This window comes from Zingiber officinale, chromosome 1A, assembly GCF_018446385.1.
Source record: "Zingiber officinale cultivar Zhangliang chromosome 1A, Zo_v1.1, whole genome shotgun sequence".
Lineage (NCBI taxonomy): Eukaryota > Viridiplantae > Streptophyta > Magnoliopsida > Zingiberales > Zingiberaceae > Zingiber > Zingiber officinale.
In genome coordinates this window covers 153,653,124-153,724,804 of record NC_055987.1, presented here as the reverse complement: position 1 = coordinate 153,724,804, position 71,681 = coordinate 153,653,124, and the positions used below count along the sequence as shown (strand labels likewise).

Sequence of the window (71,681 nt, the reverse complement as noted above, 5' to 3'; positions counted from 1 at the left end):
CTCCTGTATGCATGTCAAACAAATGCATCCACCAAAATGCAGCATATAAGTGCAACAAACATAAACAAATAAATGCAATAAATGCATATAGTGCCAATGACATGGTCACCCCTGACGTCAGTCAGTCATCTCACACACAATGATGAGACTGAGTGGGTAGAGTTGTGACAACCGTGCACTCTGACGTCACTTCTCCTGATGAGTGACCGAGTGGACGAGATGCTGTCGGAGTACACATATACTCCTACCCCAAATCATAAATGGGGGAGCGCAATGCTCTCATCTCCCGGTACACCATGACGAGGAGGGATCTCTGACGTGCTATCACGTTGTGTCACACTACCTATGAGCGGACCAACGGAGCACCGAACATAGCAAACTGTTGTGCTACCACGCTGCGTCACGCTACCCATGAGCGGACCAACGGAGCACCAAACAGTGATGAAACTGGCGATATGCTCTACAATAATGGAGCAGCCTATCACGCAGCATGCAATTCATGTGAATGGTGCATGACAACATCCTGAACCAATACATATATATATATATATATATATATATATATATATATATATATATATATATATATATATATATATATATATGTGTGTGTGTGTGTACCCTAGTACAAGTAAGTCAAATCCACAGATCTAAGGTATACAGGTCCTCTATGGTATAACAACTTAGGTCCTGAACATCTCCACCTCCGTAAAATATGTACCAACATGGATCAAAGCAAAAGAGTCTAGGTGCACAGATCAGATATGATATAAAAATATAAGTACACATGCCAGATAATAAAAATCCAAAATCTAGTCCTAAACTCAGTAAAGCATGGTATGTCGCTTACTCTAGGAACTAAGGTACTCATGACAATATTCACGAGGTATAAACATGGATACATAACAAGCGACAAACAGAACATGCTATGGGTATCAAACCATGACATACCAAAGACAAACATGATCATTGCTTGTAGCTATAAAATACTATGCATATCCAATTGACAATATCATAAAAGATAAGTCAAGAGGTACCCGCCTTAAATGTAGACGAGCTAAACAATCTCCACGTCGAAGTGCTCGTCTCGAATTACAGTCCTGTAAATCACATAATATACAGTTTAACTAATTATACAAACCACAACTGGCTAAACGCAAACCCAATTTAATAATAGCACCACAAGTGCACATCATTAACTAGTCATTCGTATTGGGTAGGCATGACTCAATTCATGAACCCGAGAACATCAAGGAATACAGAACATCATAACCATTCACAAATCTACAACTAACTCTAAAGAAATCACACCAAATCCCACAGCTAGATGTAGAATAAAACACATCAGGGATTAACATTCCTCCCAGTAGACTGTGATTAACGGGGAAAACATCAAATTCAATCCAAAACCAACTCGCAACCAAACACTGCAGACCATGCTTATCAGGAAAGTATATCAAAACCCAATTCAAGTAATCCAAAGCCCATTGCAACACTCACAATTCAGAGAACAGCTTGAAGACGAAAAACATCTAGAGGTCCAAGTACGAATTCCCAACAAGACTATAAAAATTCCCTCACGGTTTTGTTCAATTAATCGACCACTACAGCCAAACAAATCCGACGGGCGATTTCAAAACCATACGAAACCAAAGCTTCACCAATCAAAGTTTGAAACACCAGAAATTTAAAAAATCTTGAGCAAAGGAAACCCTAGGTCAGTGCTGGAAATTGTGAAGCTGAGCCTGTGGTATCCAAACCAAACCTCAAATTTTCTACTAAGTAACCCCTTACCTTCATGATTGCAGTTAGGGCACTGGGTCGAGAATTAGGGCACGGTGTGGAGATGGCCAGCGCTGGTCTCGTACGGTGGGTCGTGAGCACAAGGAGGAGAGGGAGTCGGCTGGCTATGACCCAAACTAGGGCACAGGAAATCGACCGGAGACGAGAGCTCAGGTGGCTAGCGATCGGCCGTGACGACTGTGGCGTCGGGAGTGGGGCGTCGATGCTAGGGCAGAGGGGAGTCTCAGCTGTGGCGACAACAACGGCGCTAGAGCTAGGATGCCGGGGATCGGGGTTGGCGTCGCGTCGGCAAGAGGAGAGAAAGAGGGTGTCGGGGGGCGCTAGGGCACAGGTAACAGTGCTAGCTTCATGCGGCCGGTGATCGGCGCACGGCTCGGCATGGATGAGGAGGAGAGGAAATTCGGCTCTGGGAGGAAGAACGAGAAGAGAAGAGGGGAGAGGAAGGAACTGCCTCGGAGCAGTTTTGGCACAGCACAGGTTCGCGGGGAAGAAGGAAACGAAGGAAGAAATAAAGGAAAACAAAAAGAAAAGAAAATAGGAAAAGAAAAAATAATAAAACTTTTCCTCATTCGATGGGGTAGGCTAAACAGGCTTTTCCGGGGCCCTATTTTTATCCCCGTAGACTCGTCTATACGAGTTCCGAAAAATTCCAGAAAAAATTCTAAAAATTCCAGAAAATTCCCTTACCATTATTCGTCATTTTTCAATATTTTACATTCTCCCCCACTAATAAATATTTGGTCCCCAAATTTCGTTATCTACCATCAGCAAGTACTAACAGGCAAAGAGTACAAATGTTGAACGGTAAATTAAATCACATATCTCAAGTGAAAAGATAGGGTATCGAGCTCGGATTGTATCCTCGAGCTCCCAGGTAGCCTCCTCGTCCCACTGATGTTGCCATCCGACTTTAACCAGTCAGATTGTCTTGTTCTGCAACTGACGCTCTTTCCGGTACAGAATCCGTACCGGAACCTCCTCATAAGTGACGTCAGGCTGAATAGGAACTGAGATATCTGTCAGCACATGTGTCGGGTCGGGTTGGGTATGTATCTCCTCAACATAAATACATGGAATAGGTCGTGAACACCTGCCAAAGACGGTGGTAGTGCCAGACGGTATGCTACTACTCCAATCCTCTCCAGGATCTGAAAAGGGCCAATGGTCATCCCAACTACCTCCAAAATCCAATACACCTGACCTCAGCAAGTCCTCTAGAGTCTGAATGGTCCGCTCTGACTATCCATCTGTCTGCGGATGGAAAACTAGAGCTGAGTGCTCAAGGCCTGTTGTAGACTCTGCCAGAATCGAGACGTGAACCGGGGTCTCTATCCGAAATAATAGTCAAAGGGACACCATGAAATCTGATGATCTCCCGGCAATACAGATCTGCCAATCGATCCAGGGAAACAGTCTTCCAGATCGCTAAGAAATGCACGGATTTGGTTAATCGATCAACGATTACCCAAATCGCGTCAGGGTCTTGTCGTGTCCTAGGCAAACCCACCACAAAGTCCATAGTAATGTGTTCCCATTTCCACTCAGGAATAAGAATCCGCTAAAGTAATCTGGCAGGTCTCGAGTGCTCAGCCTTCACCTGCTGATAAACAAGGCCTCTCGCTACAAATTACGCGATGTCTTTCTTCATACCATTCCACCAATAGGAACGCCTCAAATCTCGATATATGCGGCCCTGCTTGGGTGGACCACAAATCGAGAGCGATGAGCCTCCTGAAGTAGCTCCTGTAAGACCGGATGAGACTGAGGTACGCATAATCTGCCTCGGAAGTATAAAATACCCTCATCGTCTCGTGTGAACTCGGTCTGCTACCCGGAAGCTATCTGGCTGCCTATAAATTGCAAATGCTGATCACCAGCCTGGCCTCTCGGATCCTCGTCCTGATCGATGACTGAGCAACCATGGTAATAAGAATACCCTGCTCTGTCTATCCCTACTCCTTAAGGTCTAACTCAGAGAAACCCTGAACCAAGTCTGTAACTGAAACTCGGTGGCAAGCTAAAGTCCCTCAGGACTTCCTGCTGAGTGCATCGGCAACCACATTAGCTTTCTCCGGGTGGTAGCTAATGGTACAATCGTAATCCTTCAGGAACTTCATCCATCTCCTCTGTCGGAGATTGAGTTCCTTTTGAGTGAACAGATATTTGAAACTCTTATGGTCAGTGAGAATCTCAATGTAATATCATATAGGTAATGCCGAACAGATGATGTCGCCAAATCTTCAAAGCAAAGATAATGGCGGCTAACTCCAGATCATGAACTGGGTAGTTCTTCTCATGCTCCTTCAACTGTCGAGAAGTATAGGAGACTACCCTACCGTGATGCATCAAAACAGCGCCCAAACCCTGAAAAGAAGCGTCGGTGTAGAGTACAAATCCGTCCTCTCCAGAAGGTAAAACCAAAACTGAATCTGACACTAATCTCCGCTTCAGCTCCTGGAAGCTGGTCTCGTAGTCCTCGGACCACGTGAACTTCACGCCTTTCCTGGTCAGGCGTGTCAGTGACATAGCTATCCGAGAGAAACCCTCAACGTATCTCCGGAAATATCGAGCCAAACAGAGGAAGTTGCGAGCTTCCTGTATAGACTCTGTCTACTCCCAACGGTAACAACCTCTATCTCCTATGGAACCACGGTATACTCCTACTGGTGACCGTGTGTCTCAAATATCTCACAGAAGACAATCGAAATACGTACTACTGAACTTCGCATATAGCTGTTCCCATCGAAACATCTCTAGAACTATGCAAAGGTGGTGTATGTGACTCACCTCAGATCCGTATTAAATCACAACATCGTCAACAAAGACAATGGAAACCGATCCAAACATCCTAGATATACCAAAATCATCGAGTCCCTGAAAACATCTAAGGCTCCGCAAGCCCTAATGGTAAAACCAAGACACATAATGTCTGTATCACAGACATTCCTAACACTAAGATTCCCGACAACAAGTCAGAAATCTGATCACCAACGATATAAATCACCAAGAATAGATCCTCAGTGTGAGAGCAATGCTCCATCACACGAAATATCACATATGTGGGAGCAACGCTCTACTACAAGAAATCCTCCATATGTGGGAGCAACGCTCCACCACAAATAATCCGAAATATGTATCTACAATATATATATGGGAGCAATACTCTACTACAAGCAATCCACAATATGTGGGAGCAACGCTCCACCACAAACGATCCATAACATGTGGGAGCAACGCTCCACCACAACAATACATAAGTGCCCAAGACACCTAACTATCTAGCCAGAGACTGCATGAGGTCACTTTACCACATATCACTGTGGGCAGCCAAGGGTATCACAATCCAGTAAGCAAATCAAATCCATAGTCAACTCTATCATCATCCTAGTGAGTCGGTCACCCACTAATAAGAGAATTAGTTGACAAGGTAATACAATAAATATCATAATGTAGACTTTTAACATTCTACATTCAACATAGGTAGAATCATCATGATGCTACCAACCATACATCTGGCACACGTGCACACACAACATATGTATGATCGACATAATCCTCCAATTAGTACACACCAAACATACTCACAACAAAGGTATAAATTATCGTGATACCTCCAACAATGCATACCGAACCCGTGTGCACATATCAATATAGGTATAATCGACAATACACCTCAAACAACACTCACATGACATATATACACCTATGTCAAGAGTATAATCAACGTAATACTTCTAACAAATCATAATCGACACGAGTGTACACACAAAACAAATATAATGAACAAGATACCTCGAATCCTACACCGAACACATATGCTCATATCACCACTCAGAATAAATCGACAAAATACCTCCAATAAACCAATCAGACACGTACGCCTAACCACTCGGGTATAATCTACTAGAAACCCACAATAATCATCATCTGGACAAATATTCACCCACTACATGTAATTTTGACCGTCTATCATAGAACTCCTACAACACATAATAATCAAGTGTATAAACTACACAGGTATGTATAATCAGCATATTTAATCCAATCTACCACACAAACTCTATGCTACCTACTCTCATGGTTTAGGGGTATAACTAAATAAAATCTAACACAAAGATCATACAAGAAAACACAATAATAGCCAATCCAACTAGGTACATATAGTCTAAAATTAAAGTCCACACGGAATAGGATACATCGATCCTCTATAGAGTGACCTAAATCGACAATGGTATACGGTCAATTCAGTCTTTTCCACGTCAGTACGAGTCATGTACTCAAATGTGCTCTAGATACCTAACTAAGCACAAATAATCCCAAGATTCGAACCTTTAAAAATAGAGTATGACAGTACCCTACTGATCGGACCAACATAACTAAATCGGTCATCTACTAACTAATCAAGAATACATTAATCCTCTACAAGCAACTAAGGTATATCAATATACGACTATCCAAATCAACAAGTGTAAATCAGACTCCTACTGACCGATCTAACAAGAGTAAACAAATATTTACTGATGAAATTAACTAAGATAACATGGTATACTACTGGCTAGGTCAACATAAATAGGTAGATACTATCCACTACACAGCTAATAATAGCAGAGGCAGGTATGTGCCTCCATCTCCTACTAGTAGTACTAGAAGCTAAAAACTACTGGTGTATGATATGAAAAATCACCAGAAACTATAACCCTTAATCTCTATTACGGTCGATCATCATCAGTGGCTAATCCATCATATGTAATATGGCTACAACATCAGACAGATACCAGATACAAAGTGTTATTACATGTCATAACTATCACAGTCAACAAAGCATACACTAACAAAATAGTAGGATAACAGTATACCAACATACCTCCTATAGCTTGGAGATGTCTTGCTGCTGCTAGGTCTCAAAATCTGAAAAGTTACATCGAGAAGACCAAAACACGAAATCTGAAACACAAGAAAAATAAGACTCGTAAGCCGATCTCTGATACCAAATAAATTGGTATCAGATAAATCTCGAAAATCCAGAACATATAGCAAGTACCGTATACCTGCTTTGATACCACTAAATTGTCACGCCCCGGGGGAGTCTCTGTCTGAAGAAATTTCGGCAGCACCTCCCCTGTACGGGTGACAATCTGAAGTATTTCTACAGACATAATATACATCAGCCACAGGCGGCTGGAATATACACACAATCATGCAGTTATATGTAAAGTAGCCCACTCGGCTGTACCAAAACCAAAACACAACGAAAAATGACAGAAACCAAATATAAACCAAAACACAAAACTACTAGCCGGCTAGGCTTACACAACCAACAATCAATACAAAATATCACATAACAACTTCAACACTCCAGAACAAAACTGGAGCACAAACTAAACAAACTGACACATAAAACAAACAAACATAAATGAAACCGATAGATCTTTTGAGGTGACATGGGGACCAGTAGACAGGATACTCCAAGCGATATCATAAACAACCTGGTACCTGAAAAAGATAGTGTCCACGGGGGTGAGTTCAACAACTTAGCGAATACCAATAGACATGCCTAGTAAGATATATCTAACAGCAATAAACATGAAATACAGCTTCCTAATCATATATAGGAAATATGCAAAACTGAAAGGTAATTGAGGAAGCTGTACTCACTAGGAACTCCTATCCAGAACAAAAGGGTCGTCAAACCAGATACACAATATGCCTCCTGTATGCATGTCAAACAAATGCATCCACCAAAATGCAGCATATAAGTGCAGCAAACATAAGCAAATAAATGCAATAAATGCATATAGTGCCAATGACATGGTTGTTAGTGCGGGTAGCACAAACGGTCTAATTCAGGTTTTGATGAATGACAAATCAGGTTAAGTTAGTTTGTTGTTGTCTAACACTTTGATCGAGTGTGCAGGAGAAGTCCAGACAGGTCGACGGGCTGACCGGATGTCTGGCACGAAGCCCAGCTAGGTCGACGGGCTGATCGGATAGCTGGCATGAAGTCCAAGCGGGCAGACGGGCTGACCGGACGCTTAGGCACGAATTCCAGCTAGGTCGACGGGCTGACCGGACGTCTGGCAGGTAAGTAAGGTAAGTCACTGGAGGGGAGTGACTGCGAGGACGCGTTCCCGGGAAGGGAACATTAGGCGTCGATCCGGCTTAGATCCATTTTGGATATCTAAGTCAAGATCGTGACTAGATTCCGGTCTCGGAAAGACGGAATCTAAGTCATACTCTTTTCTATTAAATTATATTACTTTGTTGAACTTTAATTGTGCTAACAATCTGTTTTATAGGATATATATATTTGCCTCGGACTAACTCTATTTTGCAGGAGAAGGAGTTTCTGGAAATAGGAGGTCCGGGCGCCCGGAGGTCCAGGCGCTCGGAAGCAAATATTATCCATGTCGAGTCGTCGCCACGTGGAGTTTGCTGATTAGACTTGGCAAGTCGCACCAGGGCGCCCGGAAGGGATCCAAGCGCCCGGAGCAGCATATAAAAGAAGCCCCAGGGGTGGAGCTTCAACATCAATTCGGAACTCTTAGATTGCTTGCTCTGCTGCTCTGCGCTCCAACGACGCTAACGAAACTCCGACAACGCGCTCTTGTCCTTGTAGTTTTCCTTCTGTCGGTATAGCTTTGTTTTACTTTTTATTAACATCTCTTGTACTGTCTTTGTAATTATTATTTCGAATTGCTAGTAAATTGCCCAACGAAAGTACTCACGGAGTACGGGTCTTCGAGTAGGAGTCGTCACAGGCTCCGAACGAAGGAAAAACACCGTGTTCATTTGTCTATTATTTTTAATTTCGCCGCGCTTACACTCGTTATTTTTCGAATCAATATTCACCCCCCCTCTATCGAATTCTCACGATCCAACAAGTGGTATCAGAGCAGGTACCACTCTGATTTGGTGCAACCACCATTCAGACAGGGGGTGAAATATTAACTTTTATTTTTTGGTTTTCAATTTTACGCTTAATTCCAATCTGGTATTATTACCTGTTTTGGAATTTTTTTTCGTTGTAATTAAATCTAAATTGGTGCAACACCAATTTAGATACTTCTATTATTTTTTCCCGCACTGCTAATCCAAAACCAAGTCTTGGGATATTTTTTTTGTCGTTGTTTACTTGTGTGCAAGATGTCTCAACTAGAAGGCTTCAGCATAGTACGTCCTCCCCTATTCAACGGGATGACTTCTCGTACTGGAAGAAAAGAATGGAGGTGTACCTAAAGACGGACTACGATCAATGGTTCAACGCCATAAAGGCCTACCGAGCTCCAGTCGACAACTCCGGAAATCTACTAGACCCGGAACAGTGGACTCCGGACATGAGGAAAAAGGTGTCGACGGAAAACAAAACAATCAACACGCTATACTGCGGTCTAACACGAGAAGAGCTGAACCAGGTCGGACCGCATCAGAACGCTAAAGAATTATGGGACAAACTGATCGAGCTGCACGAAGGAACGAGCGACGCAAAGGTAACAAAAAGAGACTTACTTTTAAATAAAATATTTAATATAAAAATGCAGAAAGGGGAAACGGCAAGCCAACTGCACGCGAGGATCAAGGACATCCTCAACGGACTCCACGTGATAGGCCACCAGATGGAAAACAGAGAGTTAATAAGGTACGCACTAAATGCTTTTCCACGTAATAATTTATGGGCATCGATCGTAGATGCCTACAAAATTTCCAAAAAATTATCTAAATTAAAGTTAGACGAGCTTTTTTGTGAGTTAGAACTGCATGAACAAACTAATGCTGGAGCCGAGAAAGGTGTTGCTTTATTTGCAGGCTCCTCTAAAGAAAAGAAGAGCAAGTCTGAATCTGAAGAAGATTTCGATCAAGATTCCGAAGATGAAGAATACCTGGTGAACTTGGTAAGAAAAATGTTCACCAGGAGAAAAAGGAGCTTCAGCAAGAAGGACCTTCAAAAGATCAGTTCTCCCGCGGAACAAAAGAACGTGACTTGCTTCGGATGCAACAAAAAGGGGCACTACAAGAACGAATGCCCAAGACTGAAGCTCGACAAACCGAAGCCGACAAAAAAGAAGGCCCTCAAAGCAACGTGGGACGAATCGGAGGTAGAAGAGCAGAAGCACCAGAGCCACCTCGCGCTGATTGCCCCGCGAAGCTGAAACGGAAGACGAATCGGGAGATGAATCGGAAGACGGGTCCAAACCCGAATCGAGCCACGAGTCCGCACTCGTTTCCGAAGGCCCGGATGAGGTATATTTCAATTTAAACAATTTTTTTTTAAAATTATTTCCTGCTTAAGTAGTAAATTGGTTAAAATAGAAAATGAAAACAAATAACTCCTTGAGGAAAATCAAGACCTCAAGGAACAACTCAAAAATTCAAATCCAACTCAAAATCTAACACTTGAGGAGAATTCATCATTAAAATAAGAAATTAATAAGTTAAAAGAAATGCTAGAAAAATTCACTATAAGATCAAAAAATCTAGACTTAATCCTAAATAATCAAAAGGCGCGTTATAATAAAACCGGACTCGGATACAAGTCGAACTCAAATAAAACTTTTAAATCATTAATAACTCAATACAAATCAACTAATCAAGCTTGGGTTCCGAAAGCGTGTTTGACCACGCAAGTAGGACTTAATCAATATTATATACCTAAATAAAAAATATATTATATAAACTCGAATAAACCAAATCAAAAACCAAAATACAAACCTAAATAAAAAAATTCAAAATTTAAACATTTTAAAACTCAACAAAATATAAATGATCACCAAGTTAATTATAACTATAAAAGAAATAGACACAAACCTAAAACAAAAATTTAAATTAAAGGCCAATAATTCAGGGGGAGGCTCTAGAATAGCTGGCACCTCCAAAACTAACTTACCCGATAGGGTAACCCAAATAAACTAACTCGGCAGGGTAATTAGGATTAGCTAAAAAGGGACCCAGTTTAACTTGAATCATGGTATTGGTGAAGTTTTTTGATGATAGTACGTTGGGGAAGCTTGTGCATCACATGTCTAGAAAGATATGGCTTCAATCTGGTGCATTTGGCCAAGTGGAATCGACCGAAGCTACCTTTAAATGGATCATAACTAGTTAGACCAAGGTTTAGTACTAAGCTCCGTGGATAGGACTATTCGAAAAATCTCGAAAGGTTGATTACTTCTAATGACGTCCAAGTGACTCACCAAGCTTAGAAGTTTAACCGAAGAATGCCTATTTGTTGAGATCAAAGCTAAACCTGAATCTAACACAAGTTAAACCAAACTCTATAATTAAATCTAATTCATCTCACAAAATTATAGGATTCCCTGATTGAAAACTTAGATCGGGAGAGATGACTAAGGATCAAAATTAAATTTCGAATTAAATTAATTAAATTAAATTTTGAATTAAGTTAATTAAATTAAATTTCGAATTAAATTAGTTAAGTTAAATTTTGAATTAATCAAATTTCGAATTAAATAACTAAAATGAATTACGATTAATTTATTTTTAACTTTAAAAATTAAATTAACTTTAAAAAATTATTTTAAAAATTAAATTAACTTTAGAAAATTATTTTTTAAAATTAACTTTAAAAATTATTTTAAAAATTAACTTAACTTTAAAAATTATTTTAAAAATTATTAAATTAACTTTAAAAAAAATTATTTTAAAAAATTAAATTAACTTTAAAAATTATTTTAAAAATTATTAAATTAACTTTTAAAAATTTATTTTAAAAATTAAATTAACTTTAAAAAAATTATTTTAAAAATTAAATTAACTTTAAAAAAAATTATTTTAAAAATTATTAAATTAACTATAAAATTATTTTAAAAATTAACTTAACTTTAAAAATTATTTTAAAAATTATTAAATTAACTTTAAAAGAAAATTATTTTTTAAATTAACTTTAAAAATTAAATTAACTTTAAAAATTATTTTAAAAATTATTAAATTAACTTTAAAAATTATTTTAAAAACTAAATTAACTTTAAAAAAATTATTTTAAAAATTAAATTAACTTTAAAAAATTATTTTAAAAATTAAATTAACTTTAAAAAAAATTATTTTTAAAATTATTAAATTAACTTTAAAAATTATTTTAAAAATTAACTTAACTTTAAAAATTATTAAATTAACTTTAAAAGAAAATTATTTTTTAAATAACTTTAAAAATTATTTTAAAAATTAAATTAACTTTAAAAAAAATTATTTTAAAAATTAAATTAACTTTAAAAATTAACATAACTTTAAAAATTATTTTAAAAATTAACTTAACTTTAAAAAAATTATTTTTAAAATTAAATTAACTTTTAAAAAAAATTATTTTAAAAATTTAATTAACTTTAAAAAAAATTATTTTAAAAATTTAATTAACTTTAAATTTTATTTTAAAAATTAACTTAACTTTAAAAATTATTTTAAAAATTAAATTAACTTTAAAAAAAATATTTTAAAAATTAAATTAACTTTAAAAATTAAATTAACTTAAAAAAAATTATTTTAAAAATTAAATTAACTTTAAAATATTATTTTAAAAATTAAATTAACTTTAAAAATTATTTTAAAAATTTAACTTTAAAAATTTATTTTAAAGAATTTAACTTTAATTTTTTAAAAAAATTTTAACTTTAAAAATTATTTTAAACTTAGAATTATTTTAAAATTTAAACTTAATAAACTATTTTTAAGATTTAACTTTAAAAAATTATCTTAAAAAAAAAAAGGGGCGAGCACCCCTGGTATTCCCTTCCGGGGTTCCCGGAAGGGATCCGGGCGCCCCGCCCAAAATCAACCCCGGGCGCTCGGAGCTCCCTATAAATAGGGGCACCAGGCGCCCCCAACACTTGCCCCACAAACCTTTCACTTTTGTCAAGGTTCTATCCGAACCTCAGTGCGTGAGTGCTCTAAAATTAAATTTTTTTTTTCGGTGAAGACGCTGCTGCGACTCAACCGAGGTCGTCAGTTCTATATTTTACGATGGCTCCTCGGTAAATCCTATTTCCTTGTCTAAAAATTCTTTAAATTTGTCTTGATATTTTCACTTAGAATATCTCTTTTATACACAGTAGGAAATGAACAAATACTGGTGTTGGGCCCTCTAATGCTAGTACTGACCCTAGGTTTCCCATAGATGAACTTAGAATAAAGTTTGAGTCAACCATTTATATGGTCATTAGGACTAAATGTCTAGATAGATCGTTCTTTCTAGTTTCTTGTGCTCCCGTTATGGAGGTTATAAACCACTATAACTTACGGAACCTTGTTGACTGTACTAGTCCGGTAAACATAAGTCTGTGTGCTGAATTTTACAACAACTTAGTGAAAGTAGACGACTTTACCTATACTACTAGGGCAGCGGGTACTGATATCACGCTATCCCCTACGACTATCTGGGAGTTTTTAGAGTTACGTCCATCCACTTGTCCCTTTCTGTGCTATCCTCCCGGGGATCTACCATTCGGAGATCCCTACTTGCATATCACTCTTGATATGATTTATTTGTATTTTTTTTGGGGGAGAGCGAGTACCCACTGTGACCCAGTTTAGGTCAGTAGACCTTCGAGTCCAGGACTACGCTCTTTATAGGGTCTTAGTCTTCTACATTCTACCACTGACCACACGTGACATCGCCGTGATGCGCCCATTCCACTCATTTTTACTTTATGCCCTGAGTCATAGGTTAGATATTGACATCAGCCTACATATCTTCTCCACCATTATCTACTCTGCTCGATACGTGACTAATAGACGAGTCCACATGCCTTACTGTCACATTCTGACAGCATATATGTCCTCTTTGGACATTGATGTCACTAGAGGAGACATTCGCTATATGACCGAGTTTGACGTTATAGCAGCTAGGAACTTCTCCCTAGCTGGTATCCACATAGATGAGGACGACGGTACTATGTCTTGGCGGAGGGGGGCACAGCACCAGCCCGATCCAGACGCACAGGGGGAGGCCGAGCAGGATGAGTTCATGCTTGCACTGTTTCCGGAGGAGGCCGCTCCGGCTCCACCACCACCCCCAGTTTGAGAACCACGTCACGCTCCTCGCACTCTAGCCGACCGTATGACCGGACTAGAGAGAGCTATGGCGAGTCTCCAGCGGGAGAACTCTGACTTTCAGCAAGACATGCGGCGAGAGGTCTCCGAGTTACGAGCTGACGGGCAGACCCGACACACTGAGCTGATGACACTACTCCGCTTCTTGGGATCTGGACCACCCCCTTCCTCATCTCAGTAGCTCTAGTTATGAGACACTTCTGTTATCTACATTACTTGTAGAATACTTTTGATCTATCTAGTGTTATTTCTGATATGGATTGATTATGTTCTATCTTAATAGTCTAGGAGTTTCGAATTTCAAAAATGATTGTTCTCAAATTATAGGTTAAACATGTTTCATTTTCAAAACTTTCCTATTTTTAGATTTTTTAAAAATACTTTTAGCCTTAGACTAGTTCAAAATACTTAGAAAGTATGTACCCATAGGACTAGTTTTTGAGCATCTCACCAAAACCCTAGACTTACCTTGCTTGTGTTTGACGAACATAGAAAGGGGTGAGATGCATAGGCCACTTGCCTAAGACTTAAGATGCTTATTTCAGTGCATCGATATAAGTCTGGGCGTTAAATACAAAATATACATTAATCAAGTTAAGTTTAAACTTACCTTGACTAACCAAATGAAAGCTGCTATCTTCTGATAGTCAGTCAGTAACTAACTGGTTAGACATTTGATTTAATGTCAGGTTCAGGGGGAGAAATAAAACTAATTCAGTTTTTCAAATTGAATTTTAAACTTAATTTTGAAAATCAAAATTTAAAAATCAATCTTCAAAATCAACTTGTTTAAAATTGTGAAATTTTTTTGTTTTAAATCACAAACTTTTTATCCTTTTTACTTAGTCTTTGAAAACTGAACTTTTCAAGTATTTTAAACCATGGGTTTGAAACTAGTACTTTTGAACTTTGAAAATTTGATTTTGGAAAAAGAATTTTACAAAATTATTTTGAAAACTCCTTCATTTTAAAAATTATTTTAAAAATGTGATCTTACTTTACCAAAATTAGTTTTACCAAACTCCTTTGAAAACTAAAAGTAAAATTCAAAATCATTTTTCTTAATGTTTAACTTCACTTTGAAAATTATCCTGAATCTAGTTCTGAAAAATTAGGTTTAACTTAATTTTGATAATTTGATTTGCAAAAACTTAGTGTTGAATTTTTTTTTAAAAAGTGATGTTTGCAAACTTAAAAATTTTTCAAAGTTACTAAGTTATAAATCAGCTATTTTTCAAGACTTAGTTTTTTTTCAAGGATTTAAGAAATAAAGGTAAAACTATCTTTTAATTCTAAACTCCCCTAGGTTAACTTGACATTATTTTCTACTTTGTCTGAAGTCTGTATTTATGCTTACTTGACATTAGTTCTTTTGTTGAATGACAAAGGGGGAGGGTTATGTGGTTAAGTTAGCTAAGTTAGCTAAACCAATTTGAAAAAACAAAACTTAACTTAAAAACCATTTACTCGTTTTTACTTGTTTGTTCTTGCATCTGTTTCACTAACTTAACCATGTTGTCATTCCATCAAAAAGGGAGAGATTGTTGGTGCGGGTAGCACTAACGGTCTAACTCAGGTTTTGATGAATGACAAATCAGGTTAAATTAGTTTGTTGTTGTCTAACACTTTGATCGAGTGTGCAGGAGAAGTCCAGACAGGTCGACGGGCTGACCGGATGTCTGGCACGAAGCCCAGCTAGGTCGACGGGTTGACCGGATAGCTGACACGAAGTCCAAGCGGGTCGACGGGCTGACCGGGCGCTTAGGCACGAAGTCCAGCTAGGTCGACGGGCTAACCGGATAGCTGGCACGAAGTCCAGATGGGTCGACGGGCTGACCGGACGTCTGGCAGGTAAGTAAGGTAAGTCACTGGAGGGGAGTGACTGCGAGGACGCGTTCCCAGGAAGGGAACATTAGGCGTTGATCCGGCTTAGATCCATTTCGGATATCTAAGTCGAGATCGTGACTAGATTCCGGTCTCGGAAAGACGGAATCTAAGTCATACTCTTTTCTATTAAATCATATTACTTTGTTAAACTTTAATTGTGCTAACAATATGTTTTATAGGATATATATATTTGCCTCGGACTAACTCTATTTTACAGGAGAAGGAGTTTCTGGAAATAGGAGGTCCGGGCGCCCGGAAGGGATCCGGGCGCCCGGAGGTCCAGGCGCCCAGAAGCAAATATTATCCATGCCGAGTCGTCGCCACGTGGAGTTCGCTGATTAGACTTGCCATGTCGCACCAGGGCGCCCGGAGCAGCATATAAAAGAAGCCCCAGGGTGGAGCTTCAACATCAATTCAGAACTCTTAGATTGCTTGCTCTGCTGCTTTGCGCTCCAACAACGCTAACGAAGCTCCGACAACGCGCTCTTGTCCTTGTAGTTTTCCTTCTGTCGGTATAGCTTTGTTTTATTTTTTATTAGCATCTCTTGTACTGTCTTTGTAATTATTATTTCGAATTGCTAGTAAATTGCCCAACGAAAGTACTCACGGAGTACGGGCCTTCGAGTAGGAGTCGTCACAGGCTCCGAACGAAGTAAAAACATCGTGTTCATTTGCCTATTGTTTTTATTTCCGCCGTGCTTACACTCGTTATTTTTCGAATCGATATTCACCCCCCCCTCTATCGAATTCTCACGATCCAACAATGGTCACCCTTGACGCCAGTCAGTCATCTCACACACAATGGTGAGACTGAGTGGGTAGGGTTGTAACAACCGTGCACTCTGACGTCACTGCTCCTGATGAGTGACCGAGTGGACGGGATGCTGTCGGAGTACACACATACTCCTACCCCAAATCATAAATGGGGGAGCGCAATGCTCTCATCTCCCGGTACACCATGACGAGGAGGGATCCCTGACGTGCTACCACGCTGCGTCACACTACCCATGAGCGGACCAACGGAGCACCGAACAGAGCAAACTGTCGTGCTACCACGCTGCGTCACGCTACCCATGAGCGGACCAATGGAGCACCGAACAGTGATGAAACTGGCGATATGCTCTACAATAATGGAGCAGCCTATCACGCAGCATGCAATTCATGCGAATGGTGCATGACACTAAGCATGACAACATCCTGAATCAATCCATATATATATATAAAAATGTGTACCCTAGTACAAGTAAGTCAAATCCACAGATCTAGGATATACAGGTCCTCTATGGTATAACAACTTAGGTCATGAACATCTCCACCTCCGTAAAATATGTACCAACATGGATCAAAGCAAAAGAGTCTAAGTACACAGATCAGATATGATATAAAAATATAAGTACACATGCCAGATAATAAAAATCCAAAATCTAGTCCTAAACTCAGTAAAGCATGGTATGTCACTTACTCTAGGAACTAAGGTACTCATGACAATATTCACGAGGTATAAACATGGATACATAACAAGCAACAAACAGAACATGCTATGGGTATCAAACCATGACATACCAAAGACAAACATGATCATTGCTTGTAGCTATAAAATACTATGCATATCCAATTGACAATATCATAAAAGATAAGTCAAGAGGTACCCGCCTTAAATGTAGACCGAGCTAAACAATCTCCACGTCGAAGTGCTCGTCTCGAATTACAGTCCTGTAAATCACATAATGTACAGTTTAACTAATTACACAAACCACAACTGGCTAAACGCAAACCCAATTTAATAATAGCACCACAAGTGCACATCATTAACTAGTCATTCGTATTGGGTAGGCATGACTCCATTCATGAACCCGAGAACATCAAGGAATACAGAACATCATAACCATTCACAAATCTACAACTAACTCTAAAGAAATCACACCAAATCCCACAGCTAGATGTAGAATAAAACACATCAGGGATTAACATTCCTCCCAGTAGACTATGATTAACGGGGAAAACATTAAATTCAATCCAAAACCAACTCGCAACCAAACACTACAAACCATGCTTATCAGGAAAGTATATCAAAACCCAATTCAAGTAATCCAAAGCCCATTGCAACACTCACAATTCAGAGAATAGCTTGAAGACGGAAAACATCTAGAGGTCCAAGTACAAAAATTCCCAACAAGACTACAAAAATTCCCAACAAGACTACAAAAATTCCCTCACAGTTTCGTTCAATTAATCGGCCACTGCAGCCAAACAAATCCGACGGGCGATTTCAAAACCATACGAAACCAAAGCTTCACCAATCAAAGTTTGAAACACCAGAAATTTAAAAAAACTCGAGCAAAGGAATCCCTAGGTCAGTGCTAGAAATTGTGAAGCTGAGCCTGTGGTATCCAAACCAAACCTCAAATTTTCTACTAAGTAACCCCTTACCTTCATGATCACATTTAGGGCACCGGGTCGAGAATTAGGGCACGGTGTGGAGATGGCCAGTGCTGGTCCCGTACGGCGGGCCGTGAGCACAAGGAGGAGAGGGAGTCGACTAGCTATGACCCAAACTAGGGCACAGGAAATCGGTCGGAGACGAGAGCTCGGGTGGCTAGCGATCGGCCGCGACGGTTGTGGCGTCGGGAGTGGGGCGTCGATGCTAGGGCAGAGGGGAGTCTCGGCTGTGGCAACAACAACGGCGCTAGAGCTCGGATGCCGGGGATCGGGGTCGTCATCGCGTCGACCAGAGGAGAGAAAGAGGGCGTCGGGGGGCGCTAGGGCACATGTAACGGTGCTAGCTTCCTGTGGCCGGTGATCGGCGCACGGCTCGACATGGATGAGGAGGAGAGGAAATTCGGCTCTGGGAGGAAGAACGAGAAGAGAAGAGGGGAGAGGAAGGAACTGCCTCGGAGCAGTTTTGGCACAGCACAGGTTCGCGGGGAAGAAGGAAACGAAGGAAGAAATAAAGGAAAACAAAAAGAAAAGAAAATAGGAAAAGAAAAAATAATAAAACTTTTCCTCATTCGATGGGGTAGGCTAAACAGGCTTTTCCGGGGCCTCGTTTTTATCCCCGTAAACTCGTCTATATGAGTTTCAAAAAATTCCAGAAATTTTTTTAAAAATTCCAGAAAATTCCCTTACCATTATTCGTCATTTTTCGGTATTTTACATTTAGTATTTTTTGGACATATAAGATATGCATCATATCTGTGGTATATTGGCCAATATATTTCAAAATTAGGATTCAAGTTTTTAAACCTTTAGATTCTCAAGTACAACTTATGATTGCCAATTTTAATCACGAAGTAGTTGTATAGTAAAATAAAATACTTTGAAAAGTTTAATATTTGAGTCAGCTAATGGCCCTGACAGTGGGTATTATGCCAAACGAGAGCCTGATATGATCTCATATCAGGCCCAATGTGGGCATGATAGGATCTCAAATCAGGCATAACGTGGGCCTGATACGATCCCATATCAAGCCTAATATGTGCCTAATATGTGATCATATGAGGTCGTTGTGGGCCTAATACTTATGTATCTATTCGTAGAAGTCAACTAATCATTTAACTTGTTCAGGTGTTTTGATTGCCTTCATAAGAAGAGACATTTCATTGTTGCTTGATATTGCAGATCGAGGTGTTTTGATTCCAATCAATTCAACTAAAACATCTAGTGACCTCTTTCTAACTTCTTAAATAATAAATAAGCTACAGATAAAGAATTGAGGAGTTGCTTAAATTTTATATCAATCACGTTGAAGAAGAAGATGTTTTATTATTTTGTAAATTCTACATTCTGTATATATTGTTTGTGTCTTATTTTCTTCTAGTACATATAAGGTCCCTTTATATCTTATAGATATAGTAGATGATTTTGAGAATCTTGTTAGATTCAATTGGGTTGAAGTCATCCATTAATTTATTGCTCCATAATTATCTAAAATTAGGGACATATTTTTATCAACTCAGACAATACATTCCAACACCAACCTCCCTTACTTGAAGGGCTTTGTTAGTCTCTTGGTACTGAGTTTATATTTGATGTTAAATTTAATAATAATTTTACTGACATGTATGAATAACTAACACTTGTGATGATTAATTAGGCATGATTTTTGAAGCATGTTCCAATCCAAAAACCATACAAAATTGAAGGAGCAAGAATAAATAAGTGGAGGAATATTCCTTCACATATTAGTAAGGTGAGGGATTTTTTCGACCGAGTCTTATTTGAAGAGGTAAATTTTGAATACTATGACTTAAGTTAAGTTAATATCCTTTTTTTAACATGTGTTTAAATAATTTGACAGGTTGTGATTAACCTAATCCCTACCCAATATGATAAATCATTGGTTGAGAACCTTGTTGACGTTGATGGCAGTCCAAGTCCAATGGAGACATCACAATTTGAAGGCAATGAAGAAGGAAGCCAAAGTAATAAGGAATGCTTTAACTGCATTATTTAAGCAAATATAATTAAGGAGTTAACAATGGAGAGCATGCATTTGAATGATAAGGTGAAAGAATTACTTGAAATAATAGAAAATAAAGGCATGTAATCTCAATCAACCGAGCCTATAGATGATCCTCAATGTGAACCAATAACTTTTGTAACAAAAAATAAGAGAGGATGTAACAGAAGTCACTATGATTATAGGGATTCTCCAATTGATAGTCCATTGTAGCTCCAGATTTTATCTAAGAGACAACGGAGAAATATACAAATATGTGAGTTTGTGGAGAACGTTTTAAGAGAAGTATAGGGTAAAAAATTTGTAAAAGAACCTGATGTTGTGGAGAAAGGGAAAGAAAAAATTGATGTAGATGATATGGAAGAAGAAAGAGACGTCGTCACATTAATGGAAGACAATTCTAAAGAAGAGACAGAGAAAAATGCAACTAGGATTGTCAAACATAACAAAATGAGGAAACAAGTCATTGTTGTAAGTCTGTATTTGCATATTTTATAGTATTTTTTTATTTAATTTCTTTTATGTTGATGGGCATAGTTTGTGAAGAAGTAATTTAAGTCTTCAAAGAAGAAAAAACAAGACGAAGATGTAGTCTACTTGTTAAAAGAGTTAGAAAACCTAAAGTATGTGAATTACATAATTGATTTAATTAATTGACAAGTCAAGATAATTATATGCTTCTCTAATTTAGATAATTATATGGTTCTCTAATTTAATTTTGTGATTTATAATTATTGATTTACTTTGTAGGTTTACAAATGAATTAGTTTGGAATGAACCACCCTTTAATTTAAATGTGTATTCCTTCTTATCTGGTGTGAATGGAGAGATGTTGACAAAAGGGGAGATAATTGACATGTATTGTAAAATTCTAATTAGGGGCATCCTCATCTGGTAGGACATATAACAAATCTATATATTATTTAACTTTCTTCACAGTAAGGAATCTATTTGAGAATATATAATATTTAAATATATTTTATTATTTGGTTAAGTATGTATGACTTTGCATATTTGTAGTCATCAATAAAATCCTTAAGCAAGTTTGTCTTGCAACAAGTGATAAAGACAAATACAGAAGATGAAGAGTTTAGGTATATTTTTATACTTTTGTGCAGTGATAATGCACACTTCCACTTGTTGATGGTGGACATCAAATCAATGACATTCAATCATTACAATTTTCTAGCAAGTGAAATGTAACGACCCGGCCCTCTTGGCCCATTTGGCGACCCTCGGGTCGTCGACCGTCGGCCCTTATGTCGTCTGCCCATTTGGCGACCTCTCATGTCGTCGACCGACGACCCTTTGGCCGTGCCGTTACTCATTAGGACTTTCCACCCCTGGCAGTGGATTTTTGCCTCCCCCGGGATTCAAACTCTAAACCTCCAGGCTTAAGTATTAGAGTTTACGAATCCTGGTAACCAAGTGAGATCAGGTCGACGACATGAGAGGTCGCCAAATGGGCCGACGACATAAGGGCCACTAGTTGGGCCGCCACAAGGGCTGCCCAAGAGGCCAAAGGGCCGGGTCGTTACAATAAAAAGGCGCCTTTTTATTGTAACGACCCGACCCTCTTGGCCCATTTGGCGACTCTCGGGTCGTCGACCGTCGGCCCTTATGTCGTCGGCCCATTTGGCGACCTCTCATGTCGTCGACCGACGACCCTTGTCGTTACTCACTGGGACTTTCCACCCTGGGGATTTTGTCTCCCCAGGATTCGAACTCTAAACCTCCAAGCTTAAGTATTAGGGTTTATGATCCTGGTAACCAAATGAGATGATCTCACTTGGTTGCGGGATCATAAACTCTAATATAAGCTGAGGTTTAGAGTCTGAGACAAAAACCAGTGAAAAATAATGATCGATCATGAGAGGTCGCCATAAGGGCCGACGGTCGACGACCCGAGGGTCGCCAAATGGGCCAAGAGGGTCGGGTCGTTACATGAAAGTAAATATAAATATGAATTTGAAGTAGCGGTGAACACCCAATATTCATGTGTATGTTTGTAATATAGTATAAATACTAGTTGATGTAAAATTTTAATTGCATGTTCAATCTTACAGGTATCAAATATAAAACTATATATTCGTGAGCACCTTGCTCCTATTGATCCAAATTTTGAAAGGCATTATCCCTTCAATCAATTGGTGTCTCGCGCAATAAAATGCCCACAACAAGAAGTCAGGTAAGTCGAGCAAAGAGTATGAATAGAAAATATTGATATAAAATATTGAATATTAAATTGGTGATGTTATTTACAGCGTTGGCTGTAGCTTCTTTGTGATGCAATACATTCGATGTCTTCTATATGATCTGAAGATGGACTTGAAATAAGGAGACATGAAAAAAAATTAGAATTGATGTAATTGTATCAATTTTGAGAGATAAGTTCTATAAAACATCGGATTAAATATCTATAGTGTTGTAAGCCAAAAAGTTGGTAGGAAATGTACAAGTACAATTAGGTAGTGTTGTTAATTTTATATCTTTGAATGTATATTTATTGTTTAATACAGTGGTATGTATGATATGAGAAGTGTATACTAAATTGTCACAGGAATAATTATAGTATTGTGTAGTGAACTAAAAATCACAATATCCAAATTGCCATACTTGTTCTGATCAGTGAAAAGAGACATAATTTATATAACTTATACTTCACACCATATCTATCGTCTGGAAAATAAAAACTTAGTAATGGTTGAGATTTTTCAGAAATCCAAATAGGCTAGGTATAACACTGGTTTTAAGTCTACAAGGTCTGCTTGGAAATATGAATTAGGCATGTAATTTGGGAACTTCAAAGTAACTAAGTTATGAGTAAAAATATGATTGTTATCCCCGTAACTCCAAGGTCCTTGTCCGCTCGTCTCCGTTCCTCTGATGGAGTTTGGAACAGTACTCGATGAAAAGGGATCGGTGTATTGGGTGCCTCCCCATATGTGCTGGTCGGCTTCTTGTTCTGTCCTCGAATGGATGCATGCTCCGCTCGGTCTCCATATCCTGATTGATGCCCTACTGCTGATGCTGCGGGCTTATGCACTTGGTGCTCGACCAACGCTTGTTGTTGTTGTTGCTCCACTATCCTTGCCGCTCGGGCTTGTATAAGCATATCGAGCTTCTCCTTTGTCAGCGCCACCTTAGTGAGTCGTCCAGCGCCCTCCATTTTAATCATTTCAGATGTAGGTTACGTTCCCACAAACGGCGCCAAAATGATCATGTCTGGAAACGGGAAGGTGGCTACCTATGGATGTGGTTGCTGCGCTGACTAGCTATAGACCGCGCTTCGCTCTGCAAAACAAGCAACGTTAGTGCCGAGCTAGGGAAGGGGTCCCCCACGTTGGCCCTCCAACGCTCAAGTCAGTCACCAGAACTGTAGAAGAAAATGAAGCAGTAGTAGCACTAGTGCAACCAGTGAATAACGCATACCTCTGCCGGTGCATAGACCCCCTTTATATAGAGCCCTGGTGGGTGACATGCACACTCCTCGAGGCATGAACACGTTCTCCAATATGTCCTACGAAAGGACCAGTCAAGAAAGTACCTCTGATGCCCCTAGGGCGTAGCGCAGACGGTGGGCGCATAGTATCTCTGACGTAATGGCCAAGGGTCGATTCTCAGGAACTGACGACCTGGAGTTTACCCCGCCATGTGCCTATAGCTTGTGTACATGTATGAACCTCCCTCCATATCCGTAGGACCGACACTAAGGGGTCGCTAAGGTAGCGGATATTAAAAAAGAAAGTGCCTCTGACACCATACCTTAATAAGACATGCGTATCCCTAACAGGACAGTAGAAGCTTCCGCCGTACGATCCGCCTGTTGGCCATGCCTCGTGTCAACGACACTATCTTCTAAAAGGATATCGAGAGATATGACAATGGTCCCGCTGCTTGGCCGAGCGGGGTAGCTGCTCGGCCGAGACTCCTCCGCTCCGTCGGCCTCAGCTGCTCTTCCTTACAGTGACTGGTGAAGTAGCTTGTCCCTCTCGATCAGACAAGCTTTTCGGTCTCCTCAACGTCATGCCATCCTGCACTGAGCGTCTGACGATCTTACCTTATTATCTAGGCTAAACGGTTGGCCCGCTTGGACAAGTCTCTTGTCGATCGGATACTGATTGCCCCGACCGACCGTTGTAGTCGACCTTCGCTCGGACACTATAGGCGAGCTTTTTGACACTCTAGTGTTGACCATCTTGACTTTGGCTTCCACCTCGACATTTGATCCGTACCAAGCGGACCCCCCTTTATCGTCGCATCGTAGGTGTTGTTGAATATTTATTCCCCACACATCCAATGAAACCATAAACACAATTTCTGTCATCACCCTTTGCTACCAAACTATAATTTTTTTTTTACATCACACCCTATTTTACAGTAATAAATTTATACATACATCGCTAAATCTTTAACTGTATTCTTCTACTAATTTCACTCTTGTTAGAAGTTTGCCCTTCAACACTGACATTATTAACCGCCGTTGTCCTTTGAACTCTTCTCTTGAAACTTTTACGATAATATCTCTAAATCTTAAATAGTCTTTTACAATCCCACCAAGCAGCACGAGAAGGTATTGTAAGCAGAGGAGGTTCATGATCATTTCGTGTTTATAAGACTAGGTAGAGGGATGGAGGGAGAGAGAGGATGAGAGGACATGCATCCGAATCATAAAAAAAATTTCAATTCAAAATGTGGCTTGGATACTTGGAAATTGATGATTGAGAAAAAGAGATTGACAGAAGGGGTAAAAGAGAAATTTTATTTTATTTTATTTTATCTACGCCTTTTGATATAAATAAAATAACCATATATCTTTTGGTAAATACTATATATATATATATAGAGTTTTGATCTCCTGTGCGACGCGCAACTGTGCGCGTCGCGCAGGAGATCAATTAATAGTTTTTTTAATATTTTAAATTAAAAAAATTAATTTAAAAAATTAACATTTCCTTATATAAATTTTTAATACATTAATATATCCCCTCAACATATTACAATACTCAATAAATACTTAAATTAATTTTATTTTAATTTTTTTAAAACCAAACACTATAACTTAATTGGGAAGGCTGAACCCTAGAGGTAAAATCTAAAAAAAAAAAAAAGCTTTGATACTATAACCCAAAGTCTGAACCCTACAGGAAAAATCTAAAAAAAAAAAAACTTTGATACTATAACCCAAAGCCTGAACCCTAGAGGTAAAATCTAAAAAAAAAAAAATAGCTTTGATACTATAACCCAAAGCCTGACCCTAAATAGTTTTGATACTATAACCCAAAACCTGAATCCTAGAGGTAAAATCTAAAAAAAAATATAGCTTTGATACTATAACCCAAAACCTTTACCCTAGAAATAAAATCTTAAAACAATTAATTATTTTTTTAATTCAAAATTAAAAAAAATAAAAAACACAGACATTTTAATTAAAAAAATAATATTTCTTTATATAAGTAGCTAATACGTTACGATACCCCCTTAACATATTACAATACTTCGTAAATACTTAAATTTATTTTATTTTTAATTTTTTTAACTAAATACTATAATCCAATTGAAAAATTTAAACTCTAGAGGTAAAATCTTAAAAAAAATTAACTGAAAAATTATATCCTAATTAGGATGCCTGAATCCTACTAATAAAATCATAAAAAATATATTTTATTTATTTTTTTAATCAAAATTAATATATCACGACTGTACGCGTCGTGCAGTATATCAAAATCGTATATATATATATATATATATATATATATATATATATATATATATATATATATGCCTTTTGATATATTATCGTTTATAAAATAAGCAATAAGCGGACCAAAGGGGAGGGTATTATTTATAAAATAGGCGAACCAAAGGGAAGACCTCCGCAAGAACTAGAATTAGGTGGCTTATACGACCCAAAGGGAAGGATAAGATTTGTGAGACGAAACTGGACAATTCGATTATCAAAAATAAAAAAACATCTGCATATTTTAAAAGTTAACTACTCTAAATATGAATAAATCGTAATTGGAATTGGCTTTTATAGGCCCCTCAGCCCGACCCATTTCGGACGTTCATATCCGTTCCTTTTATAAAGTCCTAAACCGCCTCTGCAACATTATATTCAGACGAGACTCGGGCGTTGTATCGTGGGCTAATCATCTCATAAAGCGCGAGCAAAAGAAGAGGGCGGGATGACGACGGCTGCGCGTCCGACGTGGGCGCCGGCGAAGGGAGGGAACGAGCAGGGCGGCACCCGGATCTTCGGACCCTCGCAGAAGTACTCCTCCCGTGACCTTGCCGCCCACACCACCCTCAAGACCAGGTGATTTCTCTCTCTGTTCTCTTTAAAAACCCTAACCGCCGTCTCGAATTACGATCTCACAGCAGTCACCCGCGGAGTTGGTTGCGTCGGAATTGAATCAAAATTGAAGTTTACGACGTTCGTTGATTTTAGAATTTTTATGGTCGAAATTTTAGGGCAAGAATGGTCATTGTGCTCGCTTCTTCAAGAAAGTATTATGTGAGATATTTTATCCTGTTTCTGGTGGAGAATGAATGATGTATATCTGACTGCAGGAAAGAGGGACAAGATACGCAGGATGAGTTGCAGAAGAGGGACTTCCGGGAGGAGCTAGAAGAGCGTGAGCGAAGGCATTTTTCCTCCAAGGACAAGTCCTATACTGGTATTCTGAACCATGTCATCGAGTATCTTCCTCTATGCGTTTATGTTTTTATCTTAGTTTGGTTGGGAATATTTGTGTATTTTTTTCAGCATTCCAAAAGAATTTTAACCTTTCCGGTGAAAAGGCAAAAAAGAAAAAAAATGTTATGCTTCTTCTGCTGAAATATATGCAAGGTCCTTGCATTAAATCAGTGCACTACAATGTTTCATCCCTGATCCTCTGATTGGTTTATAGTGATGATCTGGTTTTCATAATTTCACTTGATTAACATTTTTGCATCACTATATTCATATGTGTTATTTTCTATCTTTGATATTCTTTACCTCCATTGTGTGCTTCCTTTCTGTGTATCTATTTGAACACTGAAGCTCAGGTTTCCGCCTTGCAGAAGATAGAGACCGAAGAAAAGGGCATCTTCTCTTGGAGGGTAATCTTTGTTAAAAGCTGTCATTGGATGTTTGATGCATTTATCAGAGTATTTTTAATGCTGAGCTTATAATCCCCCTTAGTTGGCCTCCAGTCAGATGCTTGTGCCAAAAGAACATCATCTCGTTGATGATATTTTCTTATGGTTCATTTATTTTTTTGTTTGTGTTGCAGGAACAAGGAGAGAGGCTGAAGATAGGATTGTTCCAAGGAATATTGATGCTGACGACTCTGATGTAGATGTCAATGACGATGAAGACAGTGACAGGTAGATTGAAACATATCTGATCTGATTTGAAAGACATTCAATATGCTGCATATGAAATTATGAGAAAAAGACCTGTATGTTTTGTAGGAAATTAGTATCTGAATCTGACTTGGAGCTCCTAGACAAATCTAAAAAAGGGATATTCTTGACTTTTTTTTTTTTTTTTTTTTTTTGTTTTAAAGGCTTAAGACCGACAGGGTCCAATTCATAATTTTAGCGAAGGTTAGAACTTCTTTGCCAAGTGAAAAATAATGGAAATTTAAATTTAATCATATCGGCAATGAGATAATGCAATTTCAAAATACAAGTTAAGGCAGGTAACGTAAGTCCTCATGGTTGTTATTGTTTTTTTCTTTGATGAAAATGCATTTTACTGTTCAATTTAACATATAATAGAATTACTAATCAAGCTTAAAATATGATGACATCGAGACAATGCAATTCTAAAATACAAGTTAAGGCAATACACAAATACTCATGGTTGTCAATAGTTTTTTTTTTTTAACAAAATGAATTTTACTGTTCAATTTAACATATATTGAAAATTTCTAATCATGCTTAAAATATGATGACTTTGATAATTCTGCTCATCTTTCTTAATTAGTGTTTCATTGGATCTTATTTTTTTTTTTGTTTTCTTAACTGTTTCAACCTATTCATGTGACAACGCTATTCTTTTCTTAGTGGTGGTGATGATGAGGATGATACTGAAGCTCTATTGGCCGAACTTGAAAGGATAAAGAAAGAGCGAGCTGAAGAAAAACTGAGGAAGGTTAGTTGTTTAATATCTTTTTCAGTATGTTACTTTTTTTTTGTTTTTTGTAGTGTTAAACCTTTGCATGCCAAGCAAGCCTTTTGGTATGCATATGCTCAAATCTTGGACTGTCTTCTATCACTCTACTTGCCCAATGGAGAAGCCTAGCGTGTGACTGTTATTCTAGGGTATAATGAGGTATCATATTCATAGATCAATTTCTATGCATTTGGGAGATATAGTGACTGTTTAATTGTCTTTCATACTTATGGTTTATGGTAGTAAAAAGGTGGAATATGCCACCTCATCGGCCCCACACGGTTTGTCCCACGACCACTTGTGAGAGGTAAATCGGGAAGTTGTGATTGGCCAGTGCGGGGAGGTATTTTTTTTCTCGACTTTGTCGAGATTCAAACCCTTTCCTATGATAGCAACTCCGTCTCGCACTAGTCAACTCAAGCCTGCTATTAGTGTAGAGCTGATAATATTAGATATCACTAATTAATATGATCTGACCCAATCCAAAATAGGATGATATATATAATACCAAAAGTGACAATAAGACCTGAATATCTAAATTGGTTGTACAAATTGACCCACTTTTATGTCATTAACTTAGTTGGTTAGCGAGTTTAGTTAATTATACACCTTATAAAATTATTCTTCCACAAACCTACAATTATTTTTATATTCTCTCACATTTTTACTAGCTCAAATGGCATGACCTACTAACACATCACAGATTGCCACCCCTCTATTAGTATTTTGAATGACAAAGTCAATAAGTGAGAAATGAAAACTTTCGTCTTAAGTGAGAAATGAAAACTTTAAATCGTCATTGTCAATTTCACCAACTTAAAAAAAATGGTCTTCTCGTCTTAATCAATTTCTCCCATTATACTAATTGTGTCTCCCAATTGTCCGCTAAGTCCGCCTTGGGAAACTTGCGAATCAATTTCTCATCTAGTCATTTTACCGCCGAATGCATTTATCGTTAAATATATCATACCAAAAATTAGAAACCTTTTGCTGGTAATGATGTATCAGGAACAGCAGCAGCAGGAGGAAGAGCTGAAGGTAAAAGAAGCCGAGTTGATGCGTGGAAATCCATTGATCAATCTCAATAATCCAGCTTCCTTCAATGTCAAAAGGAGGTCAGCTTAATAGTTCAACACTATACTTTTACGCCCATCATTGGTAACCTATTCTCCGCGTTTCTCTCTTCTGATTCTTATCGTTTTGCAGGTGGGACGATGATGTGGTGTTCAAAAATCAATCTCGTGGAGAAACCAAGGCTCCCAAGCGCTTCATAAACGATACCATCAGGAGCGACTTCCACCGCAAGTTCTTGCAGAAGTACATGAAATAATATAAATGTATTGAGATTTGGATACTGAGCTGTGGGATTTTTCTTGAATTCGTAAAACTTTACGCTTTCTCCTAATGTACGTAACGAAAATTGCATGCTACACGTGTATTTGTATTCCATTGTCCATGGCCTCGATTATGCGTTTGGTTACCAAATAGCCATTATTATTCTTTAATAAATTTTACAAATATTAGTAGTCAGAAATGAGGTTAAAATAATTATTTTATCAATGTTTAATTTAAAAATAATATATTTTACTGTGAAATCAGTCTCCGCTCCATGACTTGAATGAAGTATTCCACGTAACAGCACCCGTGTCCCTTTCTTTTTCCTCCATGAGGTCAGGTAATTTTGCTCTCTACGACACCTACTTCGCGGCCGAATTCCACGAGGCGGCACCCATGCCCGCCTCGTGTCCCCTCCTCTCCCACCACCAGTCTCCGCCGGCCATGTGTCTGCTCCGGCTCGGTTTCGTTGGAGTCCCCTCCCCACCTGTCCCCTTCTGCCAGTCCACGGCCCCAACGGTCGCTCCTCTCTAAAGACTCCACCCCCTCCGCAAAACCCCCAATTGCCCCTTGCTCGTCGTGATCAATCCATATGGACCTGCCGGAGGAGAACCCTAAGAAGCAAAGGAAATGCTGTCCGTTGAGGCGGTCGAAGAAGGGCTGCATGAAGGGGAAGGGCGGCCCGGAGAACCAGAGCTGCACCTTCCGGGGGGTGCGCCAGCGTACCTGGGGCAAGTGGGTGGCCGAGATCCGCGAGCCCAACCGCGGCGCCCGCCTCTGGCTCGGCACCTTTCCCTCCGCCCTCGAGGCTGCCCAGACTTACGACAAGGCCGCCCGCACTCTCTACGGCGACTGCGCCCGCCTCAACCTTCCCGCTCCGTCTCCTTCCCTCCCCCAGTCCGAACGCTCGAGCTTGCCCACCGCCTGTTCGACGGAAGGCACCAGCGCCAGCGAGTCGATGGCGAGCGTCTCCGGGATCCCTCGATCGCCGGCGGGCTATTTTTGCGAGCGGGAGCTGGACGACTTGGACGACTACGTGACGGGGTTGCTGAAAGCTGAGGACCTTGGACTTGAAGCTTTCGCTCCGGTCTTTGACGACGACAATGTTGGGTGGTCAGAGGTAGAGTTTGCGCCGGAATTGATGAACTCTGACGAAATGCAATCGTCTTGGTGTTTTTGAACTTGCTGTACAAAACCAAAACTCGCCCTTTCTACACGTATGCACGCGGGTTCAGTCTATTGTTGTAGAACTTGCCGTAAGAAGAAGAAGAAGAAGAAGAAGAAGAAGCAGCGAATACTGGCAGCTGCTTTCCTTGCGTGTACACCCTTCAACTGTTGGCGTATGTCAGTGTAGGTATGCAAAAGATGCATGTTCCAGGAAGCAGGGTAAAGAAAATTATCTGTTTTCTGAAGAAATATGTAATTTGTTAAATGTAATAGCAAAAGAAAAGGAAAAATGATGCTTTAATCCTAGCTAGTTTTTGGAATTGACGTGTTTGATGAAACCAATAGCTCGACTTGCTTGGCGTCGGTGTATTGCTATAGCCGGCTTCACATCACATTCATGAAGACTTGCAATCTTCTTTGAAAAGCATGCTATGCTTGAGTCCTCGACTGTTAGTTGATTATTTCAATTTCATTTTATATGTTTCGGCGACAGATATCATATTTATACGACGAAGAACATAGCAACTGTCACAAAGCTCGGACGAAGAGAGCTCGATATTGACTCTGAACTAGGAAATCTGTCATGATCTTCATCGATACGTATCGACGCGTGATCTATCAATGGGGCACTTCCACTACGAAAGAATTTCTTCCTTGTTCTCTTTGTGCTCTTCTTTTCTAGACGCTTAAGGGATTTAGTGGCCGAGGGTGCAGCAAGGGCTGCCAAGGAGTCGTTGGCCATTGCCTATATGAATGCCAACAATAAATATTTTGTAAAAGTCAAGAAAACAGAAAGAAATTATGAACATGGCTAGGGTTGTAAATGAACCAAGCGCTCGTGAATAAGTTTGATATTCGACTTGGTAAGAGCTTGTTTATGTTCGTTCAATATACACAAAATTGATTAAACAAATAAGCTTAAACAAACAAACTTGAACACATGTGTTCAACTCGTTAACGTTCGTGAACAATATTCATAAACCATATTTACTAATAAAACTCTTTTAAATATGTTAAATAAATAATAAAATAAATAAATAAATTTAAATTATCAAGTTCAATAACCAATCAAACAATTAAAAGTTTCAAACAATTAAACATGCTTAAATTGAGAGCTCGATAATATTTAAATGAATCAAGCTCGAACCAAGCTCAAGCCAAGCTTGAACCAAGCTCAAGTCAAGCTTGAATTGAGAGCTTGATAACATCTAAATGAACCAAGCTCAAGCCAAGCTTCAAACAAGCTCAAGCTCATAAAAAATAAACCAAACCAAGTTTGAACACTCATTTCAAAAGCTTGGTTCATTTTAAGCTCGGCTCGGCTCAGCTCGATTATCTTATCAAACAAACTTGAACATCCCAAAATTTGACTCAATTTGTTTACAGCCCTAAACATGACAAGACATACAACTCTGTTCCTAAAATTAGATTTGAAAGGAGATATTTTTTATTAAAAGAATAAAATTATTAAAATACATTAGATGCAGATTTGTCCCAATTTTTAATTTAATAATTGATAAAAAAAATAATATTCAAACTAATTTATTAATTTGCATATTTGAAGAAATATTTTGAGAAAATTCGGTATTAATGTTAATAATAATTTGTATTACTCTTCCACATATCGAGTTATGTTGGTGCAGTCGGTAAAAATTTAGAGTTTGAGCTAGATGTCTTTGAATATTGTGATGTCGGTTTCTATCACAGCCGTCTGATCTTCAGATGAGATTAATAATCTGAGCAATTATTTTTTATATATTTATTATAATCATCTACCAATAATAAAAAACTATAAACATGAATAATCCTATTTTCATAAATTATTTATTTAAAATTGAAATATCAATTTTTATTTTTTAAAATAATCATTAACCAAATGCAATTCACTAAAAAAAATTGTCGCATTCTAGGACAAATGTGTAAAATATTGTGTCACAAAAAGTTTTACAACCAATTCTACAACGAAATATTTTTCATACTAAAATTACTATAGCCAGATGACGTTAATAATCTGAGCAACTATTTTTTTATATATTTATTATAATCATCGACCAATAATAAAAAGTTATAAACATGAATAATCCTATTTTAATAAATTATTTAAAATTGAAATATCAATTTTTATTTTTTAAAATAATCATTAACAAAATGCAATTCACTAAAAAAAAATATCCTATTCTGGACAAATTTGTAAAATTTTGTCGTCACAACAAGTTTTACAATGAATTCTACGACGAAATATTTTTCGTACCAAAATTACCGTCGCCAAATTCTGTAGTGAAAAAATTCAAATTCGTCGTCAAATTTGACGTCACTAATTCCACAACAAAAATTAAATTTCGTCGCAAAAATCCCTAGGCAACTCTATGGCAAAATTTAGATGTTGTCCCAATTTTGGCGACGAAAACAATTTTCGTCCAGATTGAACAATAAAAATAGATTCGTCATCAAATGCGGGACGACCAAATTTGGTGACGAATAATAATTTCGTTGGTAAATCTGCAACGAATACAAATTTATCGCCAATCTACTAATTTGACTGATTTGCGACGAATCAATTTCATCACAGATTCTGGGACGAAAAATAATTCATTGTAAATTATCGATACATAGTAATTTATAATAATTTGACGATAAATTTTTTCTTGACGCCAAATCCATCCCTAAGTAAAAAAAAAATTGGATAGAACCTACCCATTTTTGCAATTTATCATGTTAATACAATCCAATTCAATACATTTACAAACTTGTTTAAAACAAATCCAAATAACACATCCTATACATTTAACACATCTTATTTAATTTTATCACATCTTATTACACATCCTAATTAATATTATCACATCTTATTAAACATCCTAATTAACATTATAACATATGTTATTACACACCCTATTTAACATTATCACATTTTATTACACATCCTAATTAACATGTATACACATATTATAAATATTTGAAATCAAATCTATAATAATACAAGTCCAAAGTTATCAAAATATAACCATACAAAAAAAGTCAAAAGAAATATATCATTGTTGGTGCGGGAAGCATCCGACGATCGAATCTAAGTTTTGATAATGGCAAAGGGATTCAAAGTTAGGATTTCTTGTTATCTAACGTGCTTAAATGAGGTTTCAGGAAAGTCCTAACTGCGGTTAGGTAGGTGAAAATCCTAAGGGGTGGTAACCTTAGGTCCTAGGGGGTGGTAACCCTATGTGAAGGAAAAACCTTAGGAGGTGGTAACCCTAGGTCCTAGGGGGCGGTAACCCTAGGTGGAGGAAAATCCTAAGGGGTGGTAACCTTAGGTCTTAGGAGGTGGAAACCCTAGGTGGACGAAAATCCTAAGGGGGGGGGGGGGAATCTTAGGTCCTAGAGGGTGGTAACCCTAGGTGGAGAAAAACCCTAGGGGGCGGTAACCCTAGTGTTGGAACCCCAATGTTGTTTTGGTGTGATCAACAAGTTAAGTTAGGTCTAGTGTGTTTCTAACCTTGTGTCTAAGTGTGTAGGAGTTTAGGAGCACAGGTAATCAAATGGAAGACGCAACTAGCGAGAAGGACGGCACGCGGTGCATCCGAGGGACGAGGTGCTGCGGAAGAGTACACCGGCGGACGAGAAGGAAGCGTGCAGTGGTTCCGAGGGACGAAAGCCGGAGCGGAAGATTGCTCGAGGAGCAAGAGATGCAGCTAGCGAGAAGGACGGCATGTGGTGCGTCCGAGGGACGAAGACTGCGGATGAGTACGCCGGCAGACGAGAAGGAAACACGCAGCGATTTTGAGGGACGAGAAGCCGGAGCGGAAGTCCACTCGAGAAGACCGGAAGTTGGGTTCGGGTGAGTCCTTTTCCGGATGGTCGAGATCACCCAAGCAAGCGGAGCCGGAGCATAAGGACCCGGACCGAGGCAAGCTGAACCGGAGCAGAGGGCCTAGACCAAAAGTCAACTCGAGTTGACTTAAGGGTCCGGGCACCCGGAACCACTCCGGGCGCCCGGAAGCCAATATTTGACTAGATCGCCTTTTATGCGATCTAAACGTTGGGGAATAAAGTTGTATCCCCCCAGGGCTCCCGGAACCCTTCCAGGCGCCCCGACCAAGATTATAAATATAGCCTTGGTCCAGAAGCTTAAAATAACTCAGAAATTGTAATTCCAACACTTGTGCACTCTTAGTTGTAGTTTAGCTTCTTTCCTTTGTGCTTCATCGTTGTACGAGGCTTCTCCGCCTGAAGGAGTTTCTTTAAGTACGATCATCTTCCTTGGATTAACAACCTCCCCGGTTGTAACCAAGTCAATCCCGGCGTGCCTCGTTTTTCTGATTTACTTTCTGCTTACTTTAATTTACAAGTGTTAGTTTAAGAATTCGAGAAGAGTGTTTTTGTTTTTGTTTTACAGGGCTATTCAACCCCCCTTCTAGCCGGCCGCAACGGTCCTACACCTAGGTCCTAGGGGGTGGTAACCCTAGGCATAAAGTCTAGTCGGTTTGGAGGACCAGGCTGGCATCAGGTAATCTCTCCTGAGGGGAGTAGGTGAGGACGCGTTCCTTGGAAGAGGGAACAATAGGCGTCGGTTCGACCTAGGGTTTCAGGTCGGAAATTCGAAGTCAGAACCAGACAGTCCGAAGACTGTCAATTTACTTACCTATATATTCTCTGTTATATTCTAACTCTGTTTTGCAGGAGAACATTTCTAACAGTTTCTGTGCAGGGTCAAAATTGACCGAGATCAGTCGACCGAACCGGATTATCGGTCGATCGAACCCCAAAAGCAGCAGATCAGATTTCCAGCGAATGGATCGGGCTCGACCAGGGGATCGGTCGACCGAACCGGGTTTTTGGTCGACCAAACCGAGGATGAGGTTTGACCAGATCGAAGCGGAGCGAGCGGATCGGGTAGATCGGATAGGAGGAGATCGCCTGATTGGTCGACCGAATGCAGGGATCGGTCGACCGATCCGCCTCGGGTCAAAGTTGATCCCGAACTTTGAGGATCTGGATCAGATCCATAAAAGCTATAAAAGGGGCCTCGGGCTGCAGCTTCAAAGAGACAACGAAAATAGAACTCAAGCAATCTTCTAAAAGCTGTGCACTGCTCTGAAGCACCTCGACACTCCGACGGACGACAACTAGCTTCTTCATCTTTCATATTGTCGGTATAAAGTGTAGGACCGTTGGGGCCGGCTAGAAGGGGGTTGTTGAGTAGTCCTGTAAAAAAAATAAAACAACTCTTCCTCGAACTCTTTAAGCTAACACTTGCATAAATAAAGCAAAGCAGTAAATTAAAAACATAAAGAACGAGGCACAAGATATTTACTTGGTTACAACCGATGTGGTTGTTAATCCAAGGAAGTTGAAAGCACTAGAATACTCCTTTAGGCAGAGAAGCCTCTTACAACGTTGACGCGCAGAAACAGAAGCTCAACTACAACTCTAAAGCACACAAGCATTGAAAATGATTGCTTGGAGTTCATTGAAAAGCTTCTAGACCAAGGCTATATTTATAGCCTTGGTCGGGGTGCCCCGAAGGGTTCCGGGCGCCCTGGGGGGATAAAACTTTATCCCCAATGTTCAGATCGTGTTTGACGCGATCTTGTTAAGACTCAAGGTCCGAGCACCCGGAGCCATTCCGGGCGCCCCGGGCTGTTCCGGGCGCCCGGAGCACTATAGTCAACAGGAGTTGACTTTTCTCCGTCGGGACCTTCGTGTTGGATCGAAAGCATTAGAGGGGGGGGGGTGAATAGCGCTCGTGGCTATTTTGTTCGTTTCGGAAATTGTTCGAGTAACTAAACGCAGCGGAAAGTAAATGCAAACACACACAGAAGACACAGTCGAATTACTTCGTTCGGAGCCTAGCTCGACTCCTACTCGAAGGTTCGCGGTCGTTGACCGCTTTCGGTGGGCAACAGCTATAGAATCGATTATTACAAGATTAATTACAATTAAGTGCAGTAAGAAGAATTATACCAACGAACAGTAAATAAGGAACTTTGCAGCTTTAAGTCGTTGGAGCAGCAGGGCCTCGTTGAAGCGTACGGAGCAGCACACAAGAGCACAGGTTCTTTTGTCCGAGAGATGAACTGAGCTGCACCTCGAGGCCTCCTTTTATAGCTCTGCAAAGTCTTATCCAGATCCCCAAACTTTGGGATCAAGTTTGACCCAAGGCGGATCGGTCGACCGATCAGGCGATCTCTTCCTATCTGATCCGCCAGATCCTCTTGCTCCGCTTTGTTCTGGTCAAACTCCATCTGAGGTTCGATCGACCGATAAACAGGTTTGGTCGACCGATAAGTTCTGACTCAGCCCAGTCAGCCTGATCCAATCGACAACCAACCTAGGTTTAGTCGACCGATCCCAAGGTTCGGTCGACCGATCCCAAGGTTCGGTCGACCGATCCCAAGGTTCGGTCGACCGATCCCAAGGTTCGGTCGACCGATCCCAAGGTTCGGTCGACCGATCCCCTGGTCGATCCCGGTCCAACCACTGGAGATCTAATCTGCTGGTAAGTGGGTTCGGTCGACCGATCCCAAGATTCGGTCGACCGATCCCGGTCATTTCTAACTCTGCACAAAAAGGTTAGTCTCCTACAAAATAGAGTTAGAACACAATAGATAATATATAGAAATAAATTTGACAGTCACCGGACTATCCGAGTCTGACTTCGGATTTCCAACCGGAAATCCTAAGTCGACCCGACGCCTACTGTTCCCTCTTCCGTGGAACGCGTCCTCACCTACTCCTCTCAGGAGATTTTACCTGTTGCCAGTACGATCCTTCAGATCGACTGGTCTTTTGCTCAGCATCTGATGCTTCCAGTCTTCATGCTGGATGTCCGGTCCTTGACCCATCCAGACTTCTACCTGGTTCGCGACACCAGGATTTTAACCTAGGGTTACCACCCCCTAGGATTTTTGCCCGAAGCGTCGACCCGCCAAGACTTCCCGCACAGGGTTACCACCCCCTATGACCTAGGGTTACCACCCCCTAGGGTTTTCCCTTGCCTAACCGCAGCTAGGACTTTCCTGAAACACTCAGTCATACACATTAGATAACAATTAAACTTAACTTTGAATCCCTTTGTCATTATCAAAACTAAGGTTTGATCATCGGATGCTTCCCGTACCAACAATCTCCCCCTTTTTGATTATGGCAACCGAAATTCAAAATTAAGTGAAAAAAATACAATAAAGGTAAATATAAATGAGTACAAGCATAAATAAAACCTAAGCACATTGAAGCTCCCCATTAATGGGAGCTCCCCCTTAAACTGATTTCTTTTAGTTTTGAATTTTAGTTTCCTTTTAGTTTCCTTTGAATTTCCTTATACTCTCCCCCTTTGCCATATATCAAAATAAAGAGGGGAGAAAAAAATGAGCACTGAAATAAACACTTAGCTTTCCAAATTAATCTTCTTGTAAACATTAAAGTCTAAGTGTTTCTTTCAAAATTTTTAAAAAAATTTCTTCTAAACTCTAAGTTTAAGAAATAATTTTAAATTATTTTGAAATAATTTTAAATTATTTTGAAATAATTTTCAAAGGATTTTTCAAATAAGTTTTGAAATTAATTTTTGTAATAAGTTTTGAAATTAATTTTTGAAATTAATTTTCAAATAAGTTTTGAAATTAATTTTCAAAAATTTTTTCAAATAAGTTTTGAAATTAATTTTCAAAGTATTTTTCAAATGATTTTTGAAATTAATTTTCAAAGTATTTTTCAAATGATTTTGAAATTAATTTTCAAATGATTTTGAAATTAATTTTCAAAGGATTTTTCAAATGATTTTGAAATTAATTTTTTAAGGATTTTTCAAATAAGTTTTGAAATTAATATCTAAGGATTTTTCAAATGGTTTTTAAAATTAATTTTCAAAGGATTTTTCAAATGAGTTTTGAAATTAATTTTTGAAATTAATTTTTGAAATGATTTTTGAAATTAATTTTCAAAGGATTTTTAAAATGATTTTGAAATTAATTTTCAAAGTATTTTTCAAATGATTTTTGAAATTAATTTTTAAAGGATTTTTCAAATGATTTTTGAAATTGATTTTTAAAAGATTTTTGAAATTGTTTTTTAAAAGATTTTTAAATAATTTTGAAATTGATTTTTAAAATATTTTGAAATGAATTTTGAAATTGATTTTTAAAATATTTTGAAATTGTTTTTTAAAATATTTTTAAATAATTTTGAAATTGATTTTAAAAGATTTTGAAATGAATTTTGAAATTGATTTTAAAAGAGATTTTGAAATTGATTTTTAAAAGATTTTTAAATAATTTTGAAATTGATTTTTTAAAACATTTTAAAATTGTTTTTTAAAAGATTTTTATATAATTTTGAAATTGATTTTTAAAAGATTTTGAAATGAATTTTGAAATTGATATTTAAAAGATTTTGAAATTATTTTTTAAAAGATTTTTAAATCATTTTGAAATTGATTTTTAAAAGATTTTGAAATGAATGTTGAAATTGATTTTTAAAAGATTTTGAAATTGTTTTTAAAAATATTTTTAAATAATTTTGAAATTAATTTTTTTAAAAGATTTTTAAATAATTTTGAAATTGATTTTTAAAAGATTTTGAAATTGTTTTTTAAAAGATTTTTAAATAATTTTGAAATTAATTTTTAAAAGATTTTGAAATTGTTTTTTAAAAGATTTTTAAATAATTTTTAAAAGATTTTGAAATGAATTTTGAAATTGATTTTTAAAGATTTTGAATGAATTTTGAAATTGTTTTTTAAATGATTTTGAAATTGTTTTTTAAAAGATTTTTTGGATAAAGGTTGATTGGGTTTAGTTGATTTTAATTAAATTTGCTTAAATTTGGAACAATTTGAACTTATTTGAACCTAGATCCATCTCACCCGATTCTAAATTATCAATCAGGTAATCTTAAGTATTTTTGTGAGATGGTTATCTTTAATTTAGGTTATTTCTAAGGATTAATTTACATTTGAGTTAAACTTGGGTTTTCCAATTAGTCAATTAAATATGTCTTTCCATGATTGATTCCCAGGTCAGGGCGAGACTCTAGGCCTTTTTGGGTATGAGATCATCTACCCCTTCCTAGACAGAATTGCTCAAAGAAATATATATTCAATTTTTTTTTTGAAACTCCTAGATTTAACTAGCAAGTGTAAATTACGCCTAGATCCTTAAGCTATCCTAGTTTAAGCATGTATATTGCAAGGAAAATAAATAAACAAGCATCAATCAGTTCTATCTATTGGTAAAGATGATCTTTCTATTGGCTCCCCCTGGATCATAGCCTCGATATGGTCTATCAAGGTAATGGATCTGATCCTTGGGGACCCAATATTGTCCAAGTCCAATTTGATTGACCAAGTTTGACTTGGGGACCCATGCTTGAATTATATTTCCATTGTTTCTATTTACCAACGACAAATATGATTTATATTTCTTTTTGGTCTTAAATCCAAGTCCGGATCTGTTGTAAACGGCTTGTTGGTTTCCAAGAATCAGATCCAAATTCTTGGAACCCATAGTGAACCATTCCAACGTGTCCTTGAGTTCTTTAATTTGAGTTTTCAAATTGGAATTTTCTTCCTCAAGTTGTTGGACTTGAGTTGAACATCCAATTTGAATAGGCTCAGTTAAAGAGCTCGAGTCTGTCACTTCCTTAAGGGTTATGATCTCCTTTTGGAGTGACTTGACCCGAGCATTGGATTTAGCCAATTTCTTAAGTAAGTAAGGAATTAACTTTTGCAAATCATCTAATTGTGTTTCGGCAAGTAAGGCACTTACAGTGGGGTTCGGTCCTTCGAAAACGGATACGTATCCGTGGCTTCGCTCGGACTCAGTTTCCGACTCGCTCTCGGTTTCAGACTCGAATTCGGACTCGGTTTCGTCAATATTTACTTGTACTGGCAACACGAGGAAGCTTGTCGGTTATTCTACGTCGGACTCGGATTCATCTGATGACTCGGACCAGATCGCCTTTAATGCCTTCCTTCTTTTCTTCTTGTTTGGACAATCTGGCTTGTAGTGCCCCTTCTAGTTACAGCAGTAACAGGTGACTTCAGATTTGTCCTTCATGTTTGTTTGATTCACCTTTTTTGACTTGCACATCTTCCGTACGAGCTTTATCAGTTCGGAAACAACTTCATCATCGTCCTCTGCATCTGATTCATCTTTGGACTTGGGCTTAGTTTTGCGCCTTGACATTGGTTCACGTGTTCTGCTGGTACCTGCAACCAAAGCAACACCTTTCTCGATCGGGCATGCATTCGTCTGTTCATGCAATTCTAATTCTGAAAAAAGTTCGTCTAATTTGATTGAAGAGAGGTCCTTAGAAACCTTGTAAGCATCAACCATGGATGCCCACAAGGTGTTCCTTGGAAAGGCGCTAAGTGTGTACCTTATTATGTCGCGGTTTTCTATTCTTTGGCCGATTGCGTGAAGGCCATTTAGGAGGTCCTGAATGCGTGTGTGAAGCTGGCTTGCTGTTTCATTTTTCTGCATTTTTAAGTTATACAATTTATTGAATAATAAATCCCGCTTACTTACTTTGGTATCGGAGGTGCCTTCGTGAAGCTCGATCAGCTTCTCCCATAGCTCCTTGGCGCTCGAGAATGGATCGACGCGGTTTAACTCCTCCTTTGTTAGTCCGCATTGGAGGGTACAAGTTGCTCTGGCATTTGCCTCCACCTTCTTGATTAATGCAGGTTCCCAATCCTCACAGGGTGTAGGATTGCCGTCTTTATCCGTTGGCAGATCCAAACCAGTCTTGACGATCATCCACGTCTCAAACTGGATCATCAGGAAGTTCTCCATTCTGCCCTTCCAGTAACCAAAGTCCTCTCCGGTAAAGAGCGGGGGACGGACAGTACTGTAGCCTTCTTGAAGGGCCATTTTAGATCAACTATAAAGAAAATAAACAACAAGAAAATTCCAGGACTTGGTCCTGGATTAGTAGTGCGGGAAGTATAAAAAGTAGAACACGAACTTGGGTGGTGTTGCACCAACCTCGAGCAAAAACCGATTCGAGAAAAGAATTAGAATATAGCTATAAGGCTAAATTCTAATTGACTCCGAAAAAATCTGAAAATACCACGAAAAAATTGTTTTGAATGGTGGTTGCACCGATTCAAAACGACCCCGCTCTGATACCAATTGTTGGATCGAAAGCACTAGGGGGGGGGGGGGTGAATAGCGCTCGTGGCTATTTTGTTCGTTTCGGAAATCGTTCGAGTAACTAAACGCAGCGGAAAGTAAATGCAAACACACACAGAAGATACAGTCGAATTACTTCGTTTGGAGCCTAGCTCGACTCCTACTCGAAGGTTCGCGGTCGTTGACCGCTTTCAGTGGGCAACAGCTATAGAATCGATTATTACAAGATTAATTACAATTAAGTGCAGTAAGAAGAATTATACCAACGAACAGTAAATAAGGAACTTTGCAGCTTTAAGTCGTTGGAGCAGCAGGGCCTCGTTGAAGCGTACGGAGTAGCACACAAGAGCACAGGTTCTTTTGTCCGAGAGATGATCTGAGCTGCACCTCGAGGCCTCCTTTTATAGCTCTGCAAAGTCTTATCCAGATCCCCAAATTTCGAGATCAAGTTTGACTCGAGGCGGATCGGTCGACCGATCCCCTTTTCGGTCGACTGATCAGGCGATCTCTTCCTATCTGATCCGCCCGATCCTCTCGCTCCGCTTTGTTCTTGTCAAACTCCATCCGAGGTTCGATCGACCGATAAACAGGTTCGGTTGACCGATAAGTTCTGACTCAGCCCAGTCAGCCTGATCCAGTCGACAACCAACCTAGGTTCGGTCGACCGATCCCAAGGTTCGGTCGACCGATTCCCTGGTCGATCCCGGTCTAACCTCTGGAGATCTGATCTGCTGGTACGTGGGTTCGGTCGACCGATCCCAAGGTTCGGTCGACAGATCTCGGTCACTTCTAACTCTGCACAAAAAGGTTAGTCTCCTACAAAATAGAGTTAGAACACAATAGATAATATATATAAATAAATTTGACAGTCACCGGACTGTCCGAGTCTGACTTCGGATTTCCAACCGGAAACCCTAGGTCGACCCGACGCCTACTGTTCCCTCTTCCGGGGAACGCGTCCTCACCTACTCCTCTCAGGAGATTTTACTTGTTGCCAGTACGATCCTCCAGATCGACTGGTCTTTTGCTCAGCGTCCGATTCTTCCAGTCTTCATGCTGGTTGTCCGGTCCTTAACCCATCCAGACTTCTACCTGGTTCGCGACACCAGGATTTTAACCTAGGGTTACCACCCCCTAGGATTTTTGCCCGAAGCGTCGACCCGCCAAGACTTCCCGCACAGGGTTACCACCCCCTATGACCTAGGGTTTTCCCTTGCCTAACCACAGCTAGGACTTTCCTGAAACACTCAGTCATACACATTAGATAACAGTTAAACTTAACTTTGAATTCCTTTGCCATTATCAAAACTAAGGTTCGATCGTCGGATGCTTCCTGTACCAACACTTCACTCCGGTTCAGTTCGCCTTGGCCCGGGTCTTCAACTCCTGATCCACTCGCTTGGTGATCTCTGCCATCCGGAAAAGGGTTCACCCGAACCCAACTTCCGGTCTTCTCGAGCAGGCTTCCGCTCCGGCTCCTCGTCCCTCGGAATCGTCGCATGATTCCTTCTCGTTTGTCATCGTACTCATCCGTAGTCTTCGTCCCTCAGTCGCACCGAGCCCGTCGGCTCTCTCCCGTGCCAACCTTCTCGCTAGCTACGTCTCTTGCTCCCCGAGCAATCTTCCGCTCCGGCTTCTCGTCCCTTGAAACCAGCGCACACTTCCTTCTCGTCCACCGGGGTACTCTTCCGCGGCACCTCGTCCCTCGGACGCACCGAGCCCGTCGGCTCTCTCCCCGTGCTGTCATTCTCACTAGCCGCGTCTTCCGCTCGAGTACCTGTGCTCCTAAGCTCTTGCACACTTAGACACAAGGTTAAAAGCAACACAAAACCTAACTTAACTTGTTGATCACACCAAAACAACCTTAGGGTTCCAACAATCTCCCCTTTTTTGATGTGTGCAACCCAAGTTAAGCTAGGGTCAAAAATAGACATAAAATATAACTAACTTAATTTGTAATTTAAGTGCAAAAAGATAGAAAAATTAAATTTCAAAAAAAAAATTTAATTTTCAATTGCAATAACGTGCAACAAGATAGAAAAATTAAATTTCAAAAAAAATTTAATTTTCAATTTCTACCTCCCCTAGACTTATACTTTTTCTTCTCCCCCTTTGATCACATAAAAAATTGGAGTTGCAAGAAAAATCTAAGGGTTGACACTTAGAAAATTATAAAAATCTATTTCAATGATTTTCTGGAAAATTTTTCTAAGTCAAGGAAAATTTCTAAATCAAACATAACTTTTTGAAAAATTTCTAGGTTTTCGTCATCAAGAATTAAGAACTTTCTAAACCGAAAACTTTATGCAAGAAAATTTTTGAGAACATTTAGAAAAGAATAAAAAGAAACTTTCTAAGCATTTATTATTATTATTATTTTAATTCTAATGATTTTATCAGAAATTTTTAAATTTCTATTTTAATTTATTATAATTTCTCAAATCACACTTTTTCAGATTTAAAGCGACTAATATTAAACATGCAAAAAATTGTATCATGTTAATTTCTATTATTAGTTGGTCGAGATTCTTTAATTGACAAGCTATTTCCTTTAACTTAATATTTTTTGTTATATTTTGAATTTCTAATTCACAAAAATATTTTGATAATATAAGTTCTAACTTGATAAAGTTTTTCGACAACATTTCTAATTTGCAAAATTCATTCGACAAAATATTTTGTAATTTGTAAAAATATTTTGACAACATAAATTTTAATTTGCAAAAATCTGTTGATAATGGATTTTCTAATCCGAAAAACTCTTTCGATAATATCTCTAATTTGCAAAATTTGTTCGAAAAAATATTTCGTAATTTGCAAAATTTATTCGATTGAAGATTTTCTAATCCGAAAAACTCTTTCGATGATTCAATTTTTAATTCGCAAAATTCTTTCGGCGACATTTCGATTGATTTAACTAATTGTTTAAAAGTGGAGACCATACCTAACTTACCTTGTCAGCTGTTGATTCTCCCCTTGTTGAATTTCTTTCTTCTAAAGACTCTCCCCCTTTCTCGATGCTCATCTCGGATGAGCTTTCTTCATCTTTAGGTGGGTCTTCCGCTATGATTGCTGTTTCGGCAATTTCCTTGGCCTCAATTTCGACTTCTTCTGATTCTTCATGAATCTCTTTTGCGCTTTTGTATTCTCCAATTCTGTTGAGATCTTCATCTGGTATTACGGTTAGAAGCTGAAATTCTGCCCGATCGTTTTCCATATACTCGTTACGTTGCTTGTGGGTCCAGAGACGTTTATCGATTTCTTCTTCGTATGCGTTCTTCTGTTCTTCATAACCAAATTTCATTATTAAAAAATACCAAAATTTGAGTTAAGGTATACCTCGAATTTTTGTTTCCAGGTAGCAAACTCCCCCTCGAATGCAAGTGGGTAAACGTTAGTTCCGACCATCGATTTGTTACTTCAGTCGACGGTTAGTCCTTCTGAGACATCTCGGCTCTTATACCACTTGTAGGACCGTTGCGGCCGGCTAGAAGGGGGTTGTTGAGTAGTCCTGTAAAAAATACAAAACAACCCTTCCTCTAACTCTTTAAGTTAACACTTGCATAAATAAAGCAAAGCAGTAAATTAAAAACATAAAGAACGAGGCACAAGATATTTACTTGGTTACAACCGATGTGGTTGTTAATCCAAGGAAGTTGAAAGCACTAGAATACTCCTTTAGGCGGAGAAGCCTCTTACAACGTTGACGCGCAAAAACAGAAGCTCAACTACAACTCTAAAGCACACGAGCGTTGAAAATGATTACTTGGAGTTCATTGAAAAGCTTCTGGACCAAGGCTATATTTATAGCCTTGGTTGGGGCGCCCTGGGGGGATAAAAACTTTATCCCCAACATTCAGATTGCGTTTGACGCAATCTGGTTAAGATTCAAGGTCCAGGCGCCCGGAGCCATTCCGGGCGCCCCGGGCTGTTCCGGGCGCCCGGAGCACTATAGTCAACAGGAGTTGACTTTTCTCCGTCGGGACCTTCGCTCCGGTTCAGTTCACCTTGGTCCGGGTCTTTAACTCCGGATCCACTCGCTTGGGTGATCTCTATCATCCGGAAAAGGGCTTACCCGAATCCAACTTCCGGTCTTCTCGAGTAGGCTTTCGCTCCGGCTCCTCGTCCCTCGGAATCTTCGCATGATTCCTTCTCGTCCGCCAGCGTACTCATCCGCAGTCTTTGTCCCTCAGTCACACTGAGCCCGTCGGCTCTCTCCCGTGCGGACCTTCTCACTAGCCGCGTCTTCCACTCGAGTACCTGTGCTCCTAAGCTCCTGCACACTTACACACAAGGTTAAAAACAACACAGGACCTAACTTAACTTGTTGATCACACCAAAACAACCTTGGGGTTCCAACATAAAGTCATTATTTAGCAATTGTATTTCAAAATTGTAAATGACTTACGAGTTGATAGTGATTGCCCACCGAAAGCGATCTACGATCGTGGGCCTTGGAGTAGGAGTCACCTTAGGCTTCGAACCAAGTAAATCATGGTCTTTTCGTGTGTGTTTTTATTTTCTGCTGCATTAATCGTTTTACAAATCCAAAACGCGTGAAAGCCACGAGCGCTATTCACCCCCGCCCCCCTCTAGCGCTTCTTGATCCAACAATCACATGCATACAAGTCATGATATCCAAAAATATCCAACACTTGAAGAATTTAAACAAGTTAATTCAAAAGAAAATAAACAAACATCAACTCATCTTCTTCTTCCACAAACTTCTTCATCCAATCTTCTTTTCTCACATTAAAACAAAAAAAAACAAAAAAGATCATTTCTAACAAGAAAGAAAATCGCTTAAACTAACATAAAACTTAATGCTTACTTTTTCCTCTCGTATATATTTTGCCTTACCAACCCTGCTAAAAATATTTAATAATATTAATAAAAAATATAAAATTAAAAGGTTCACAATCCATGAATGAATATTTAAAAATAGTAATTATGAGACAAATAACATTTATACATAATTAAAATCATGAAGTATCATCACCACCACATCGTTCCACTATCATCACCGAAACGAGGAGGAATCTAACTTGGAATAGAGTGACTGAAGATGTCGCATTATGAAGTCTTTTTGTCAGCGCAACTCGCTAATTTCTTGATCCCTTTGCACCAATTGTTGATCCCTTAGTGCCTGTTGTTGTGTCATTTCTTGATCTCTTTGCAATAATATCTCTCTCAAATAGCTAACCTCTTCAGTCAAGGTACTTATTTGATCCCTTATTGCTGGTGGAGTGGAAGAAGATGTATTAACTACTCTTTGGGTTATATTCAAGGAACTTATTTCCAATATCCTTCCCCTTTGGGTCCCCCACTGGCCTCCAATCATAAACTAAGATTATTGCCAACAGAGGACTCAGATCCCTTAGTATAAATGCTAGCTTGTGAGCATCTGTGTGCTAGCTTGAGCTCATCATATTTTTCCTGTATTTTTAAAATGCATATCATATTAATTAGATATAATAGAAATGTATATAATATTAAGAGAGAGCAGGTACCTAACTAATAAAATCTAACTTATAAATTAAGATTAAATAAATAAGAATCCCAATCTTTATTGCTTTTACTCTATCCCCACACCAAATATTGTCTTTTTTTTTTATATATAAAAGTATGGTTGAAAATATCTATGAAAGCAGACTCCTTCCCCATCTCCTTAGTCTAAAAAATAGGTTAGAAACAATGAAATAATTTGATATAGATTAATAAATTATTATGATAATTAAAAAATTACTAGTCTCCGTTTATGTTCATCTATGTTAATGGAGCCTCCCGCATATATCATAGATGAATCACCAGAATTGTAAGCTTAATTCATTCTATTATCGTAACTCTTTTGTTTACTCTCTTTCGTTGCCCAAAAATTGGTGATCCTAACCCAATTTTCATCGGTGATGAAGTCTGGCTTTTTCCTCCGGGTCTTGGCTTAATTAGTACAGGCCTAATATGATTGCCATAATTTTTTAAAAAATATTTTTTTATCTCTATCTCGTCACTTGGGTCCTAATTATTAATCCACTAGAATGGAAAAAAATAATTGATTATATATTCACTTTAATTTTATATACAAACCGAAGGGGATAAACCTTGAACTCGTTCCCACCATAGCTCCTTTGTGGTCGATGGATTGTTTGAATATGTCAGTGAAGTACCTCCCCAATGATTATTCATGATTCTATTAATGTCATGAATAATCTATACAGGATTTTCAAATCTACGTTAAATTATAAACAAACAATGTTAAATAATTAAGATAGTTCAAAAAAATAAAATATTTTATAGTGCTTATGAATCTCCGATGGAAACTAGAAAATCTCTATCATTTACAAACTCAGCAATTGAGTTTCTAGCGGAGTTAGGAAGATGTGTGGGTACTGGTGATTACACTAGCGACGATACTAGTGACGGTGAATGTTCATGCGCTGGTGAAGGTGCATGAAAAGGTCCTACTTGATCAGGTGGTGGTGTAGGTACAGTGACAGGTGATGAATCGGACTGGCCCTATAAACTCCATCTATGTCCATTCCATTGAAAGATATGTTGAAAATTCAAATATAGGATATGGTAAATTGTAAATTTGATGCATAATGAAGAACATTTTAAAAACTTACCATATTTGCTAATAGCTTAGAGAATGCGGAAAAAAATATACCAGATGTCACCTCTAATGACCTGTAGAAAAAAATATAGTGCATTAACAGATAAAATAAATAAATTTAAGAATGAGACATTATATAACAAAACTCATTGAGTTATGAGTTTGGTAAATTTACATATTAAAATTAAATGCCCTTGTAAAAAAATAGTACCACATATAAAAAAAATATGACAAATTTTTTTATATTAAGCTAACCAAACTTACGCATTATTAAAAATTAAAGTCCTCATTTCACTATCATTATCATCCTCCTCCTCCCCCTCCTCCTCCTCCTCCTCATCATCATCTAATCCATCATCATCATCATTCTCATGAATTTCACTTATATCCATATTTATCGCTACTCCGTTGGGATCTCATAAAGTTTGAATAATATTTTTCTCAGTCTGAAATGTATTCACAACTTCCTCTTGTTGATATGCAATATTTTTCCAACGCGCCTCATTTTTTTTCTTGCTTTGGTTTTACAAACAGTCCACCAACCAATCTTATTATATTTCAAACTAAGATACGAAGAATATAATACTTGAATCACTTGTTGTGTCAGCACAAATAGTTCATATCTCTTATAAAGTCTCTTATCATTTATTTTAACCAAATTATAATGAGGATGCACCTCATCCCTCTGACAGGGTCAAACCAGGGACACATAAATAAAATAACTCACATTCCTAGCCCTGGGTATTTTATCTCTATAATTTCATCCAGCAAACCATAAAAATTATTGCTTTCACCTCCATCATCAGATAACTGAACACACACCCCACTATTTATGATATTCTTCTTCATTCCATATTCTTGAGTATGATAATTATATCCATTTATAAAATATGCTAGCCAAGTGCGTACCAATTCTTTTGAACCCCAAGACAAATGGAATAGCCATTCATTCTAGCTTAAGGTGAGCTTGATTACCATGAACATAAGGTCAAATACATCAATTGTTAAAAGTCTGCATATGTGTAAACCAAATATAGATTGTCTACTTACATATAATTTGAACCATGTTACAAATTCTTCTTCACAAAATCAATCAAACTCTTGCGTCGACAATTCATAAAATAAGTTTTGGAAAATCTTATTCAAAAAAATATATTATAACACAAACAGTATACCAAATTACAAAAAAAAATAAAAAATATATACTAACTTATAATATGATGATACTTCTAGACAATTAAGTAAAATATAGGTCTGAGCTAGCTGTCATTCTTGACCAGTTAAGTATCTTTGCTTATATGCTCCACTTGGTCAACCAAGGTAGTTAAAAATTGAGAATGCGTTCACATTTGGATCAATAGGACCCTCATCATTTCTTCCGGCTCTTTGCCTTTTGCTATGAATATGAGGTTTAAAATAATATGATGCAAAGGTTATTACTTCCTCTACAATGTATGCATTAACAATAGAGGCTTCAACTCGTGCTTTATTTTTCACTTTTTTCTTTAAATAATAAAGAATCTATTGATAATAAAACAAATTATATTAAATATTAATATATAATAAAAATAGTCATTTTTTATGCATTCAAATTATCGAATTATAGAAAATGAAAATTTTACCTTTCAAATGGATACATCCATAAAAAATGGACAGATTCTCCTACTTTGGCCTCATATGGCAAGTGAACCAAAAGATATTCCATGGAATAAAAAAATAGGGTAGAAATATCCTTTTCAAATTACAGTAAATGATTGGAATATCTCTCTCTAACTTCTCCATGTGTGAAGTCTCGAAGAAGTCGAGCAAAAGACGCAGCAGGCGAGAAGGATGGCATGGAAAGTGAGTCGACGGGCTCGGTGCATTCTAGGGATGGAAGTTATAGAAGAGTACACCAGTGGAGCGAGAATGACGCGCGCGGTACTTTCAATGGATGGGAAGTCAGAGCAAAAGACTGCTCGAGGGGAAAGTCGGAGTTAGGTTCGGGTGAGCTTAACTCTTGATGATTAGAGAATCACTCATGCAACCGGAGCAGAAGCTAGACAAGTCAACACGAAGTTGACTTGTTCAGGCGCCTAGACTCAGGCACTCGAACCACTTTGAGCGAAAATAGACACCTCTTCACGAACGTTATTGTGGATGATGTTGAATGTCCACGTCAACAAATGCTCTTGGACCGGTCTAGACACTCGAGTGAGGATAAAATTTTATCCTGAAGCCGTTGAAGACTCGTTGAGAAGAAGATATGTTAGTGCAGTTTACACCAACGACCTAACTCAGATTTTGATGAATGACAATTGAGTTAAGTTAAGTGTATTTATGTACTAAGTACTTTACCAAGTATGCAGGAATTGACGGGTCTGAAGGACCTAACACTAGGCTGAAATCCAGCTAGGTCCGAGAGACCGGATAGCTAGTGCGAAGTCTAGATAGGTCAACGAGCCGACTTAATATCTGTAGGTGTGTAATCAAGCTGAGCCGAGCCGAACTTTTGAATGTTTGAGTTTGACTTGTTTATAATTGAGTCGAGCTAAAACTTTATTTAACAGATATATTCATGGCTCACAAGCTTATTCGAGTTTTTACCGAGCCTAAACGATCTTAATAAATATAAATTATAAATTTAAATATTCATTAACAACTAAATTATATAGTTAAATAAAATTATAATATTTTTTATTAAAATTTATAATTTTATTCTAATAAATAAATTTAATATATTTGTCTATATGTTTCATAAGTAGAGCGTAAAATTTATAAGTTTAATATCAAAACTATTATATTTTTTTATTTAAAAGTTGATTCATGAGTCGATGGCGAGCGTCTCCGGGATCCCTCGATCGCCGACGGGCTATTTTTGCGAGCGGGAGCTGGACGACTTGGACGACTACGTGGCGGGGTTGCTAAAAGCTGAGGACCTTAGACTTGAAGGTTTCGCTGCGGTCTTTGACGATGACAATATTGGGTGGTCAGAGGTAGAGTTTGCACCGGAATTAATGAACTCTGACAAAATGCAATCGTCTTGGTGTTTTTGAACTTGCTGTACAAAACCAAAACTCGCCCTTTCTACACGTATGTACGTGGGTTCAGTCTATTGTTGTAGAACTTGATGTAAGAAGAAGAAGAAAAAGAAGCAATTGTTAGAATTTTGGGATCATAATTGTAATTATAAATGTCTAATGTCATCAATTAAATAAGTCATAATTTAATGTGATCAAATTTATGATAAGGAATATAATTTAATGGTTTAATTGTTATGAATAAATTAATGTTTATACCATGTGCAATTTATAATTTGTTAAGGGGTCAAATTAGAAATAGACAAACTTATGTTTCTATAAATAAGGGTTATGGTCTTAGTTTGCAGATGATGCTTTTATTTTGTTTCCTCATACAAAACTCTCTGGATACTAAGGAAGATCTGCAAATTTAAGATCTTGCCCAAAATCGATTACATAATATGGATTCTGATACACTTCCGTAATTTTATATATTCTGTTTATAATTTCTTAAGAATTGAATAGAATGCATAAATTTTGTGTTGAGATTTCTGACCCAATTTTTCTATCAATTGGTATCAGAGTCTTCTATTCCAAATTCTTAAGGAAAATTTTTATTTTGGGTACAAAATTTTGTTTTGTGCAATCTTGGTTTTGGTTCATGATATATCATGTTGCGATTTTATTCATCGCAATTTTCAACACTGTTCTATGTCGCAATTGGTTGGAAAGATTTGCGACATCATCATAAATTCCACGGGGGAAGGGAAAGCGTCATGGGAGGTTGCTTGCAACCGCCGGCATCAGATGGAAGGCAACAAGCTAAATGCCGCTTCTAGCATTTTATGCTCATCGCGAGCGAGCACAGATGACCAACATTGGGCCACCGGCAACAACGTCATGCTGGAGGTAGTTTTCCAAGGTAAGATATGACATTACAGTTGGCCGACAAGTTGATTGTGGCCGCCTCTCACTATTTTGTGACTGGCGTTCGGCGCTGGAAAGGGCCACCGACTGCCCTGGTATCCCATTGGTTGGCTGTCATGGTCGGCAACTGTGGTTGTGGCAGTTCGTGCGGCATGGACGTGTGTGGCGAAGAAACGGTTCATTTCTTCCTAAATGGTTAAAAAAAAAAATGGCCACGTACATGCCGTGATGGCCATGTACGTGGAACGTCGAGTGAGGCCACATTTAGGAAGGAACCAGTTTTTTTTGCCCACTTTTGATATTTTTTAATTTTGACATTAAAAAATAAAAAATAAAAAATAAATTGGCGCATGTTTCACTGGGGAATCAAAATATTACACCTAAGTAATATAATTTATCCCATTAAATATAATCCATTAAATTTATTATTTGGATTAAATAATCAATTTATTTTATAATATTAATTTAATTGGATTATATGGGTTTTATTAATATCTATTATTTTAAATTAAATTAAATTTGAGTTATATGTCACCAAAGTGACCCCTATTATTTGAATTTAATTTAATTTGAAATATTGAGATATTATTAAGGTATTAAATAAAGAGTAAATGTGTATATTTATATGAGTATTAATCGACCCAAAGGAAGATTTATACTTAACAAATTATACATTTACTTGTGATAATAAACACGTAACAATTATCAGGTTTTTATTTATTATGTTTCATGCATATAATAAATCAATCCAAAGATAGGTTTATTATTTGTCATGCATTATTGTTAATGTTTGATTATTACAACAAGAGTACCACTTGCAAATAATATTACTGCCCAAAGACTTGATATTGTTGTTGCACTAGGTATCTTTAGATGAGATTTATCAATTATTTTAATTGATTCAAAATGAGCATGTTATTTATGTTATAATTCTTGTGTTATCTTTTCAGCAAGTGTTGCTACTATTTCTGCTAACTTAAGTTCAGTGTCGATCCTTAATGGTACAAATTTTAAGGATTGGAAGGAGAACATTTTAATTGTTCTTGGCTGCATGGATCTAGGCGCTTAGGACAGAGCAACCCACTGCTCCTACAGATACTAGTTCCTCTGAACTGAGGGCTAAATATGAGAAGTGGGATCACTCTAACCGCATGAGTCTTATGATCATCAAGCATGGCATACCTGAGGCTTTTAGGGGTGCGGTGTCTAATAGTGTCACCAAAGCTAAGGAATATCTCGATGAGATTGAAAAGCGCTTTGCCAAAAGTGATAAGGCGGAAACAAGCACAATTCTGAAGAGCTTGATTTCCATGAAGTATAAAGGCAAGGGAAATATTCGGGAATATATTATGGAAATGCCCCACCTTGCATCAAAATTGAAGGCACTTAATCTTGAATTGTCGGATGACATGCTTGTGCATTTAGTGCTTATTTCTCTTCCAAATCAGTTTAGTCAGTTTCAGATCAATTATAACCGTCAAAGAGAGAAATGGACTATTAATGAGCTAATTTCATACTGTGTTCAAGAGGAAGAGAGGTTGAAGCAAATCAAGGCTGAAAGTGCCTATTTGACAAGCACCCCTAAAGATAAGGGCAAGAAAAGAAAGAATGAGGCTATTAAAGGTCCTTATGTGAAGAAACAAAAGCAGGATATTGACAAGAAAGGTTGTTTCTTCTGTAACAAGCCTAATCATGTCAAGAAAGAATGTTCTAAGTACCATGCATAACGTGCGAAAAAGGGTATATTTTTCAATTTGGTTTGTTCTGAAGTAAATTTAGCTTCAGTACCTCGAAACACTTGGTGGTTAGACTCTGGTGCTACTACTAACATCAGTGTTTCAATGCAGGGTTGCCTGAGCTATCGAATTCAACTGATGTTGAAAGATGCATTTATGTGGGTGATGGCAAGTTGGTTGAGTTTGAATCAATAAGGCATTTTAGATTGTTGTTAAACACTGGTTAGTATTTAGACTTAATAGATACTTTTGCTGTACCGTTATTTATACAGAATTTGGTTTCTGTTTCTCATTTGGACAAATTAGGTTACTGTTGTTCGTTCGGAAACGGTCAGTTTAGTTTATCTATTAATTCTACTGTTGTTGGAACCGGTTCACTTATAATTTATGACAATTTATGTATGTTTGATATAAATGCTTCTTATATTAAAACCCTGAATGTGGAATCACATGGTACTAAGCGTAAATTTAATAATGAAAACTCAGGTGCCTTATGCCACAAATGTTTAGGGCACATCTCTAGAAATAGAGTTGAACGACTTGTATCAGATGGAATTTTACACTCCATTGATTTTGCAGATCTAAATGTTTGTGTTGAATGGATTAAGGGCAAACAAACCAAAAGAAAGAAAGAGGGTGCATATAGAGTTACAGAAGTATTGAAATTGATACATATAGATGTTTGTGGACAATTTCCAACATCTTCTAGGAATGGTCAACAATATTTTGTATCATTCATTAATGATTATTCTCGATATGCATATCTATTCCTTATTTATGAGAAGGCTCAAACATTGGATGTTTTCAAATCATTCAAGGATGAAGTTGAGAATCAACTAGACAAAAGAATTAAGAAAGTTAGATCTGATCGTGGTGGTGAATACTACGGTAGATATGAAAGTTCAGGTGAGCAACGTCTAGGACCTTTTGCAAAATACCTAGAGGAGTGTGAAATCGTCTTACAGTACACAATGCCAGGCTCACCAAGCATGGATGGTATAACTGAACGACGTAATCAATCTCTTAAGAACATGGTAAGGAGTATGATTAGTCATTCAACCTTACCAATGTCACTCTGGGGAGAAGCATTAAAGACAGCAGCTTACATAAATCGAGTACCCACTAAAGCAGCTACTAAAACTCCTTTTGAGCTTTGGACAAGGTGAAAGTCAAGTCTCAAACATTTTCATATTTGGGGATGTCTAGCTGAGGCTAGACCGTATAGGCCACATGAAAAGAAATTGGACTCCAAAACTATGAGTAGCTACTTTATTGGATATTTTGAGCTATCACGGGCTATAAGTTTTATGATCCCAAAGTAAAGACTATCTTTGAGATGGGAGCAGCAACGTTCTTTGAGGATATTAAGTTTGGGTGGAAGAATAAAGTAACTGACCTTGTCTTTGAGGAGGAATGTATTCCCACTACTCTTCAAGAGGAAATGGTTTATATTCCTATGATTGCTTCTAATAATGATCAGGATTTTATTCCTGTCAGTGATCAGGATGCAATACCATAACAACAAGACATTGTTAATCAACTCCCAGAAGAACAAACTCAATAACCTCAAGAGCTAGTGTATGTAGAATAAGTGCTTTTACGAAGGTCCAGTAGAGAAAGGAGAAGTGCTATTTCGGATGAATACATAGTACTACTTCAAGAACATGAGGAAAATGATGGTATGGCGGAGAATGATCTGATCAACTTTCATCAAGCCATGCAAGATTCAAATTCTCAAAAGTGGATTGAGGCAATGATTGAGGAATATAAGTCAATACAAGACAATAATGTTTGGGAACTTGTCCTATTACCTGAATGTGTGAAACCCATTGGTTGTAAGTGGATTTTTAAAACCAAACGGGATTCAAATGGTAATGTGGAAAGGTATAAAGCACGTCTTGTAGCTAAAGGCTATACTCAGAAATATGAGATTGACTTTAAAGAGACCTTTTCTCCAGTTTCAATGAAAGACTCTTTAAGGATAATCATGGCACTCGTTGCACACTTCGATATGGAACTCCATTAGATGGATGTCAAGACAGCTTTTCTCAATGGAGAGATTGAGGAAACAATCTATATGGTGCAACCAGAATACTTTGTATCAGGAGATCCAAAGACTATGGTTTGTAAACTTAAGAAGTCTATCTATGGGTTAAAACAAGCATCTTGTCAATGGTACCACAAATTTCATCAAATAATAATCTCATTTGGTTTGAGGTAAATGTGGTAGATGATTGTGTATATCATAAGTTCAGTGACAGTAAGCATATCTTCCTGATTCTATATGTTGATGTAAAGACCACCCTTCTTACTATACTACTCTCTAAAGATGACCGTTACTTAACTACTAACTCTACTTAACCGATATGATCGAAACAATGAGGAGTCTATATCGAAAAATTTCGGCAGCATCTCCCCTGTACCGGTGGCCATAAAATGAGATACATACATAGTATACTTCAGTCACAGGCGGCTGGAACATATATCAAACAACCATGCAGTTCATATATAACCAAAATAATCAACTCTCGCAAAGCACGATAAAACGATCCATAGAATAGCATGTACAAGTTCTAAATTCTTTTAACAATTTGACGAAAACAGTCTTAATAAATTCTTGGCAAATCCCCAGATCTCTCCCATAGTCCTGACATCACACATCATCGAACACCTCCTTGTCGCCTTTCTTTGCTATATCCTTTCCTTTCCTTTATCTGCAGTGAGAGGAAATGCAATTTATAAGCAAAATTGCTTAGTAAGCGCTATCTAGCTCACAAAATCTCGATATGCATGTACATATATCTATAACGTAAACTAACTGAATACTTACTGAAAACTACTCATGCTCATCTAATTGTAAAGGAATTAAATAGGCTGAAATGCTAAACATGTAAAGCTACTCATGCTCTTCTAATAGTAAAAGAATCATAACAAACTGAAATGCTAAACATGTAAAGCTACTCATGCTCTTCTAATAGTAAAAGAACAATGCATACTGGAATGCTAAACATGTAAAGCTAATCAGAATAACATGCTAGCATAAGGAAAACTAAAACTTGCTGAGTTTTAAACACTTTCTGAATCTTATTTCACTTGCTCAAAAACTTATTCTTTTATTTCACTTGTTTAAAACTTATACTTTAATACTTCAAAATAATAATCAACTTCTCTTGGGCTCAGGTGTAGTACCAAAGCGCGCTCCCTAATAGAGACTGGGGTAGCGAGCCACCAGTTCTACGAGGGTAAAGACCTCGGTCTTACCAGGGCCAAGACCTCGGAATTGGTCACCTGGATTTATTTAACGACAACCTCGGAAGTCGGGTACTAGCCTTTCTTTAAAATAAAATACTTGTTATCTTTTAATATTCTTATAATAAAATGCCTTGGCATTTCTTTGAGCACTTGGTGAGTTGGTGTGCTACTGATCCCAATTCTTAAACTTAGGGATCCTATTAAGACATTGGTCTCTCTTTCTTATAACTACTTTTAAACGTATAAGGATTTAATAGAACTCTTATTTTTTTTCCACTTACATGCAGATCCTGGAGTTTTTAGAGAGCAACAGGATTCTTTAAGCATATATCAACAGAATAAATCAAAGGAAAGCAAACCTAACTTCTTTAAGCATGCTACAACAGATATAAATCAAAGGAAAACAAACCTAACTTCTTTAAGCATGCTACAACATATATAATTCAAAGGAAAACTAAATCTGACTTCTTTAAGTATGCTACAACAAAATTAAATAAAGGAAACCACATCTGAATTCTTTAAGCATGCTATGTCAGAATTAAAACAAAGGGAAGCAAATCTAAATTCTTTAAGCATGCTTCAAAATAAGAAACAAAGAATCTACACTGCTAAAGGAGATAAACTGCAATGCTACAAAATGCAAAAATCTGCAATACTACAAAAGGTAAAAATCTGCACTGCTTCAAAATGCAAAAATTTGCACTTAATGGGTCTACACTTCTAAGCTATTTCCAACAAGGCAAAGCATGAGGAAAAGCTAATTACTGCTGCTATCAAAAGTTAACCCATGATATACTAAAGCATGCATTCAGTAGAACACACAGCCTCTTTAAACATGCTACAACAGAACATAAAGGAGCAAATAAAACTCGAAACTACTAAGCAGATTCTGTATAGCATATTCCGAAAGCAAAGAAGGATACTAAAGCCCTAGGAACCATCTGGTACAACATGTTCCGGGATCAAACAGGAAATCTAAATCCCTAGCAAATCCGAAATTCTTGTACAGCATATTCTGAAAACAAACGAATGCCTAACAACCAAAATTCTTGTACAGCATGAACCGAAACAAAGAAGGAATGTACAGCTTAATCCGAATCAAATCCCTTCCACCTTCTCTATGAAACTCACGACATACTAGAAAAAAAACAAGGAAATACCAAATCAAACTCTAAACAACTCTTACCGCAGGTGAGTAGCAACTTACCTTGCGTTCTTGGACTCACAATCGAAACACGACAGTTAGGGCTTCAGGGAAACTCGAGCTCTCGACCTCTCCTTGCGCCCACAGACTCTCCTCGACGAGAGGTTCACCACGGTGAAGAAGATCCTTGTAGTTAACCACTTGCCGACCGCTGGAATGGAACCCTAAGCTCTTCTCTGTTTCCGCCCGAGAGCCGTCGCACGCGAGAAGAGAAAAGGGGAGAAGGAAATTTTGATCTCGGGGAAAAATTAAGCCCTCTTTTGTAACTAGGGTTTTTTTTATTAAATACTATACCTTAAATATTTGTCACTGCATATCTGATCAGCATCGACCGCTGGCACACTTGGTCAGCCGGATTCCGTCGAAACCTCTGATCGCGGGTTTGATTCCCTCATATGCCCCTTTTTATTTCAATTTATTTCCTATTCCTTAACTACTGCTTAAATAGATTTTTCTCCTTCTTTAATCAGCAACGCTTGCGTGAACACTTGGTCAGCCGGGTTCTTTTAAGGATTGGCTCGGCCGGAGGTCTCGGGTTCAAATCTCGGTTTGGACATTTTTTTGTCGAAACTTCTTTCGTTTAGTAAAAATACCAAACGACCTCCAAAAATTGTATAAAAATACTCTAAAAATTTCTAAAAATCCCTAGAATATTTCTATAGCATTTTAAAATATTTTTAAATTAATTTTAGGACTCGAATTGAGAAAATTTGGGTTGTTATAGTTGATGACATTTTGCTTGCCACAAACGATATAGGTATGTTAAATGATACCAACAGATTTTTATCTAGATATTTTAAAATGAAAGATCTTGATAACACATCTTTTGTATTAGGAATCCAAATACATCGAGATCGCTCTCGAGGTATTCTTGGATTATCACAAAAAAAAAAATATCGATAAAGTGCTTAAAAAATTTGGCATGCAAGATTGCAAACCAGGTAATACCCCAGTCGCTAAAGGAGACAAGTTTAGTCTTAAACAATGCCCTAAAGGAAGCCTCGAGACTGAAGAAATGCAAAAGATTCCCTATGCTTCGGCTGTAGAAAGTCTTATGTATGCTCAAGTTTGTACGCGCCCGAATATTGTGTACATTGTTGGAGTATTGGGCAGATATTTAAGCAACCCAGAAATGGATCATTGGAAAGCAACAAAGAGGTATTTTGACATGGGATATTATGACTCTAATTTTGCGGGATGCCAAGATAGCATGAGATCCACTTCAAGTTATGTTTTTATGTTGGCTGGTGGAGCTATTTCTTGGAAAAGTGCCAAACAGGCACTAACAGCTTCTTCCACCATGGCAGCAGAGTTTATAGCATGTTATGAGGCATCTAATCATGGAATATGGTTGAAAAATTGTCACTTGATTGCGTATTCTGGGAAAGGTTGAAAGACCACTGAAGTTATTTTGTGGCAATCGATCAGCTGTATTGTATTCTAACACAATAGGAGCTCGACAAAATCAAAGCACATCGATATCAAGTTCCTTGTTGTGAAAGAAAGAGTACAAAGTGGACAGATTTCGATAGAACACATAGGCACAAACTCCATGATAGCAGATCCTTTTACAAAGGGTTTACCACCCAATGTCTTCTATGCTTAGCATACCACTCATATGGGTGTTATTCAGTTTGGTGAAATCTAGATCTAGTGGGAGATTGTACTATATATGTTTCATTATGTTGATGCAACTTATGTATTTGGAGATTATCTGATCAGATATAAAGTTCAATGTTTACTTCATTACACTTTGTATAACTTAAGTTAAATTTTTTTATCTCACTTTGTTTATAAGGAGGACCAGTTGAAAATTGACATGAATAGATCACCTTGCATGTAATTTTCAATGCCACATATTTGATAGATTGGATGCGAGCGATAGGGGGGGGGGTGAATATCGCTTGTTTTAAAACTTTTCTTTTACTTTTTAAATTAGAATCGTGCAGCGGAAATAAGAAAAGAGACAAAGTCGTTTACTTCGTTCGGAGCCTAGCTCGACTTCTACTTGAAGGCCTGCGGTCCTCGACAACACCGATCAGCAAAGCACTAAAATCCTTCTTTCCGAAATCTTCGAAAAGAAGCAGATCGTACAAGTACAATTAAATAAGATAGTAACACTCCTACTATCTTATTTTAATTTAAGTGCAATATGAAAATAAATATATCGACAATCGTATGTGTAGGATGTAGCTTGGTCGGTACTTCCGGACGGAGTGATTTGCTGAGCTGTTGAAGATGTGTAGCACAATCCGTACTCAAAGAAGAGCTTTTTAGATGATCAGAAGAGTTGTTCTGGCCTCAAACTTCAAGCCTCATTTTATAGGTGCCTTGGGCGTTCGGTCAATTGATCCCTCTGTTCGGTCGACCGAACCCGCTCCCTTCCTTTCTGGCTAGAGTCTGACGCTGGCTCGATCTCCGGCAATCAATGCTCTTTAAGGGTTCGGTCGACCGATCATGCCTTTCGGTCGACCTAACAGGAGCTTTTCCCTGTTCGTCACAATTAGCCGAGATCTTCTTTTAATGCTGTATTTAATGCTGATTGGATCGGTCGACCGGTCCTCTGGTTCGGTCGACCGATTAGCCTTTTTTCTTTCTTCTGCTGATCGGTGCTAATGAGCTGGCTAGTGCTGAGTCACCATGGATCGGTTGACCGATCAAACTTTGATCGGACTCTGATCTGTTCTGGTCTAATCTGAATGTTGTTCTGATTTTACCTGGTTCGGTCTACCGATACTACTGTTCAGTCGACCGATCCAGCCGGACCTGCAAGACAGTATTAAGACAAAAAATCTCTTGCAAAACAGATGTTAGAACAATAATATTATAAAGCAAGAGTAATATGAAAGACAGTAGAACTGTCTTGATCTCAACTTGGAAACCTTCCTGGTTTCTTTAGTTGGATCAGCGACCTAAGGTTGTTCCCTTCGAGAACCCGATCTCACTGTCGCTCCTCCAGTTTGTTTACCTCAAACTACCTGCCAAACTTTGATCCTCCAGATCTAGTTTGGACTTTTCACTCAGCCTTGATCGGCTCCCCAGGACTTTTCTCTTGATCTTCGGTTCTCCAGACCTCTCGATCACACTGCCAAGCTTCGGGTCTCCTCGACCTACTTGGACTTGCACCTGGGTTCCACGATCTACTAAGATTTCTCTTGCCTAACCTCCAACTAGGTCTTTCTCGGTTGAGTGAACATCCCGCACACTCAGTCAACTTGTTAGATCATAACAAGACTTAACTTGAACCTTTGACAACATCAAAACGTAGGTTTGATTCTGATGCAACTTGCACCAACAATCTCTCCCTTTTTTATGTTTGGCAACAAAGGTTCAAAGTTAAGTTAAAAATATGCAACAACCAACAATTAAATAAACAAGCAATTTAACTTTTAACTTTTAATACTCCCCCTGAGTTAAACAACTCCGCCTGAATTCAGTATCTCTCCTCCTTTGACACACATCAAAAATAGGGGAAGACCAACAAACCAGAAGGGTTGAAATGTATAACAATTTTAACTAAGTGTTCAAAAATTACGTGAACTGAAAAAAGTTAATTATGATATTCAAAAATATTTTTAACTAAGTTAATAGGCTAAAAAATTTGAAAATTTTTACTAAGTTAAAATAATTTTGAAAAGAACAATTTTCCTAAGTTAAATAGTTATTTTGAAAAATAGAAAAAATAAAAAAAATTACTAAGTTAAAATTTCTAAAAGCAAATAAGTAAGTAAAACGTTTTGGTTCAAATGTTTGAAAATAGTAACACCTTAAAAAGTTTTCAGAAAAATATTTTACCTGAATTTTGCAAAGATAAAAAAATTTAAAAGTCTAAAAATAAGAATTTGTAAAAATAAAAAATTTAAAAGTTTTTTTTAATAAAAAGATTTTTCAAAAATAATTTTAAACATTTTTAAAAGGAAAAAAAATATGAAATTTTTTTACTAAGTGTAAAAATATAAATATTTTGAAAAATAAAAATTAGGATTTTCAAAAATTAGGATAAAAATATGAAAAATGCATAGTTCAAGGCTCCCCCTAGAATTGATGACAGCCTAAAAGTCCAAGCATGGACAAAAAGACTAAGGAAAAATGTCCTTATGATGAAATATCCAACCTTTGTACAAAGCTAACTACCAAAAGATAGTAGCAATAGACTTAGGTTGGTCAATTTGAGTATTTAGGACTAACCAGGTTTTTACTTGCTAGTCAACTCAAATTGATTCATGTATGTTGTTTAAAGCCCAGATTTATAACGATGCACTAACATAAGCATCTGAAATCTTAGGCTAGGTCCTAAGTGTTGGATCGTGAAACGTCAATAGAGGGGGGGGTTGAATATCGATTCGAAAAACAACGAGTATAAAAGAGTTAAGCGCAGCGGAAATAAAACAACTTAGACAGATGAACACGATGTTTTTTACTTCGTTCGGAGCCTGTGACGACTCCTACTCGAAGGCCCATACTCCTTGAGTACTTTCGTTGGGCAATCACTAGCAATTTGAATATTCTTACAATTTAAAGTATAGAAATGATAATGAAAATAAAACAAATACCGACAAGAATTAAAGACGTGGAAAAGAGCGTATTGTCGGATCTTTGTTAGCGTCGCAGGAGCGCAGAGCAGTAGAGCACGCAGTCTAAGAGTTCTGAGTTGATTCTGATCTCTGCCTCCGCCCCATCTTTTATATGAAGCTCGGGGCGCTCTGGATCCCTTCCAGGCGCCCTGGTGAGACGTGGCAAGTCCAACCAGCGAGCTCCAAGTGGCGACGCGCGGTCAGGATAATTTTTGCATCCAAGGCGCCCGGGTGCCTCCCGGGCGCTCGGACCTCCGGGCGCCCGGATCCCCTCCAGGTGCTCGGACCACCTTTTTCCAGCGAACAACTTTTCTGCAAAATAAGGTTAGTCCGAGACAAATAAATCCTGCAAAATAAAGTGTTAGCACAGTTTATGAGTTTAGTATAAGAAGTATGACTTAGATTCCGTCTTTCCGAGACCGGAATCTAGTCACGATCTCGACTTAGATATCCGAAATGGATCTAAGCCGGATCGACGCCTAATGTTCCCTTCCCGGGAACGTGTCCTCGCAGTCACTCCCCTCCAGTGACTTACTTTACTTACCTGCCAGACGTCCGGTCAGCCCTTCGACCCGTCTGGACTTCTCGCCAGCTATCCGGTCAGCCCGTCGACCTAGCTGGACTTCTCGCCAAGTGTCCGGTCAGCCCGTCGACCCGCTTGGACTTCTCGCCAGCTATCCGGTCAGCCCGTCGACCTAGCTGGGCTTCATGCCAGACATCTGGTCAGCCCATCGACCTGTCTGGACTTTTCCTGCACACTCGATTAGAGTGTTAGACAACAACAAGCTAACTTAACCTGATTTGGCATTCATCAAAACCTAGGTTAAATCGTTAGTGCAAACCGTACCAACAATCTCCTCCTTTTTGATGGAATGACAACCTCGTTAAGTTAGTGTAAACATATGCATAAAACAACATGCATTTAATGTGGTTTTTAAGTTAGTTTGTATTTTCAAATGGGTTTAGCTAACTTAACCACCTAACCCTCCCCCTTTGACAATCATCAAAAATAAGCATTGATTAAGTAAACATAGATTTTTGAAATGTCAAGATAAGCAGATAAAAAGAATGTCACGATAATCTGGGGGAGTTAAATTTTTGAAAAACTTGTTTAAACCATTAACTTTTAGATTTTAGAAAAATAGCTAAGTCTAAAAAAGATCTCAAACACAAGTGTATAAGTTCTAAATTTCAAGACCAAATTTTAAATATTCAAAACTAGTTTCAATTTTGAAATGCTTTTCAAATAAGTTTTCAAAAATTCCAAACTGAGTTTGGAAAAGATTATATTTCAAAACTGATTGAAATTTTTGTAAAAGATTTAATTTGTAAACTTAAGTTTTTGAAAAATCTCATTTCCACAATTTTCAATAACAAAGCAATTTTTAAAACTAATTTTTGCAAAATTTAATTTTCAAATTAAGTACAATCAAATTTTGAGAACTAGATTTTTAATTTTCAAAACTAAGTTAAATCTAATATTCAAAATCAATTTTCAATAAAAAGTGAAACTTAAAACAACTTGATTGTATAAGAGTTAGTTTGCAAACATAGTTTTAAAATATTCAAAGTAGACAAAGGAGTTTTCAAAATAATTTTGTAAAATTCTTTTTCAGAAATAATTTTAAAGTATAATTTGAAAAACTGAAGTAGTTTTATTTCTCCCCTTGAACCTGACATTAAATCAAATGTCTAACCAGTTTGTTACTGACTGACTTATCAAAGGATAGCTAGCAGCTTTCACTTGGTTAGTCAAGTTAAGGTCAACCTTAACTTGATTAATATATATTTTATATTTAACGCCCAGACTTATGTCGATGCACTGAAATGAGCATCTTAAGTCTTAGGCAAGTGGCCTATGCATCTCACCCCTTTCTATGTTCGTCAAACACAAGCAAGGTAAGCCTAGGGTTTTGGTGAGATGCTAAAAACTAGTCCTATGGGTACATGTTCTCTAAGGATTTTGAACTAGTCTAAGGCTAAAAATTCATTTAAAAATCTAAAAATAGGAAAGTTTTGAAAACAAAATATGATTTAACCTATAATTTGAGAATAGCCATTTTTGAAAATGTTTTTGAAATTTGAAACTCCTAGTCTATTAGACACATTCCTAGTTTTCTACGTAAATGGCTAAATTCATTTTCAGGGAGTGGTTTAGTGAATATGTCAGCTAAGTTTGACTTGGACTCAACGTATTTGAGCTCAATGTCACTCTTAGTAACATGATCCCTGATAAAGTGGTGCCTGATTTCAATGTGTTTAGTTCTTGAATGATGCACTGGATTTTTTGTTAAATTTATTGAGCTAATATTGTCAATTAAAACTTTTACATTTGTGATTTTTAAGTTGAAATCTTTTAAGGTGTGCATCATCTATAATAATTGGGCTACACATTCTCCTATGGCTATGTATTCTGACTCAGTTGTAGATAGTGCAACACAATGCTGCTTTCTACTAAACCAGCTAACAAGTGATGGGCCTAGTAGTTGACATCCACCACTTGTGCTTTTGCGGTATAATTTGCATCCAGCATAATCTGAATCAGAATATCCTATTAATTCAAAGTCACTGGTCCTAGGATACCAAATTCCTACGTTTGTTGTTCCCTTAAGATATCTAAAAATCCTTTTGACTTGAGTCAAATGGGATTCTTTAGCACAAGTTTGGTATACTAACTGCAAATAAGATATCAGGTCGGCTTGCAGTTAAGTAGAGTAGACTGCCTATTGCACTTCTATAATATTTTAGATCTACTGGTTTTCCATTTGGGTCATTGTCTAAGATTGTGTTTACTGCCATAAGTGTTTTTATTTCTTTTGTATTTTCCATTCCGAATTTTTTAAGTAATTCTTTAGTGTATTTATGTTGATAAATGTAATTTCCTTCATTTTTTTGTTTAATTTGTAATCCTAGAAAATATGTCAATTTTCCTACTAAACTCATTTCAAATTCTTGTTCCATTAGGTTGATAAATTCTTCTAAAAAGTCTGAGTTAGTTGAACCAAATATGATATCATTTACATATATTTGTGCTATAAATATGTCATTTTTTAGTAATTTAACAAACAAGGTTTGGTCAATTTGACCTTGGTTGAATCATTTGGATGTTAAGTAAGATGTCAGCCTTTCATACCATGCCCTAGGTGCTTGTTTAAGTCCATATAATGCTTTCTTTATTTTAAAAACATAATCAGGATGTTCTAGATTTTCAAATCCAGGAGGCTGACCTACATAAACTTCTTCTTTTATTAGTCCATTGAGAAAGGCTGATTTAACATCCATTTGATATAGTTTGAATCCCTTATGGGCTGCATAACTTAGTAACATTCTAATGGATTCTAATATGGCTACTGGGGCATAGGTTTCATCGTAGTCAAGTCCTTCAACTTGACTGAACCCTTTGGCAACTAGCCTAGCTTTATTCCTAGTAATTTCCCTAGATTCACTTAATTTGTTTCTAAATACCCATTTTGTTTCTATTATTTTCTTATCTTTAGGTGGTGGTACTAGATCCCAAACTTCATTACGCTCAAATTGAGCTAGTTCCTCTTGCATAGCGATGATCCAATCTGGATCAAGTAGGGATTCAACTACAGTTTTGGGTTCAATTTTTGAAATCAGGGAAATTTGACTTAGGTTCCTAAAGGATGATCTGGTCTGAACCCTTAGGTCCGGGTCACCAATTATTTGATCAGTTGGATGGTTAGGGTTGATTCTTATAGTTCTAGGAGGTTGATTTGCTTGAGTGTGTTCATCTTCTTCATGATCTAGGGATTGATTGGTTTCTTCAGAATTATTATTTTCAACAGGTTGAAGTTGAGTTTGTTCTTGGGTTTCTTCAAATTTTACATTTGTGGTTTCCTCGATTTTTAGCGTAATTTTATTATATATTCTGTAACCCCTACTGTTTAGAGAATATCCTACAAAAATTCCATTTTCTACTTTAGAGGTAAATTTTCCTAAGTGTTCTCTAGTATTTAAGATGTAGGCTGGATACCCAAATACTTTAAAATATTTTATGTTGGGTTGTTTGTTATAAAATATTTCAAAGAAAGTTTTATTATGTCTTTTATTTAATGTTGTTCTATTTTGCACATAGCAGACTGTACTTACAGCTTCTGTCCAAAAATATTTAGGTAGGTTATATTCATTTAACATAGTTCTAGAGGCTTCTAGTAAAGTTCTATTTTTTCTTTCTATAATTCCATTTTGTTGGGGGGTTTTAGGACACGAAAATTCGTGATGGTAGCCATTCTCAAGACAGAACTTGTTGAAATTATGATTTTTAAATTCTCCCCCGTTGTCACTCCTAATTCTTTTAATTTTAATATCTTTTTCATTTTCAATTTGTTTGCAAAAGTTTGCAAAGATTTCAAAAGTTTCGTCTTTATGTTTTAAGAATTTAACTCAAGTAAACCTAGAATAGTCATCTATTATTACTAAGCAGTATAAGTTTCCATTTATGGATTTGACCCCAGGGCAAAAAGGTCTAAATGTAGAAGTTCTAATATCGAGTAGGTTTGTGGTTGATTGGTTGGTTGATTTATCGAGTAGGTTTGTAGAAGTTCTAATATTGTTTGTTTACCTTGTTGACAAGCATTACATATGGTTGAATCTAGGTTAGATAATTTCGGTAAGCCTCTCACTAGTCCATTTAATTTGCTTATATTTCTAAAGTTGGTGTGAGGCATTCTCCTATGCCATAACCAAGTCTCTTCTTTTTGTGTTAAATAACACTTAATTGAAGAGGTGGTTAAGTTGATAGCATAGATGTTGTCTTTTCTAAAACCTTTTAGGCTTATAGTAGGATTATCTAGATGTTTGATTAAGCACTCTGAGAATAGAAATTTAACCTTATACCTAGTATCACACAATTGACTTATACTCAGGAGATTGTATTTAAAATTCTCGACAAGTAAAACATTTGTAATTATGAAATCTATTTTTAGTTCAATATTACCTATTCCAATCACCTTGAGTTTGCCGTTGTTTCCAAAGGCAATTGTTCCTAAGCTTTTGTAGGTGAGTTGAGTGAACTTGGTGTGATATCCAGTCATGTGTTTGGAGCAACCACTGTCCAAAATCCACTTGATTTCCTACAATGAGTAGGATTTAAGGTTAGTCTTAAAAATAGTCTTTCAGGTTAATTTGGTTTTAAAATATTTTTTTAAAATAGCTTTTTTTTAAAAGTTTAATTTAAAATAATTTTTAAAATAGTTTTTGAGGTTAATTTGGTTTTAAAATTAAAAATAAATTAATCGTAATTCATTTTAGTTATTTAATTCGAAATTTGATTAGTTTAAAATTTAACTTAACTAATTCAGTTCGAAATTTAATTTGAATTTTAATTTAATTCAAAATTTAATTTAAATTTAAATTTGAAATTCAAATTTTAATTTTAATTTATTTTGAAATTCAAATTTTAATTTTAATTTAAAATTTAATTTAATTTGAATTTTAATTCGAAATTTAATTTAATTTGAATTTTAATTCAAAATTTAATTTAATTTGATTTTGATCCTTAGTCATCTCACTCGATCTAAGTTTTCAATCAGGGAATCCTATAATTTTGTGAGATGAATTGGATTTTTAATTATGGAGTTTTGGTTTAACTTGTGTTAGATTCAGGTTTAGCTTTGGTCTCTACAAACAGGCATTCTTCGGATAAACTTCTAAGCTTGGTGAGTCACATGGACGTCATTAGAAGTAACCAACCTTTGGAGGTTTTCCGAATAGTCCTATCCACGGAGCTTAGTACTAAACCTTGGTCTAACTGATTAGGATTCATTTAAGGGTAGCTTCGGTCAGTTCCACTTGGCTAAATGCACCAGATCGAAACCATATCTTTCTAGACATGCGATGCCCATGCTTCCCTAACGTACTATCATCCAAAAACTTTACCAGTACCATGATTCAAGTTAAACTTGGTCTCTTTTTAACTAATCCTAATTACTCTGCCGGGTTAGTTTGTTTAGGTTACCCTGTCGGGTAAGTTAGTTTTGGAGGTGCCAGCTATTCTGGAGCCTCCCCCTGAATTATTGGCGTTTAATTTAAATTTTCGTTTTAGGTTTGTGTCGATTCCTTTTATAGTTATAATTAACTTGGTGATAATTTATATTTTGTTGAGTTTTAATATTTTTAAATTTTGATTTCTTTGATTTGTATTTTGGTTTTTGATTTAGTTTATTCGAGTTTATATAATATATTTTTTCTTTAGGTATGTAATATTGATTAATTCCTACTTGCGTGGTCGAACACGCTTTCGGAACCCAAGCTTGATTAGTTGATTTGTATTGGGTTATTAATGACTTAAAGGTTTTATTTGAGTTCGACTTGTATCCAAGTCCGGTTTTATTATAACATGCTTTTTGATTGTTCATGATTAAGTCTAGATTTTTTGATCTTGTAGTGAATTTCTCTAGTATTTCTTTTAAGTTATTAATTTCTGATTTTAATGATGAATTCTCTTCAAGTATTAGATCTTGAGTTGGATTTAAATTTTTTATTTGTTCCTTGAGGCCTTGATTTTCCTCAAGGAGTGATTTGTTTTCATTTTCTATTTTAATTAACTTACTATTTAAGCAGGAAATAATTTTAAAAAACTTTTTATTTAAATTAGAATGTACCTCATTCGGGCCTTCGGAAACGAGTCCGGACTCGTGGCTTGATTCGGGTTCAGACCCGTCTTCATCTTCCGACTCGTCTTCCGTTTCAGCTTCGCGGGCCATCAGCGCGAGATGGCTCTAGTGTTTCTGCTCTTCTGCCTCCGATTCGTCCGAGGAGTCATCCCACGTTGCTTTGAGGGCCTTCTTTTTGGTTGGCTTCGGTTTGTCGAACTTCAATCTTGGGCATTCGTTCTTGTAGTGCCCCTTTTTGTTGCATCCGAAACACGTCACGTTCTTTTGTTCCGAGGGAGAACTGATCTTTTGAAGGTCCTTCTTGCTGAAGCTTCTTTTTCTCCTGATGAACATTTTTCTTACCAGGTTCACCAGGTGTTCTTCGTCTTCGGTATCTTGATCAGAATCTTCTTCAGATTCAGGCTTGTTCTTCTTTTCTTTGGATGAGCCTGCAAATAAAGCAATACCTTTCTCGGCTCCAGCATTAGTTTGTTCATGTAATTCTAACTCACAAAAAAGCTCGTCTAATTTTAACTTAGATAAATTTTTCAAAATTTTGTAGGCATCTACGATTGATGCCCACAAGCTATTACGAGGAAAAGCATTTAGTGCGTACCTTATTAAATCTCTGTTTTCCATCTGGTGGCCTATCGCGTGGAGTCTGTTGAGGACGTCCTTGATTCTTGCATGCAGTTGACTTGCCGTTTCCCCTTCCTGTATTTTTATATTAAATATTTTATTTAAAAGTAGGTCTCTTTTTGTTACCTTCGCGTTGCTTGTGTTGGAGGATCGGTGGCCGCTAGAGGGGGGGGGGTGAATAGCATCTCACCCAAATCGATGGCTTCCTACGTATTCGTTAGTGCGCAAGCGGAATAATACAATACAAATTATGAATACGAAAGCTAAAGATAAAGAAAAGAACAAGCAAACCAATGCACGTCGATGTAACGTGGTTCGGAAATGATGCTCCTACTCCACGGCTGTCCGTAAGGTGGACGATCCCTCAATCCGTTGGTGGATTAGTCCCCGGAAACTCCGGCTAGCTCAAACCGCTTCTTGTGGGTGGAGAAACCTCACCACAACTTCAACCAAGAACACTTGGACACAAGAGATCCTTGAGCACTTTGGTGACTACTAATTAGGCTTTAACCAAGTCTAATTTCGTCACCTTGGCCGACCATCCCAAGCTCCTTCTTATAGAGCTTGAAACAAATCAGTAAGCTGATTTGCCCGTTACCAGTCGACTGGTCCTTGCACCAGTCGACTGGTGTCAGCCCAACGGCTCTCTACAGTGCATCAGTCGACTGCTACAGTACTGCTACAGTAACGCTACAAGTGCTGCTACAGTACCCCTAATTTTAGGATTTTACCTCGAGTACATTCACTCAGGACTCGTTCTCGCCCGACCAACCTAGACCTAGCCTTCTAGCCTCCTCCATCAGCCTTGCGTCCCTCGGATGCCTCCCCATCCTTCACGTCTTGCCTTCTGGAGCTTCCATCGGCCTTATCATTGTTGTCGGGTCTTCCTTTGCCAAGAGGTCACGCCTCCGGGACTTCATCCATTGCCAAGTCACACTTGGACTTACGTTGCCAAGACTACATGCTTGGACTTACACCGTCAAGACTCATCCTTGGACTTTCCTCCTTTGCCAAGATCACACTTGGACTTACGTTGCCAAGACTACATGCTTGGACTTACACTGCCAAGACTCACCCTTGGACTTTCCTTGTTGTACCTGTATCCTGCACACTCACAATGCA

At 37.7% G+C, this 71,681-nt stretch overlaps 2 protein-coding genes across 2 annotated transcripts; both read left to right on the top strand.

Annotated features, from left to right (window-relative positions):
• Positions 1 to 26,307: 26,307 nt before the first annotated feature.
• Positions 26,308 to 29,822, top strand: LOC122038047 (protein CWC15 homolog A-like). Its single transcript, XM_042597608.1, has 7 exons — positions 26,308 to 26,525; positions 26,780 to 26,886; positions 27,275 to 27,313; positions 27,487 to 27,580; positions 28,265 to 28,352; positions 29,382 to 29,488; positions 29,580 to 29,822. The coding sequence occupies exons 1-7, from the start codon at positions 26,395 to 26,397 to the stop codon at positions 29,701 to 29,703; spliced, it is 690 nt and encodes a 229-aa protein (XP_042453542.1). The 5' UTR covers positions 26,308 to 26,394; the 3' UTR covers positions 29,704 to 29,822.
• Positions 29,823 to 30,063: 241 nt separating this feature from the next.
• On the top strand, positions 30,064 to 31,195 carry LOC122011406 (dehydration-responsive element-binding protein 2C-like). The gene has a single exon (XM_042567798.1). The coding sequence runs from the start codon at positions 30,301 to 30,303 to the stop codon at positions 30,886 to 30,888; it is 588 nt and encodes a 195-aa protein (XP_042423732.1). The 5' UTR covers positions 30,064 to 30,300; the 3' UTR covers positions 30,889 to 31,195.
• The last annotated feature ends 40,486 nt before the right edge of the window (positions 31,196 to 71,681 follow it).

Excerpts from the sequence above, each read along its gene's own strand:
- LOC122038047 (XM_042597608.1), top strand. The coding sequence starts at position 26,395 with ATGACGACGGCTGCGCGTCCGACGTGGGCGCCGGCGAAGGGAGGGAAC. Across the intron at positions 26,526-26,779 it reads CACACCACCCTCAAGACCAG|GAAAGAGGGACAAGATACGC; the intron begins GTGATTTCTCTC and ends ATCTGACTGCAG. Across the intron at positions 29,489-29,579 it reads TCCTTCAATGTCAAAAGGAG|GTGGGACGATGATGTGGTGT; the intron begins GTCAGCTTAATA and ends ATCGTTTTGCAG.
- LOC122011406 (XM_042567798.1), top strand. The coding sequence starts at position 30,301 with ATGGACCTGCCGGAGGAGAACCCTAAGAAGCAAAGGAAATGCTGTCCG.